The sequence below is a fragment of the Somniosus microcephalus genome, unplaced genomic scaffold (genome assembly GCF_052327205.1).
Source record: "Somniosus microcephalus isolate GS21.2 unplaced genomic scaffold, FLI_Smic_1.0 unresolved_chr1, whole genome shotgun sequence".
In the NCBI taxonomy this organism is placed as follows: Eukaryota; Metazoa; Chordata; class Chondrichthyes; order Squaliformes; family Somniosidae; genus Somniosus; species Somniosus microcephalus.
In genome coordinates, this window is record NW_028225179.1 from 133172395 (window position 1) to 133243959 (window position 71565).

Genomic DNA, 71565 nt, shown 5'->3' on the forward strand with positions numbered 1-71565 from the left:
GAGGTTTCTCACTCCAGGTTAAAGAGGGATCTAATAAAGGGTTTTCAAAGTTTTGAGAGGGTAAATAGTGAAAGATTGATTGGTGAATTGGTAACAATCATAATGATTAGTATCAAAGACAAAGTTAGAAGTGTTTTCACACAGGGTTGTTGTATATACTTGAAGGATAAAACATTTGCAGGAGTATGGGGGGAAGGGCAGGGGTGGGGTGGGATTAATTGATAGCTCTATCATAGAGCTGGCACAGGCACGATGGGTCAAATGGCCTCCCTCGGTGCTGTATGATTCCATGCTGACCACCATTTTGTGGCCAGAGGGTTGGCAGGTTGATTGTGTTAGTCCGGTTCTGACCTGGGCACAAGGAGGGGCAAGGTTTGGCTGGGGAGGGGGAATGTCTCCTATTCCATGCAGTTTCTATTCCCCTTTCTCTTCATCAACCCTGTCCCCTGGGGAGATTGTGAGCTCGCTTGAGGTGTGTCCCCAGGCATGTTGGTGGACCAACCAGCCAGTTCATCTCGCAGTGATATTTTTCCCTTTCTTTCTCTCGTACTGCCGCCTCTGTCCTGGTGCATTCTTCATTGTAAAAAACAGCCTTACGCGGCCGCGAAGGAGTGCGATCTCGTAACCGCATTGCCAGAAATTGCTAAAGATGTAATCGTGAACCTTCAGGTCCCAATCTGACTTCAGCATGCACTAAAGCCAAGATCTCCCTCCCTCCCCCACCACCATCTCTTTGCAGGAGCTTGTCTTAAATCACCTTGACGTCGGGTGTAGTATAACTCCAATCTGTCACTGTGTTGCTCAGGTTCCGGCTGCATTTCGATAAAGAGAGCCGAGAGGAGATCGAGCGAAGGAAGAAGGTCATGCAGGAGAAAATGGTGGAGTCCATTCCAGAAGCCGAACTGGAAGTAGACATTGTCGACATTTACAAGCCCGGCTCTGGTGAGTGACGGCTGTGCTCGGTGTATTTTGTATAAAGGCCGACAGTTACTGTCCAGGGAATGAACAAAATAGTTTCAAAAGATTAAGTGTTTTTTTAAGTTTAATTGAGAACATTCCCAACAGGGCCGATGTTGCTGGATTCCATTTAACAGCTTTAGGTTGAAGTTTAGCATTCCCCCCGCTTCCTTCACCCCACCATTGGTGGCCTTGCCTTAAGACATCTAAAAGAAAGAACTATAGCGCCTTTCACCACCCCAAGACGTTGCAAAGTGGTTTACAGCCAATGAAATACTTTTGAAGTGTAGTCACTGTTGTAATTTCGGAAATGCAGCAGTCAATTTAGTGCACAGCAAGATCCCACAAACGGTAATGTGATAATCACCAGACAATCAGCGATGTTGGTTGAGGGAGAACTCCCCAGCTCTTTCAAATAGCGCCATGAGATCTTTTACTTCTGCCTGAGAGAGCAGACGGGGCCTCAGTTTAACGTCTCATCTGAAAGACGGCACCTCCGACAGTGCAGCGCTCCCTCAGTACTCCACTGGAGTGTCAGCCTAGATATTGTGCTCAAGTCCCTGGAGTGGGAATCGAACCTACAACCTTCTGACTCAAATGTGAGAGTGCTACCCACTGAGTCACGGCTGACACCTAAATCTAGGCCCTAAGCTCTGGAAATCTCTCCCCAAACCTCTCCGCCTCTACCTCTCTCTCCTTTAAGATGCTGCTTAAAACCTCCCTCTTTGACCAAGTGTTTGATCACCAGTCTTAATATCTCCTCCTTTGGCTCGGTGTCAATTTTTGTCTTATTACGATCCTGTGAAGCACCTTGGGACTTTTTACTTCATTAAAGGCGCTATAAAAATGCAAGTTGGTGTTGGATTGTCAGCCTTTATGATGAGTTACTGATCTTGGTCCTGCTGCTGTGCAGAGAGGAGGGGGATGAGCTTTCCCCACAGGCAGTAGGGTAGGGTAGTACAACGGTGATGGCATCGGGCCAGCAACCCAGATGTTGAGGGTTCAGATTCCACCGTAGCAAGTTGTGCGATTGATTTCAGTAAATCTGGCTCCATGCTCTTCAGGTGAGGGAACCGACACTGTGGTCAACTCTTAATGAAAGAAGGAACTTCTTCCACCTCCTCAGGACCTCCCAAATCGCATCGCCGCCAGTGAAGTATTTTAAAGTGTAGTCACTGTTGTAATGTAGGAAACACGACAGACAATTCGCACAAAGCAAACTCCCACAAACAGCAAATAGTTAAATAACTGGGTAATCTGTTTCTGTTGGTATCAGTTTCGGGAGGAATGTTGACCAGGACCCTGGGAAAACTCCCCTGTTGTTCTTTGAATCGTGGCATGGGATCGTTTATACCCACCTGAGAAGGCAGACAGGGCCTTGGTTTAACGTCCCATAAGACTGCACCTTTGACAGTGCAGCACTCCCTCAGTACTGCACTGTGAGTGTTAGCTTGGATTATGTGTTAAAGTCTCTGGAGTGGGACTTATTAAATCTCCCCTGTACAGTCCCTTTCCACCTGGCTGGTGCCATTGGATGTCTGGGTGACCTCTGAGCCTGGACAACACACTGGGCTGGGAGGAAAGCAGACAGTTTGTCAAAGTTAACTAAAGCAGTCACAACTATTACTAGGGATAGAGGAATGTGGAGCCTATAATATCACTTCTTTTGTTTTGTAAAATGACGCCCCTAATGTCTCAAAGGTCTGGAACTGAGTGCCACAGACCAGGAAGGCCCCAGGTTCGTGCTCCGGCCTGTGCTGAGCTCGCTGATCACTGCTGGTGGTGGTAAGGTCATTATAATTAGCCTGAGTGACCCCTGGGCTAGAGGAGGAGGTGTGGAGTGGGAGGCGGGGGTGGAGTTCAGCCGGGATTCCCGCTCCTTATTCCGCTGGAAAATGCCTGCGCGGATATCGGGTGACGACATGTTCAGGGTTGGCCGCGATGCCTTCCACAGGCGAATATCCTGCCGGTTAGCCTCGCGCGTTGAGATTGGGTGAGGTACTGAGTGGCAGCTGGCCACCGTGGAACTGCACCCCAGCGCCTTCAGGAGAAGAGTGGAGGAAAATCATCAAGAATGGACGGTGCCGTCCCAGGGTTAATGGGCAGTGGCCAGTTGAAAGGGGCGTCAGCAGACCCGTGCTGGGTAGAGCAGGTTTCTGGCCATTCCCTCCAGCTCTGGCCTGGGGCTGTAGCTCGCTTCACAGAAAACCTGGATTGTTCACATTCCGCAGTGATCAGCGTTTCTGTGACTGACATTGCTGACGTCACACACTGTTAAAACTGCCCTGTCACCAACAGCAGCCGCTACGGCAGGAGCCCCATAACCCTCGCCCACAGCAGGGACAATGTCACCACAGATGTTTTTGGCAACATGCATTCATAATTTAAACAAACAAAATTGTTTAACTTTACCCTCAACACTGTGAAAGACGTTGGCACCGAGATCTGGAGCACTTCCTATTTCAGGTACCCAGCGTCAGCATCAAGCACTGCCAAAGCTTAGTTGGATACAGAGTAAAACTCCCTCTACACTGTCCCATCAAACACTCCCAGGGCAGGTACAGCACGGGTTAGACACAGAGTAAAGCTCCCTCTACACTGTCCCATCAAACACTCCCAGGGCAGGTACTGCATGAGTTAGATACAGAGTAAAGCTCCCTCTACACTGTCCCATCAAACACTCCCAGGGCACGTACAGCATGGGTTAGACACAGAGTAAAGCTCCCTCTACACTGTCCCATCAAACACTCCCAGGGCAGGTACAGTACGGGTTAGTTATAGAGTAAAGCTCCCTCTGTACAGTACCATCAAACACTCCCAGGGCAGGTACGGTACGGATTAGAGACAGAGTAAAGTTCCCTCTGCACTGTCCCATCAAACACTCCTAGGGCAGGTACAGCACGGGTTAGATACAGATTAAAGCACCCTCTGCACTGCCCCATCAAACACTCCCAGGGCAGGCACGGTACGGGTTAGATACAGAGTAAAGCTCCCTCTACATTTCTCGATCTATGTGCCTTGACTGATCGTCGAAAGAGCGCCCCCTATTGTACCAGTCTGACATTAAGCCGTCCTGTAGTCTCTGAGTGACAATGCAGTAATAAAGCCAGCTGTGTGCTGTGGGCCCTGCCCAAAAGGATGTGGGTTGAGGGAACCAAGAGTCATTTCCCTTGAACTCAGAAGACATTGGAGACTTTCACCCTTATCATTCTGGACTGGATTTAAATCCAGGGATAACTGCAGCACACAGTGTACTTCTTTCACCCTCCCCCCAACGTCAATTATCACTGTGTTTGTCCCAGTCCAAATGAATTACATTTACATCACTGGAACTGACTGGGCAACTAGCTGACTATTAGGTGTGACCAGTCAGGATGTCCTTCGGCCTTCCCCCTACCTAGGAGTTAGCTGTAGTTCATTGGGAACCACTCTTGTCTCTGAGTCAGAAGATTGTGTGTTCAAGCACATAATCTCAGCTGACACTTCAAGGCAGTACTGAGGGAGTGCTGCGCTGTCGAAGGAGCCGTCTCTCGGATGTGATGTTAAACTGAGGCTCCATCTGCAATAGCTGGTGGATATAAAAGATCCCACAACACTATTTCGAAGTAGAGCAGGGGAGCTCTCCCCGGTCTCCTGGCCATTATTGATCCCTCGACAAACATCACTAAAAACAGATTATCTGGTCATTATCACATTGGGAGCTTGCTGTGTGCAAATGGCTGCTGCATCTCCTAATTTAGAATAGTGACGACAACTTCAAAAGTACTGCATTGTCTGTGAATCGCTTTGGGACATCCTGAGGTCGTGAAAGGTGCCATGTAAAATGCAATTACTTTCTTTACTTAGAATTACATAGAATGTACAGCACAGAAACAGGCCATTCGGCCCAACTGGTCTGTGCTGCATTTATGGTCCACACGAGCCTCCTCCCACCCCTCTTCATCTAACCCTATCAACATATTTGTTTCTCCCTCATGTGCATATGTGGCTTCCCCTTAAATGTATCTGTGGTATTTGCCCCGACTACACCTTGTGGTAGAGAGTTCCACATTCTTACCACTGTTTGGGTAAAGAAGTTGCTCCTGAATTCCCTATTGGATTTATTAGTGATTATCTGAATATTTATGACCTCTAGTCTTCTACTCTATCATAACCTTTCATAATCTTCATGACCTCTATCAGGTCACCCCTCAGCCGTCTCTAGGAAAGTCCCAGCCTGTTCAGGCTTTCCTGATATGTACATCCTCTCAGTTCTGGTATCATCCTTGTGAATCTTTTTTGCACCTTCTCCACTGCCTCTACATCCTTTTTATAATTATGGAGACCAGAACTGTTCACAGTACTCCAAGTGTGATCTAACCAAGGTTCGATAGAAGTTTAACAAGAGGCTTTTCAATTCTATCCCTCTCGAAATGTACCCCAGTGCTTGGTTTACCTTGCAGGGAGATTCCTGCTGGATGTAACTCACTGGGGAACCAAACCTGTGTCCTTTCTGTGGTGCTGGGTGTTAGACCTTCACCACCGGGTGAAGTACAGCTTCTGTAAGACAGCTTTTGCTTTTTGTAAGTTGTGCTTTTAGATGATTGTTTTTCTCTCTCTGGTGCCCAGTGTTGGATTTTCCAAAACATTCTCCTTGGAACTACGCAATGATGAAGGAGCAGCTTCTGGTGCAGGAGGAGAAGGCGTTCCGCGAATACCTGGATAAGATTTACAGCACATTTGATCCTGTGAAACTCAGTTACTTCGAGCACAACTTGGAGGTGAGGAGAGCGGCCGTTGCAGATAACAGTCACCGAGATGATGCCAGGTGTAGGAAGCTATAGATAGGTGGAACACTTGAGATAAGAAAGAACTTGCATTTATACAGCACCTTTCATGATCTCAGGTTATCACAAAGCACTTTACAGCCAATGGAGTACTTTTTGAAGCATAATCACTATTGTAATACAGGAAACACGGCAGCCAATCTGCGCACAGCAAGCTCCCAGAAAGAGCATTGGGATAATGACCAGGTAATCTGTTTTTTATTGATGTTGGTTGAGGGATTAACATGGGTCAGGACACCGGGGAGAACTTCCCCCTGCTCTTCTTTGGAATCACTCCATGGGATTATGTCCTCCTGAGGGGGCAGATGGGGCTTCGGTTGAACGTCTCCACTGCAAGACAAAAGATACTGGGGCTATTTCTAGTGGAGCAGGGGTGATTTGGGTGGTTTATGAAATTATGCAGGGTCTTGATAGAGTGAAGAGAGAAAGACTGTTTCCTCTGGTTAGGGAGTCAGTGACGAGGGATGAATAATTTGAAATTGTCACGAAGAGAGCGAGGAGAGGGATTGGGAGGAATCAGAGTGTAGATCGAAAGAGGTTACCCTGCCATACCTAGGGTATATTGTGGAATTCTGGAACCCTTGCTACAGGAAGGACGTAGCTGAGCTGGAAAAGATGTACAGGAGAGCTAGTATCTGGTGGGAGGGTTGGTTGGCTGCTGCCTGGTGGAATGGGTCGGGTGCTGCCTGGTGGAATGGGTCGGGTGCTGCCTGGTGGAATGGGTCGGGTGCTGCCTGGTGGAATGGGTCGGGTGCTGCCTGGTGGAATGGGTCGGGTGCTGCCTGGTGGAATGGGTCGGGTGGTGCCTGGTGGAATGGGTCAGGTGCTGCCTGGTGGAATGGGTCGGGTGGTGCCTGGTGGAATGGGTTGGGTGGTTGCTGTTTACTCGTGTGCTTGTTTTTCTCTATGTAACATTGTAGTTGGAACATGTCTTGAAATGTTTCGACATGTCTCCATGCAGAAGATGCACTCTGTCCCTGACAGTCATCTATTACTTGCATCATTATGGCAGTTTTTATATTCATTCTTCCCCTGTCTCTGTCCTGTAGACCTGGCGACAACTATGGAGACTCCTGGAGATGTCCGACATTGTATTGCTGATCATGGACATCAGGCACCCGGTATGTACTGCGAACGTACCTCGGGGTAGGGGCTTCAGTCTGAAAGAAGGTTCAGACTGAACAAGTGGTGTGAATCTTTGCACCAAGGATGGGGTAATTACTACTGCAATGTGTAAACTCACCGTTTGCTGAATGGCTTCTGGTCTTGATGACATCGCATTAGTTGATCTGATGTATCCTGGTTGATGTTACTGTCACATGAAGTGTCTGTCTCTTCATTCCTGACACCACTATTGTGTGCATGTTGCTGCCCTGTTCAGCACAATGAGCCTCATTGCCATTATGCCATCGTGTCCTCCTTGCCTCTGGTTAATCTCCCTTCAACTCGAAAAACAGGACATTTTCGGGTTGGCAGGCTGTAAATAGTGGGTTTCTGCAAGGATCAGTGCTTGGTCCTCAGCTATTTACAATCTATATTAATTACTTAGATAAAGGGACTGAGTGTAACGTATCCAGGCTTGCTGATGATGCAAAGTTAGGTGGGAAAGTGAGCTGCAAAGAGGCTGCAGAGAGATATAAACAGGTGGACTGAGTGGGCAAGAACATGGCAAATGGAATACAATATGGGGAAGTGTGAAGTTATCCACTTTGGTAAGTAAAACAAAAAAGCAGAATATTTTTTGACTGGTGAGACTGGGAAATGTTTGCATTCAGATGGACCTTGGGTGTCCTTGGACATGAATCACAGAAAGTTAACATGCAGCTACAGCAAGCAATTAGGAAAGCAAATAATATGTTAGCTTTTGTTACAAAGGGATTTAGAGTATAAGAGTAAAGAAGTCTTACTACAATTATACAGGGCATTGGTGAGGCCACACCTGGAGTACTGTGTGCAGTTCGGGTCTCCTTACCGAAGGAAAGACATACCTGCCTTAGAGGGAGTGCAACGAAGGTTCACTAGACTGGTTCCCGGGATGAGGGGATTGCCCTATGAGGAGAGATTGAATAGACTAGGCCTATAGTCCCTAGAGTTTAGAAGAATGAGAGGTGATCTCATTGAAACATATAAAATTCTTAAGGGGCTTGACAGGATAGATGCTGAGAAAATGTTTCCCCTTGCTGGGGAATCTAGAACACGGGGTCACAGTCTGAGAATAAGGGGTTGGCCATTTAGGACTGAGATGAGGAGAAATTTCTTCACTGAAGGGGTTGTGAATCTTTGGAACTCTCTCCCCAAGAGAGCTGTGGATGCTCAGTCGTTGAGTATATTCAAGACAGAGGTTGATAAATGTTTGGGACCTAAGGGATTTGGGGATAGTGTGGGAAGGTGGAGTTGAGGTAGCAGATCAGCCATGATCTTGTTGAATGGCGGAGCAGGCTCGAAGGGCCACATGGTTTACTCCAGCTCCTATTTCTTATGTTCAGTGAGACTGCGCAATAACATCTGCTTCTTGATCATTGTACTCACTAATGAGAAATCGTGCCTTTCAGTTATGGCCTTCCTCTCTTATCTCTTCCTGGTACATCCATAACTAGCTCTTATTCATACAGTTGCCTACTTCCACCTCAGTGACATCGCCCGTCTCCGCCGCTGCCTCAGCTCAGCTGCTGCTGCCACCCTTATCCAGGCCTTTGTTACCTCGAGACTCGACTATTCCAAGGCTCTCCTGGCTGACCTCTCACCTTGCACCCTCCGTAAACCTGAGCTCCTCCAAAACTCTGCTCCCCGTATTCTAACTCGCACCAAGTCCCGTTCACCCATCACCCCCTGTGCTCGCTGACCTACAGTAGCTCCTGGGCCGGCAACGCCTCGATTTTAAAATTCTCATCCTTGTGTTCAAATCCCTCCATGGCCTCGCCCCTCCCCATCTCTGTAACCTCCTCCAGCCCTACAGCCTTCCGGGATCACTGCACGCCTCCAATTCTGGCCTCTAAGGCATCCGCGATTTCCATCGTCCCACCATTGGTGGCCGTGCCTTCAGCTGCCTGGGCCCTAAGCTCTGGAATTCCCTCCCTAAACCTCGCCGCCTCCCTACCTCTATCCTCCTTTATGACCCACCTTAAAACCTGCCTCTTTGACAAAGCTTTAGGTCACCTGTCCTAATGTCTCCTGATGTGATTTGGTGTCAAATTTTGTTTGATAACACTTCTGTGAAGCGCTTTGGGATGTTTTACTACGTTCAAGGCGCTATATAAATGCAAGTTGCTGTTGTTTCCTCCCTTCCGTGTTCTTGACTGATTCACTATATACCGACTATTTTTCTTCTCTCTTGTCATGGACGGTCAATGAGGCAATGTCTCCTACACTCCAGGCCCAACCTTGTCCTTTGCAGCTACCGCAGAATCAGTTTTTAATGTGTGTATATATATATATAGATATATAGATGAGTATATGTAGCTATATACACACACACACACATATACATACACACAATTATATTTTATAATACACACACACATTAAAATGTTACTCTGGCTGTTCTACCTGGTACACCTACACTGACTGATTTCTTTCTTGAGCCAGTTCCTTCCTCTCTCCGCAGGTGATTCACTTTTCCCCGGCACTTTCCGACTAGGTAAGGCGGGAGATGAAGAGGAGCATTATCCTGGTGCTGAATAAGATCGACCTCGCTCCGCCCTCCCTAGTGGCGGCCTGGAAGCATTATTCCCAGCAGAAGTTCCCTGAGCTCCACGTGCTCTGCTTCACGTCGTACCCGCGGGAGAAACCGGGCGAGACGGAGCCGAGCGCCGGTAAGTAGCGGGAGGGCCTGCGCCGTGTCTGAGTGAGAGGGTTAATTCCCCCCCACCCCACCTTCGTGACAGACGCAGTGACTGACATCCAGTTTTAATAACTTCAAAAACATTGAGCTGGTGTAAACGTGGGGCTCTTCAGTTATTCCAGCTCGACCAGTGAGACTGTGCGTTTCCTTCACCTGTCTGTTGTGGGCTTTTAGTTTTTCAGAAGCGGAGGCGATGGAGGCGAATCAGGACAACGGCCGTGGGGCCCAAACAACTCCTGAAAACCTGCGAGACCATCAGGCGAGGAAAAGGTAAGGCTGGGAATCGGGACAGGCCCAGGAAACGAGCTCCGGCACAAGGGACGGGAACACTCTGGACCGATACAAGTCATTTCATAATCCTCATCCAATCTTACAGCACAGAAGGAGGCCATTCGGCCCGTCGTGCCTGTGCCGGCTCTTTGAAAGAGCTGTCCAGTTTAGTCCCACAACACAGCTTTTGCCCCACAACCCTGGAAATGAGTCCTCTTCAGGTACATGTCCAATTGCCTTTGAAAGTTACTGTGGAATCTGATTCCACCACACTTTCAGGTAGTGCGATCCAGACCTGAACAACCCTCTGTGTGAAGAAATGTCTCCTCATTTCCCCGCTAGTTCTTTTGCCAGTTATTTTAAATCTGTGACCTCCAGTTACCGACCCACTTGCCGGAGGAAATAGTTTCTCCCGACTTGTCCTATCAAAATCCCGTTTAATTTCGAATGCCTCCAGAACCATCTCTGCTCTAAGGAGAGCGATCCCAGCTTCTCCAGTCTCTCCACATAACTGAAGTCCCTCATCCCTGGTATCATCCTGGTAAGCCTCCTCTGTATCCTCTCCAGGGCCTTGACATCCTTCCTAAAGTGTGGTGCCCAGAATTGTACACCATGATGTGCTGTCATCTTATAAACTCTGTCTGTTCCCCACTACCTCTGCAGTTCAAATCACGCTGAAGCCGCTGACTCCTTGCTGGGGTACTGAGCACAGGCGCCTGGCGCCCTCCCGTACCTTATCCAATACACTGTGAGCCGAGACTCGGAGAATGCTACTCCACAGTGGGAGCATGTTTTTTATTATTTATTCCCGGGATGTGGGTGTCGCTGGCAAGGCCAGCATTTATTGCCCATCCCTGTTTGCCCTTCAGAAGGTGAGGGTGAGCTGTCTCCTTGAACCGCTGCAGTCCGTGTGGTGAAGGTACTCCCACAGTGCTGTTAGGGAGTGAATTCCAGGATTTTGACACAGTGACGATGAAGGAACGAGTCTGTGTGACTCAACCATCTGAAGCAGTCACTGCGCCCCTGGTCTTTGGAACTCTCTTCCATAACCACTTGCTCCCTCTGTGTGGCCGGGTCAACGAGGGAAGAACAGTAATGAGGCCTTTCCAATTCCGGCACAGCCTGAGAATGATTCAAAAAAATAAAAATAATTCCCTTCAAAACACCATTTTAAAGTCTATGTCTTTGACCGCGTCTTCTTCTTTCTCCCTCCCGGTCCATTGCGACTCCTGCTCCCGGCTCTCCCTCCCTCTTTAGCCCGAATCCAACGTGAGAGTTGCTCCATAAAAATCTGCCGGTCGTTTCCCAGCTGCTGCTGCTGCGTTTTGCCTCTCCCGGATTCAGCTGTTCTCTGTGTGACTCTCGCCTGACACCTGCTGGCAGGAACCGGCACCACATCAGCACCACCAGCAGAAACCCTCGCTCTTCTCATAGAATCACAGAGCACAGGAGGAGGCCATTCGGTCCATTGTGTCTGGGCCCGCTCTTTGAAAGAATTATCCAATTAGTCCCACACCCCTGCTGCTCTTTTCCCCCATAGCTCTGCAAATCTCTTTCCTTTTCAGTATTTATCCAATTCCCTTTTGAAAGTTGAATCTGCTTCATCCACCCTTTCAGGCAGTGCATCCCAGATTTAAACAAATCGCTACGTATGAAAAAAATTCTCATCATCTTGCCTTTGGATTTTTTGCCCATTACTTTAAAACTGTGTCCTCTGGTTACTGACCCTCCTGTCACTGGAAACAGTTTCTCCCTGTTTACTCTATCTAAACCTGTATCAAAATAGAGGATAGGAACTTAGGAACAGGAGGGGGCCATTCAACGGGTCAAGCCTGTTCCTCCATTCAGTTAAATTATGGCTCATCTGTATCTTAACTCCATTTACCCGCCTTGGTTCGTATCCCTTAATACCCTTGCTGAACAAAAATCTATCAATCTCAGTTTAGAAATTTGCAATTGACCCCGAGCCTCACTAGCCTTTTGGGAGAGTTCCCGATTTTCACTACCCTTTGTGTGAAGAAGTGCTTCCTGACATCATCCCTAAATGGCCGAGCTCTAATTTGAAGGTTCTGCCCCCTTGGTCTGGAATCTCCCACCAGAGGAAATAGTTTCTTTCTATCTACACTATCGAATCCTTTAATCATCTTAATCACCTCAATTAGATCATCCTTTAATCTTCTATACTCAGGGGAATACAAGCCTAGTCTAAGCAACCTGTCCTCCTAATTTAACCCTTTGAGTCCCGGTATCATTCTATGTTGCCCCCCCCTCCAAGGTCAACTGATCCTTCCTGAGGCGCGGGGCCCAGAACTGAACGCAGTTACTCCAGGCGGGGTCTGACCAGAACTTTCTATCACTGCAGCAGAACTTCCACCCTTTGTATTCCAGCCCTCGTCCATTCCTTTCTTCTCATTGGAACATAAGAAAATAAGAAATAAGAGCAGAAGTTGGCCATACTGCCCCTCGAGCCTGCTCCACCAGTCAATAAGATCAAGGCTGATCATCGACCTCAACTCCACTTTCCGGCCTGATCTCCATGTCCCTTGATTCCCCTAGAGTCCAAAAATCTATCGATCTCAGTGTTGAATATACTCAAAGACTCAGCATGCACAGCCCTCTGGGGCAGAGAATTCAAAAGATTCACAATCCTCTGAGTGAAGAAATTCCTCCTCATCTCGGTCTTAAATGGTCTACCCCATTATCCTGAGACTATGCCCCCTAGTTCTAAACACTCCAGCCAGGGGAAACATCCTCTCTGCACCTACCCTGTCAATCCCCTTCAGAATCTTATATGTTTCAATGAGATCACCTCTCATGCTTCTAAACTCCAGAGTGTACAGTCCCATTCTACACAATCTCTCCTCATAGGACAGCCCTCTCATCCCAGGAATCAATCTAGTGAACCTTTGTTGCACCGCCTCCAAGGCAAGTATATCCTTCCTTAGATAAGGAGACCAGAACTGTGCACAGTACTCCAGGTGTGGTCTCACCAAGGCCCTGTACAATGGTAGCAAGACCTCCTTACTCTTATACTCCAACCCCCTTGCAATAAAGGCCAACATGCCATTTGCCTTTCTTATTGCTTGCTCCACCTGCATGCTAGCTTTCTGTGTTTCTTGCACGAGGACACCCAAATCTCGCTGAGCACCAACATTTGAAAGTTTCTCACCATTTAAAAAATATTCTGTTTTTCTATTCTTCCTACCAAAATGAATAACCTAATTTTCCTACATTATAATCCATCTGCCAACTTACTGCCCACTCACTCGGCCTATCGATATCCCTTTGCAGACTCTTTGTGTCCTTCTCAATGCTTACTGTCCCACCTAGCTTTGGATCATCAGCAATCTTGGATACATTACACTTAGTCCCTTCATCTAGGTCATTAATATAGATTGTAAATAACTGAGGCCCCAACACTGATCCTTGCGGCACCCTACTAGTTACAGCCTCCCAACCTGAAAAAGATCCATTTATCCCTACTCTCTGTTTTCTGTCCATGCTACTATATTACCCTCAACCCCATGAGCCCTAATCTTGTGTAATAACCTTTTATGTGGCACCTTATCGATTGCCTTTTGGAAATCCAGATATACTACATTCACTGGTTCCCCTTTATCTACCCTGCTAGTTACATAGAACCATAGAAGATAGGAGCAGGAGTAGGCCATTCGGCACCTCGAGCCTGTTCCGCCATTTAATGAGATCATGGCTGATCACTCAAATTCAGTACCCTGTCCCTGATTTCTCCCCATATCCCTTGATCCCTTTAGCCATAAGAAATATATCTAACTCCTTCTTGAATATATTTAATGAATTGGCCTCAACTGCCTTCTGTGGTAGAGAATTCCACAGGTTCACCACTCTCTGGGTAAAGAAATTCCTCCTCATCTAAGTCCTAACTGGCTTACCCCTTATCCTTAGACTGTGACCTCCCTGGTTCTGGACTCCCCCACCATCGGGACATCCTTCCTGCATCGAGTCTGTCTAGTCCTGTTAGAATGTTATAAGTTTCAATGAGATCCCCTCTCATTCTTCTAAACTCTTGCGAATATAAGCCTAATCAACCCAATCTCTCTTCATATGTCATTCCTGCCATCCAGGTATCAGTCTGGTGAATCTATGCTGCACTCTCTCCATGGCAAGAACATCCTTCCTCAGATAAGGTGATCAAAACTGCACACAATACTCAAGGTGTGGTCTCACCAAGGTCCTGTACAACTGCAGCAAGACATCCTTGCTCCTGTACTCGAATCCTCTCGCTATGAAAGCCAACATACCGTTTGCCTTCTTAACCGCCTGCTGCACCTGCATGCTTACCTTCAGTGACTGGTGCACAAGGACACCCAGGTCTCGCTGCATTTCCCCTTTTCCCAACCTATTGCTGTTCAGATAATAATCTATCTTCCTGTTTTTGCCACCGAAGTGGATAACCTCGCATTTATCCACATTATACTGCATTTGCCATGCATCTGCCTAATCACCCAACCAGTCCAAATCACACTGCAGTTACTCTGCATCCTCCTCAGAGCACACATGCCCACCCACCTTTGTGTCATCTGCAAACTTGGAGATATTACATCTAGTTCCCTCATCTAGATCATGTATATATATTGTGAATAGCTGGGATCCAAGGACCGATCCCTGCGGTACCCCACTATTCACTGCCTGCCACTTGGAAAAAGACCCGTTTAATCCAACTCTTTGCTTCCTGTCTGCCAACCAGTTCTCTATCCAAGTCAGTACCTTACCCCCAATCCCATGTGCTTTATCTTTGCATGCTATTCTCTTATGCAGGATCTTTTTGAAAGCCTTCTGAAAGTCCAAATACACCACATCCACTGGTTCTCCCTTATCTATTCTATCAGTTACATCTGCAAAAAAATCCAGTAGATTAGTCAAGCATGATTTATCTTTTGTAAATCCATGTTGACTTTGTCTGATACTGTCACTGTTTCCAAGTGCTCTGCTATTACATCTTTTACTAGCTGGAGTGCCCGGCGGTGCCGAGGGTTTTTTGAGGGCATGTTGTTATGAAAAGTAGAAAAAAAATTATATATACATACAAATGAGTTTGTCTGTCTGTCTGTGTGGGAAGGAGAGAGAGAGAGAGAGAGAGAGGGAAGGAGAGAGAGAGAGAGAGAGAGAGAGGGAAGGAGAGAGAGAGGGAAGGAGAGAGAGAGGGAAGGAGGGAGAGAGAGGGAAGGAGGGAGAGAGAGAGAGGGAAGGAGGGAGAGAGAGAGAGAGGGAAGGAGACAGAGAGGGAAGGAGAGAGAGAGAGAGGGAAGGAGAGAGAGAGAGAGGGAAGGAGAGAGAGAGAGAGAGGGAAGGAGAGAGAGAGAGAGAGAGAGAGGGAAGGAGAGAGAGAGAGAGAGAGAGAGAGGGAAGGAGAGAGAGAGAGGGAGAGAGAGGGAAGGAGGGAGAGAGAGGGAGAGAGGGAGGGAGAGAGAGAGGGAGAGAGAGAGAGGGAAGCGAGCGAGAGAGAGGGAAGCGAGCGAGCGAGGGGAAGGAGAGAGAGAGAGGGAAGGAGAGAGAGAGAGAGGGAAGGGGAGAGAGAGAGAGGGAAGGAGAGAGAGAGAGAGAAGGAAGGAGACAGAGAGAGAGAAGGAAGGAGACAGAGAGAGAGAGGGAAGGAGAGAGAGAGGGAAGGAGAGAGAGGGGGAAGGAGACAGGGAGAGAGAGGGAAGGAGAGGAGAGAGAGAGGGGGGAAGGAGAGAGAGACAGAGAGAGAAGGGGAAGGAGAGAAAGAGAGGGAAGGAGAGAGAGAGAGAGAGAGAGAGGGAAGGAGAGAGAGAGAGGGATGGATGCGAGAGAGGGAAGGAGAGAGAGAGGGGGAAGGAGAGAGAGACAGAGAGAGGGGGGAAGGAGAGAAAGAGAGAGGGAAGGAGAGAGAGAGAGAGAGAGAGGGAAGGAGAGAGAGAGAGAGAGGGAAAGAGAGAGAGAGAGAGGGAAGGAGGGAGAGAGAGAGGGGGAAGGAGAGAGAGAGAGGGAAGGAGAGAAGAGAGGGAAGGATGAGAGAGAGGGGAGGAGAGAGAGTGAGGGAAGGAGATAGAGAAGAGAGGAAGACACCCCGGGGAAGGGGCTGGACTCAGAGCCCGGTGGATGAAGAAGGGCGGCCGAAGGAAGGAAGAAGGCGTGCTCTCTCCATTCCCTCTCCTACCCCTTCACTCTTTCCCTCTCCTCACCCTCTCTCCCTGCCCCCTCTCTCTCCCTCCCCCTCTCTCCCCTCCCGCTCCCCTCCCCCCTCTCTCTCTCCCTCCCTCACCCTCTCTCTCTCACCTGCCGCTCTCTCTCTCCCCTCATCTCTCCCTCCCTCTCCGCGCTCTCTCTCTCTCTCTCCCTCCCTCTCTCTCCCTCCCTCCCCTCTCCCTCTCTCTCCCTCTCCCCCCTCTCCTCTCCCCTCCGACTCACCTCGGTACCAGAATGGAGTATATCCGACACCGGGAGGCCGGGTGCCCATCGCTCAGAAGCGAGCCCGGGGTTCCTCATATTAACCAGGCGGGCCTTTGGACCTGGTTGGCCGGGTGGCAGTGGAAGGCCTTTCGCTCCGGAATCCCGTGTCTGATTTAGGTCGGGGACGGCTCGTTGGAAAGCCCCGGTTTTCCCGGTCCCGCACTAACGGCAAGAGAGAGAGGGGGAAGGAGAGAGAGAGAGAGAGAGAGAGGGAAGAGGAGAGAGAGAGAGAGAGAGGGGGGGGGGAAGGAGAGAGAGAAATTCCTGAATCAATGCTAATGAATCAACAATTTAATGGCCGCCACTCGGCAGTTTGAAGGATTAGGCCCCGCCCACAAACGCCATGAAACGCCCCCCCATGACGCAGCGCGCTCCCCCCATAGGATTGGTTAACCTTCATGTCACTCAATGCTAATGAGCGGATTTTCCCCCGTATGATTGGCCAACTTCTAATGAGCGGACTTTCCCCCGTATGATTGGCCAACTTCTAATGAGTGGATTTTTTCCCGTTTTTTGTCTACTGTCCGAACAATTTTTGTCTGACCAAAAAGTAAATATGCCTAGGACACTCTCCTAATCATAACCTTTCTTTTGATATAACATATGTGTAGGTACGCTCTATAACTTTTGAGTGAAGCCGGACAGACAGACAGACACCACTATCCTTTTATAAGACAGAACCAAAGTATATATTTAATTGGTCAGCCATTTCTTTGTTCCCCATTATAAATTCCCCTGATTCTGACTGCAAGGGACCTACGCTTCACTTCACCAATTTTTTCTCTTCACATATCTATAGATGCTTTTACAGTCAGTTTTTATGTTTCCGTAAGCTTACTCTCATAATTTATTTTCCCCCTCTTAATTAATCACTTTGTTCTCCTTTGCTGAATGCTAAACTGCTCCCAATCCTCAGGTTTGCTGCTTTTTCTGGCCAATTGATATGTCCTCTCCTTGGATCTTATGCTATCCCTAATTTCCCTTGTTAGCCACGGTTGAGTCACAACTCTAATAAATTTGTCAAACACGATTTGCCTTTCATAAATCCATGCCGACTCTGCCTAATCATGTTATGATTTTCCAAGTGCCCTGATACCACTTCCTTAACAATGGATTCCAGCATTTTCCCGACGACTGATGTCAGGCTAACTGGCCTGTAGTTTACTTTCTTTTCTCCCTCCTTTCTTGAATAACGGTGTTACATTTGTGACTTTCCAATCCACTGGGACCATTCTAGAATCTAGGGAATTTTGGAAGATCAAAACCAATGCATCCACTATCTCTTCAGCCACCTCTTTTAGAACCCTAGGATGAAGGCCGTCAGGTCCAGGGGATTTGTCGGCTTTTAATCCCATTAGTTTCTCTAGTACTTTTTCTCTACTTGTATTAATTGGCCCAGAAATTCGTGTCGGGGGCTTCCCGCGGGTGCAAGCCCCCGACCTACACTTACATTGCGCGCCGGCAGTTGAGGCCTGAGCCTGCGTGGATTTCCTGTCTGTGGCCCAGTTCAGCTCCCGGCGCACTGTGCTTGCGTGATCCAGCGGCGTAGTTAGTGCGATGCGTCCGCTGGGATCACGTGAGCACAGGGCAACCAACCGGAGGAGGGAAAAGCCCATTCATGAGATTGACAGAAAGAACTGTCAAACTTATGAAAACTCCGGCCCCCAAAACAGTACTTACCCTTCAAATAAATTTTTTAAAAAATCACACTTCTTAAATAAACTATAAATAACATGAAATAACTATTTTAAACAATAATTTACATTTTTGAAAAAAATAATTTTATAAAAAAACGGGGCTAAAAATACACTTACCTTACTTTAAAGTATTTAAAAATAATAAACCTGTGGAAAAAATGTTCTAATTTTAATTAATTTTAAAATGAAGTCCTTACGCCTGGTTTTTAAATGTGTAAAATGTAGAGGCCTTCACGCACGGAGAAACCTGTAAAAAGAAAGTAAGATCAACGCGCACGCGCAGACTCCCACGCGCATGCGTTCGACCTCTGAACCCCTTGGTTCAGAGGATCGGAAATGCCGGTTTCCCGCGCATGCATAGTGCATGCAAGAAACTGGCACTTCCATCGGGTCCACGCGTGAGTACTCCGTGCATACTCACGCATTGGGACCCGAATTTCTGGGCCATTATGTTAAGTTCCTCACCCTCATTACACCCTTGGTTCCCACCATTTTTGGTATGCTTTTTGTGTCTGTGAAATATTTGTTTAAAGTTTCAGACATTTCCTTATTCCCCATAATAATTTCTCCTGTCTCAGCCTCTAAGGGACCAACGTTTACTTTTGCTACTCTCTTCCTTTTTACATACTTGTGGAAGCTCTTACAATCTGCTTCTATATTTCTTGCTAGTTTTCTCTCATATTCTATTTTTTCCCTTTTTATCAATTTTTTGGTCAACCTTTGCTGGTTTCTGAAACTCTCCCAATCCTCAGGCTTAGTATTATTCTTTGCAACATTATAAACTTCTTCTTTCAATCTAATGCTATCCTTAACTTCTTTAGTTAGCCACGATTGGATGACTTTTCCCGTGGAGCTTTTGTTTCTCAATGGAATGTATTTTTGTTGAGAATTATGAAATATTTCTTTAAATGCTAGCCACTGCTTATCTACCGCCATACCTTTGAATCTATTTTTCCAATCTACCTTAGCCAACTCGCCCCTCATACCTGTGTAATTGCCTTTATTTAAGTTTAGGACTCTAGTTTCGGACTTAGGCAAGTCACTCTCAAAATTAACATGACATTCTATCATATTGTGATCACTCTGCCCCAGAGGATCCTTTACTATGAGATTGCTAATTAACCCTGTCTCATTACACAGTACAATATCTAAAATAGCCTGTTCCCTGGTTGGTTCCATTACATATTGTTGTAGGAAACTGTCCCGAATGCATTCCATGAACTCGTCCTCCAGACTACCTTTGCCAATTTGATTTGTCCCAGTCTGTATGAAGTTTAAAGTTCCCCAAGATTATTGCATTAACTTTGTTGCATGCTCCTACTATTTCTTGATTCATATTTTGTCCAACCGTACAGCTACTGTAAGGGGGCCTATATACTACTACCAGTGTTTTCTGCCCCTTGTTATTCCTCATCTCCACCAATACTGATTCTACTTCCTGATCTTCCGAGCCAAGATCCTTTCTCGCTACCGTCCTAATGTCATCCTTTATTATCAGAGCTACTCCCCCTCCTTTTCCATTCTGCCTGTCTTTTCGAAACATCAAGTACGCTGGAACATTTAGTTCCCAACCTTGGTCACCTTGCAACCATTTCTCTGTAATGGCTATTAGATCAAATCCATTTGTCTCTATTAGTGCCACTAGTTCATTTATCTTGTTATGAATGCTTCATGCACTCAGATAAAGTGCCTTTAATTTAAAATGTTCCCATTATTCCCTGCATTGACCTTATCCCCTGCTGCATTGTTACCGTTAAACTCTCTGTCCCTTCCTGTCACACTCTGCTTATTTTTACCCAAATCGCTACACTGCTCTATTGCCCTGACCTTTCTCTTTAGATTTTTAAGTTTCCCCTCATGTGATCCCTACTCCTCCTTTTTTTAGTTGAAAGCCCAATCTACAGCCCTAGTTATTCGATTCACCACGACGCTGGTCCCATCCCGGCTAAGTGGAGCCCGTCCCGATGGAACAGCTCCATCTTTCCCCAGTACTGGTGCTAGTGCCCCATGAATTGAAACCCCATTTTCCCACACCACTCTTTCAGCCACGCATTTAATGCTCTGATCTGCTTGACCCTATGCCAATTTGCGCGTGGCTCAAGTAGTAATCCAGAGATTATTACCCTTGTTGTTCTGCTTAAACTCCCTCAGCAGAACCTCATTGTTAGTTCTACCTATGTCCTTGCTTCCTACATGGACCACAACAACTGGATCCTTCCCCTCCCACTCCAAGTTCTTCTCCAGCCACGAGGAGATATCCTTTACCCTGGCACCGGGCAGGCAACACAGCATTCAGGACTCTCTTTCGCGGCTGCAGAGAACAGTATCTATCCCCCTGACTATACTGTCCCCTACTACTATCACATTCCTTCCTTCTCCCCCCACTTGGATGGCCCCCTGTACCACAGTGCCGTGGTCAGTTTGCCCATCCTCCCTGCAGTCCTTTTCCTCATCAATACAGGTAGAAAGTACCTTGTACCTGTTGGACAAGGTCCAGGGCTGAGACTCCTCCATCACTACATCCTGGGTCCCCATACTTTTCTGACTCGCAGTCCTCTCCTGTCCCTGACCACTGACGAACTCTAAAGTACGACTTAACCTAAAGGGTGCGACTGCCTCCTGGGACAAAGTGTCCAGGTAACTCTCCCCCTCCCTGATGGATCGCAATGTCTGCAGCTCGTACTCCAGCTCAACAATTCTGAGCCGAAGTTCCTCGATTTGCAGACACTTGCTGCAGATGTGGTTGCTCGGGATCGTGATGCTCTCCACAGACCCCCACATGCTGCAGTTACGACACACCACCTGCCCTGTCATCTGTAACCTGGTTTAATTAATTAATTAAAGATTTTATTCAATCGATAGTTTAGGTTTATTCTTTGATTATTTTATTTCGTTTAAGTTATTAATTTAATAAGTACTAGCAAGATGCAGTTTCTCAGCTCTTAATTTAACCCCCTTCCCTAACTTAGAGAGCAAAAAAGAGCTGTAATACTCACCAGCCAATCACCTGCCTTCTTGAATCGTGTAACTGCTTTTCTGTCTCTTGCTAGTGGACTTGACCAGTTGGAAGGAGAAGATGGAGCGGGACGCGGCAAACACTCACCACGAGGACCTGACCGACGAGGAGGACGAAGATGATGCTGTCCCGGTGGAGCATCAGACGGATTCGGCCATGGAAATGTGCGCACCGGTGGATGAACTTTACAAGGATGGCCTCCTCACCGTGGGTTGTGTGGGTGAGTTGGCACGACCGGCGCATTTGGCTTTTAACATGGTCGATGCAGTGGGTGGTAACCGCTGGAAACGAGCAGCTTCCTCCCTTCCCTTTAAAGACCCACATTTTCCTTGCCAAGAAAACAGGGCCATTCATGCAGTACACTTGACTACCACCAGATGGCAATACTGCAGAAACCCTATCGCTCAACTTGTCTAAAGCTGGAAAATGTCAAACTGTTCCTGCTTTGTGGCATTTCTTCATCCTCTCTACCTCTTTCCTCTATCCCCTTTCCTCTTCTGTCCTCTCTTCCCCTCTCCTCCTCTTTCCTCTCTTCCCCTCTCCTCCTCTTTCCTCTCTTCCCCTCTCCTCCTCTTTCCTCTCTTTCCCCACTCCTCCTCTTTCCTCTCCTGCTCCTCTTTCCCCTGACCCTCCATTTTCTCTTTCCCCTCTCCTCCCCCCACTCCCCTAATCTCTCTCCAGTTTTTCCAGAGGCCAGTGGGAGTTCAGTGAGCGGATGCACGAGCATTTCAGGATCTGAAGTCAAGATGTGGAAAATGTCCCAAACTGGAATTTGAAGAACAGTTTTGTGATGAAATATTCATCATCATCACTGCCTGTGACTGAGATCGGTTTCAGTGTCATTTCCCTTCCCCCAGACCTCATTGTATTGTGTACTGGAATGTGCTGTATTGTATACTGGAATGTGCTGGAATGTGCTGTGTGTAGGGCTCCGCCCATACCTGGCCCCGTTTGTAGGCTGGCTCAGTCTGGCCTCAGCCTCCAGAAAGAAGACATCACTCTCTTTTACGTGTTACGTTCTAAGTTAATAAAAGCCTTGTTTTTGTTCTGCTAACTTCGAGTCTCGGAATTATTGAGGCACATCAATTTTATTAACTTATTTTTCAACACTATGGATCAACTCCTGAAACCCGAACGTTTGGATTTGGATCAACATGCTCCGGATGCATCAGCACGCTTTGGACACTGGTTTGAGTGTATGGAATTCTTCCTGGACAATTCCGCAGCCGTCAAAGACGCTACGGACGCTGCGAGGATGAGACTCGGAATTCTGCGGAATTGGGTAAGCCACCGGGTTTACCCCCTCATCCAAGACGCCGAGACGTACCTGGCCGCCTGCGACATCTTAAAGGCGCATTACCAGCAGCCTACGAATGAGGTGTATGCTAGGCACCTGCTCGCTACCCGCGCACAGCGACCTGAGGAATCGGTGGAGGAGTTCCTAAGCACCCTGAAAATGCTTGGCAAAGACTGCAAGTGCCGAGATGTAAAAGCCGCAGTGTACACTGACGAGCTTGTTCGCGATGCCTTCATCACAGGCCTCAGCTCCACTTACATCCGGCAAAGACTGCTGGAAAAAACGGGGTTGGACCTGAAACAGGCTGCGGACACTGCGCGATCCCTGGATGTGGCCCAGAGAAACTCGGACGCCTACTCTTCAGCCCGCGCTGTCCACGCTGCCACGTGTGCACTGAGGGCGCCGCCATCTTGGAAGGCATCTTCCCCGCCCGACAGCCCGACACCGGCTGGGCCCCGCTCTCCCCCCAGAAGCCCTACGACAGCCGCGACGCGTCAGGGACCCAACTGCTACTTCTGCGGGCAGCCAAAGCACACCAGAAACCTGTGCCCAGCGAAAGGCACCACCTGCTTTAAGTGCGGTAAGAAGGGGCACTTCGGGAAGGTGTGCAGAGGGAACCCCGCCGGAAAACCAACCGCCGGAAAACCCGCCACCGCCGCGTGTGCGCCGTGGGAGCGGCCATCTTGGACGCCATCTTGCCCGACCTCGTGGGGTCCGCCATCTTGTGAGCAGACAGCGTGGACGCCATCTTGTATCGATCAGGGCCCTACAGTGGCATCGGTCACAGTGGACCAGACCAGGCCGCACCCGCTATCCAGATCAATGGTGGACATCGAGGCAAACGGGTGCCGGGTTAAATGCTTAATTGACAGTGGAAGCACGGAGAGCTTTATCCACCCAGAACTGGCACAACAACTCTCCCTAAAGGTAGTCCCTACTCAGGGTACCATCTCTATGGCTGACAAAACCCAGACATCGACCATTCTGGGTTACTGCACGGTACAATTGTGCGTTAACGGAACTGTATATGATAATTTTAAAGTATTAATCATGAAGAACCTATGTGCGAGCGTGATCTTGGGCCTGGATTTCCAGTGCAACCACCAAAGCATCACGCTCAAGTACGGTGGGTCCCAGCCGCCCCTCACAGTGTGCGGTCTGGCTACCCTGAAGGTAAAGCCGCCTTCGCTATTCGCGAACCTTACCCCTAACTGCCGGCCAATAGCGACCAAAAGCAGGAGGTACAGCTGGGAGGACAGGCAGTTTATCACGACCGAGGTAGACAGGCTCCTGAAAGAGCGATTATTGAACGCAGCAACAGCCCGTGGCGCGCCCAAGTGGTAGTGGTAAGGGGTAGCGAGAAGAAACGGATGGTGATCGACTATAGTCAAACGATCAACAGGTACACCCTACTAGACGCCTACCCGCTACCCCGCATATCAGAAATGGTGAACCAAATCGCCCAATACCGGGTGTTCTCCACCATCGACCTCAAGTCAGCGTACCACCAGCTCCCTATCAGACCAGAGGACCGCCCGTACACCGCCTTCGAGGCGAACGGACGCCTCTACCAATTCCTCAGAGTCCCCTTTGGGGTGACGAATGGGGTCTCGGTCTTCCAGAGGGAGATGGACCGCATGGTCGATGACCACCACTTGCAGGCAACCTTCCCCTACCTCGACAACGTCACCATCTGCGGCCACAATCAGCAGGATCACGACTCGAACCTCGAGAGGTTCCTGGAAACCGCACAAAAACTCAACCTCACCTACAACGAGGACAAGTGCGTTTACAACACCACGCGCCTCTGCATACTAGGCAGCGTGGTGGAGAATGGGGAAATCGGACCAGACCCCGACCGATTGCACCCGCTACGGGAGCTGCCCCTGCCCAACACTCCCAAAGCCCTGAAAAGGTGCCTGGGGTTATTTTCTTATTATTCCCAATGGGTCCCCAACTACTCCGACAAAGCCCGCCCCCCTCTTGAAAGCATCCTCTTTCCCGCTCTCTGCTGAGGCCCACGCCGCCTTCAAAAGCATTAAGCAGGATATTGAGCGGGCCACGCTACAGGCAGTGGACGAGAACACTCCATTTCAAGTGGAAAGTGATGCGTCTGACTTCGCCTTGGCGGCCACCCTCAACCAGGTGGGGCGGCCCGTAGCTTTCTTCTCGAGGGCCCTCCAAGGGCCCGAGATCAGACACTCCTCCGTGGAAAAGGAGGCCCAAGCCATCGTGGAGGCAGTGCGCCACTGGCGCCACTACCTAGCCGGCAAACGCTTCACCCTACTTACCGACCAGCAGTCGGTAGCGTTTATGTTCAATAATAAACAGAGGGGGAAGATTAAAAATGATAAGATTCTTAGGTGGCGGATCGAGCTCTCCACCTTCGAGTACGACATCATTTACCGGCCAGGGGCCCTTAACGAATCCCCTGATGCCCTCTCACGAGGGATGTGTGCCAGCACCACCGGGGATCGGCTACAGACCCTCCACAACGACCTCTGCCACCCAGGGGTCACGCGGCTGTTCCACTTCATAAAGTCCCGTAACTTACCCTACTCGATTGAGGAAGTTCGGTCCCTGACCAGGAACTGCCGCACTTGCGCTGAGTGCAAGCCTCGGTTCTACCGCCCAGATAGAGCCCACTTAATCAAAGCTACACGGCCCTTTGAGCGGCTCAGCTTAGATTTCAAGGGCCCCCTCCCGTCCGTCGACCGCAATGTTTACTTCCTGAACATTGTGGACGAATACTCCTGGTTCCCATTCACCTTCCCCTGCCCAGACATGACCAGCGCCACGGTCATTAAATGCCTCAACAGCCTGTTCTGCCTGTTCGGTATGCCGAGCTACATCCATACGGATAGGGGGGCGTCCTTCATGAGTGAAGAGCTACGCCAGTACATGCTGTCCAAGGGGATCGCCACGAGCCGTACCACCAGCTACAACCCCCGGGGTAACGGCCAAGTGGAGCGACAGAACGGGACAGTATGGAAAGCAGTCACTCTAGCTCTAAGGACCAAGGGCCTCCCTATCTCCCGCTGGCAGGAAGTCCTCTCGGATGTGCTCCATTCGATACGGTCGCTATTGTGTACGGCCACTAATACCACGCCTCATGAACGAATGTTTGTCTTTCCCCGGAAATCCACCTCGGGCGTATCCATGCCATCATGGCTCTCCACCCCAGGTCCGGTACTCGTGCGAAGGCATGTGAGGGGCCACAAGACGGACCCTCTCGTGGAGCCAGTACACCTACTCCACGCCAACCCCCGATACGCATATGTCCGGCACGCCGACGGAAGGGAGGACACCGTGTCCATAAAAGACGTCGCCCCAGCCGGCATCGACAACAACCACGGCAATAGTGGCAACGACGATCACAGCAACTCTTACCCACCCACTACTCTTTCATCACCCCCGGAAGAACACCGACCAACGGCACCCCCACCAACTACCCCTTCAACAACCCTGGCGGCACCCCCGGCAGAGACCCAGGAGGCTACCGGGGACACCCAGCCGACACCCGCGGCACCGCAACAGCCACGTCGGTCGCAGAGGACTATCAAACCCCCGAACAGACTAAATCTATAGAAGGGGTGAATGTGATGAAATATTCATCATCATCACTGCCTGTGACTGAGATCGGTTTCAGTGTCATTTCCCTTCCCCCAGACCTCATTGTATTGTGTACTGGAATGTGCTGTATTGTATACTGGAATGTGCTGTGTGTAGGGCTCCGCCCATACCTGGCCCCGTTTGTAGGCTGGCTCAGTCTGGCCTCAGCCTCCAGAAGAAAGACATCACTCTCTTTTACGTGTTGCGTTCTAAGTTAATAAAAGCCTTGTTTTTGTTCTGCTAACTTCGAGTCTCGGAATTATTGAGGCACATCAATTTTTTTCTCTCAATCCTTTTGAGTTCCAGCTGCCCCATAAGAAGGAAAGAGCTTGGCTTCTTTCACCTCCTCAGGTCGTCCCAAAGCACTTGGCTGACAAGAAATGACTTTCCTAGTGTGGTGAATTTGTACAGGGCTCAAAGTCAGGGGGTAAAATGTCTCTTTCCTTGTCTCGCTCAGGGTTCCCGAATGTGGGCAAGTCGTCTCTCATCAACGGCCTGGTGGGGAAGAAGGTGGTGAGCGTGTCCCGGACCCCGGGTCACACCAAGTACTTCCAGACCTACTTCCTAACTCCCACCGTCAAGCTCTGCGACTGCCCGGGTCTGATCTTCCCGTCACTCGTGGACCGTCAGCAACAGGTCAGTTAATGCCGCTGTCTGTTTTGTGAAGGTCAAACACTGCAACAACAACCCGCATAGAGCAAACTCAGGAGAGCTAGCAGAGAATCTGACACCGAGTCACATCAGGAGACATTAGGACAGGTGACTGGCCACAGAGGAATGTTTAAAGGATCGTCTTAAAGGAGGAGAGAGTGAGGGAGAGGTTTAGGGAGGGAATTCCAGAGCTTAGGGCCCAGGCAGCTGAAAGCACAGCCACCAATGGTGGGGCAAAGGGAGTGGGGAATGCGCAAGAGGCCAGAATTGGAGGAGCACAGAGATCTCGGAGGGTTGTAGGGCTGGAGGAGGTTAGAGAGAGGGAGGGACAAGGCCACCGAGGGATTTGAACACAAACTCTGGGAAGTAGTTTCAGGAATAAACACTGTTTCGTGAAACACAGCTGAGCCCGTTGCCGTCCTCCCTTGACCTCCACACGCGTGTGTTTTTCCAATGGGGGTCACTAGATGGCGGTCGGGAGCAGCCAAGCCAGGCTCATTCTTTTTGGTCCCACCCCGGGGCACTGAGGCTAAATGTAGCTCCCCTAGCGGCACTCTGCCTGAGGTTAACTAACTCAGCACACTCTGGGGATTGAAGCTGGGATCATCTTGGTGTGTGTGGTGTGTGTACCACTTCAGGCTGTGCACCAACTTACTGAACCACTGGGGTAAAAGTGAAGAAAGACTTGCATTTCTATAGCGCCTGTCACAACCTCAAGATGTCCCAAAGCGCTTCACAGCCAATGAAGTACATTTGATGAGCAGTCATTGTTGTAATGTAGGAAACGCGGCAGCCAATTAACACACAGCAAGCTTCCACAAACAGCAATGAGGTAATGACCAGATAATCTGTTTTAGTGACGTGATTGAGGGAATAAATATTGGCCAGGCCACCGGGGATAACTCCCCGGCTCTTCTACAAAATAGTGCCGTGGGATCTTTTACATCCACCTGAGGTGGGAGACGGGACCTCATTTTTAACGTCTCATCCAAAAGACGGCACCTCCGACAGTGCAGCTCTCCCTCAGTACTGCATTGAAGTGTCAGCCTCGATTTCTGCTTAAGTCTCTGGAGTGGAACTTGAACCCACGACCTTTGGTCTCCGAGGCAAGAGTGCTACCCACTGAGCCCCGGCTGACCACTGAATGGGCCGACCATTCACCCTCCCCCTCATTGAGTCACTTGGCTGGTTTCTGAAGATTGCAGTTTTGCCTCCCTCTCCCTCTAGATTCTGGCTGGGATTTACCCCATAGCACAGATCCAGGAGCCTTATACCTCCGTCTGTTACCTGGCCACGAGGATTCCCGTGCAGAAGCTGCTGAAGCTCAAGCACCCTAACGTGGAGGAGGACAGGCCCGGGGAGCAGGCCGAGGACAAGTTCAGGGCCTGGGGCATCTGCGAAGGTAACTGGACGACGAGATTAGCAGTGGGGGATTGTGGGTTGGGGAAAGAGGAGAAGAGGCTGTTTACTAGTTATATTTAAAATAATCAATGAGGTGAAAAGCTTTTTTTGCCCTTGCGTCTTGTATTGATAACGAGCTCCAGGCTGGACCTGGGGTGAGAATTGATGTCTTTCTGACATAGCGTCCGTCATTTGTCTCCTTGCAGCCTGGGCAGAGAAGAGGGGCTACAAGACGGCTAAAGTTGCCCGGAATGAGGTGTACCTGGCGGCCAACAGCATCCTTGGACTGACTGTGGACGGGCGCCTGTGTCTGTGCATGCGACCCCCAGGCTACACCGTGACCAGGTAAGGCCTCACAGCGTCGGCGGGAATCTCGAGCGGCAGAGCGTGGCTATACAAGTCCCAGAGACCAGGTAAGGCCTCAGTGCGTCGGCGGGTGTTTCAGCGGCAGCAGTGGGGCTATACAAGTCCCAGAGACCAGGTAAGGCCTCAGTGCGTCGGCGGGTGTTTCAGCGGCAGCAGCGGGGCTATACAAGTCCCAGAGACCAGGTAAGGCCTCAGTGCGTCGGCGGGTATTTCAGCGGCAGCAGCGGGGCTATACAAGTCCCAGAGACCAGGTAAGGCCTCGGTGCGTCAGCGGGTGTTTCAGCGGCAGCAGCGGGGCTATACAAGTCCCAGAGACCAGGTAAGGCCTCAGTGCGTCGGCGGGTATTTCAGCGGCAGCAGCGGGGCTATACAAGTCCCAGAGACCAGGTAAGGCCTCGGTGCGTCGGCGGGTGTTTCAGCGGCAGCAGCAGGGCTATACAAGTCCCAGAGACCAGGTAAGGTCTCAGTGCGTCGGCGGGTGTTTCAGCAGCAGCAGCGGGGCTATACAAGTCCCAGAGACCAGGTAAGGTCTCAGTGCGTCGGCGGGTGTTTCAGCGGCAGCAGCGGGGCTATACAAGTCCCAGAGACCAGGTAAGGCCTCAGTGCGTCGGCGGGTGTTTCAGCGGCAGCAGCGGGGCTATACAAGTCCCAGAGACCAGGTAAGGTCTCAGTGCGTCGGCGGGTGTTTCAGCGGCAGCAGTGGGGCTATACAAGTCCCAGAGACCAGGTAAGGCCTCAGTGCATCGGCGGGTGTTTCAGCGGCAGCAGCAGGGCTATACAAGTCCCAGAGACCAGGTAAGGTCTAAGTGCATCGGCGAGTGTTTCAGCGGCAGCAGCGGGGCTATACAAGTCCCAGAGACCAGGTAAGGCCTCAGTGCGTCGGCGGGTGTTTCAGCGGCAGCAGCGGGGCTATACAAGTCCCAGAGACCAGGTAAGGTCTCAGTGCGTCGGCGGGTGTTTCAGCGGCAGCAGTGGGGCTATACAAGTCCCAGAGACCAGGTAAGGCCTCAGTGCGTCGGCGGGTGTTTCAGCGGCAGCAGCGGGGCTATACAAGTCCCAGAGACCAGGTAAGGTCTCAGTGCGTCGGCGAGTGTTTCAGCGGCAGCAGCGGGGCTATACAAGTCCCAGAGACCAGGTAAGGCCTCAGTGCGTCGGCGGGTGTTTCAGCGGCAGCAGCGGGGCTATACAAGTCTCAGAGACCAGGTAAGGCCTCAGTGCGTCGGCGGGTGTTTCAGCAGCAGCAGCGGGGCTATACAAGTCCCAGAGACCAGGTAAGGCCTCAGTGCGTCGGCGGGTGTTTCAGCGGCAGCAGCGGGGCTATACAAGTCCCAGAGACCAGGTAAGGCCTCAGTGCGTCGGCGGGTGTTTCAGCGGCAGCAGCGGGGCTATACAAGTCCCAGAGACCAGGTAAGGCCTCAGTGCGTCGGCGGGTGTTTCAGCAGCAGCAGCGGGGCTATACAAGTCCCAGAGACCAGGTAAGGTCTCAGTGCGTCGGCGGGTGTTTCAGCGGCAGCAGTGGGGCTATACAAGTCCCAGAGACCAGGTAAGGTCTCAGTGCGTCGGCGAGTGTTTCAGCAGCAGCAGTGGGGCTATACAAGTCCCAGAGACCAGGTAAGGTCTCAGTGCGTCGGCGAGTGTTTCAGCAGCAGCAGTGGGGCTATACAAGTCCCAGAGACCAGGTAAGGTCTCAGTGCGTCGGCGGGTGTTTCAGCAGCAGCAGCGGGGCTATACAAGTCCCAGAGACCAGGTAAGGTTTACCAGTCTCCAGTCTGGGAACTCGGAGGGAAGGAGAGAGGTAAAAAGTAATCCAAGTGTGAAGTCACCAGAAAGCGGGTAAGTGATTGGTTGGTGAGTATTTCTCCCTTTTTAAGCTTAAATCTCTTTGGTTTATAGTTTCTAAGGTGTGATATTCACCATCTAGAATCGGGGCAGAGGGTATTTAAGAATAATAATAAATTTAATCAATTACATAGAATGGGAGATCAGGTGATGTGTTACTGCTGCAATATGTGGGAGCTGGTGAACACCATTGATGCTCACAGTGATCACATTTGCAGTAAGTGTTGGCTGCTCGAGGAACTCCGGCTCCATGTTGAAGAGCTGGAGTCCGAGCTTCAAACACTGAGACAAATCAGGGAGGGGGAGAGTTACCTGGACTCTGTGTATCACGAGGTATTCACACCAATTAGATTAATTAATTCAGATGTAGTCCGTGGCCAGGGTCAGGATGGTGTGACTAGAAGTGAGGCAGGTACAGGGATGCAGGAGGTAGTGTTGGAGGAGCCGCAGCCCTTGCACTTGTCCAACAATTTCGAGGCTCTTACTCCCTGTGAGGATGGGAACAGGGACTGTGGGGAGGATGAGCAACCTGGCCACAGCACTGTGGAGTGGGGGGCCATTCAAGTGGGGGGAGTTAAAAGAAATGTTGTAGTGGTAGGGGATAGTATCGTTAGGGGGATAGATAGAGTTCTTTGCAGCCAAGAGCGAGAGTACCGAAGGCTGTGTTGCCTGCCCGGTACCAGGGTTAAGGACATCTCCTCTGGACTGGAGAGAAACTTGGAGTGGGAGGGGGAGGATCCAGTTGTCGTGGTCCATGTTGGTACCAACGACATAGATAGGACAAGGAAGGAGGTTCTGCTGAGGGAGTTTGAGCAGCTAGGGGTCCAATTAAAAAGCAGAACCACAAGGGTAATAGCCACGAGTGAATTTGGCTAGGACAAATAAAATTAGAGAGTTAAATGCGTGGCTCAAAGACTGGTGTGGGAGAAATGGGTTTTGCTTCCTGGGACACTGGCACCAGTACTGGGGCAGGAGGGAGCTGTTCCGTTGGGACCGGCTTCACTTGGCCAGTGCTGGGACTAGAGTCCTGGCGGATCATATAACTAGGGCTGTAGAGAGGGCTTTAAACTAACTAGTGGGGGGGGGAAGTTCCTAGAGAGCAAATAATAAAAATGACAACAGAGAAGGTCATAGACTTAGGTAGCAGTGGGGACATTAAAAACCAGAGCGTGTCAGGAAGGGGCAGAAGGTATGGAGTAAAAGGTAAAGTAATAAAAAGGGCAAAAGCAGGAACTAAGTGTCACAAAACATCTTTGAAAGTTCTCTATCTGAATGCACGTAGCATTCGTAACAAAATAGACGAGTTAATGGCACAAATAACTACATATGGGTATGATCTTGTGGCCATTACAGAAACATGGCTGCAGGGGGACAATGCCTGGGAATTAAACATACCAGGTTATTTAACGATCAGGAAGGACAGGCAGGAAGGAAGGGGAGGTGGGGTGGCTATGTTAATAAAGGAAGGAATCACTGTAATACAGAGAAATGATATTGGGTCAAAAGATCAAGATAATGAAACAGTTTGGGTGGAGATAAGGAATAATAAGGGGAAAAAAACACTAGTGGGCATAGTCTATAGGCCTCCGAACAGTTGCAACTCTGTTGGACGGAGTATCAATCAGGAAATAGTTGAGGCTTGTAATAAGGGAACATCTATAATTATGGGGGATTTTAACTATCATATTAATTGGACAAATCAAATTGGGCAGGGCTGCCTTGAGGATGAGTTCATTGAGTGTATTAGGGATGGGTTTCTTGAGCAGTATGTAACTGAACCGACCAGGGGGCAAGCAACCTTAGATCTGGTCCTGTGTAACGAGACAGGATTAATTAAAAATGTCCTAGTAAAGGATCCCCTTTGAATGAGTGACCATAACATGGTTGAATTCCATATTCAATTAGAGGGTGAGAAGGTTGGATCTCAAACAAGCGTGCTAAGCTTGAATAAAGGAGACTATGAAGGTATGAGAGCGGAATTGAGTAGAGTGGATTGGGAAAATAGATTAAAGGGTAAGACGATACATGATCAGTGGTGTACATTTAAGGAGTTATTTTACAACTTCCAAAAAATATATATTCCACTGAGAAGAAAAGGGTGTAAAAGAAAAGACAGCCATCCGTGGCTAAGTAAAGAAATTAAGGATAATATTCAACTAAAAACAAGGGCATATAAGGCAGCCAAATCTAGTGGGAGGATAGAGGATTGGGAAAACTTTAAAAGACAGCAAAAAAATAACACAGATTGATTAAGAAAGGGAAGATAGATTATGAAAGTAAATAAGCAAAAAATATAAAAACAGATAGTAAGAGTTTTTATAGTTATATAAAAAGAAAAAGGGTGGCTAAAGTAAATGTTGGTCCCTTAGAGGATGAGACCGGGAAATTTATGGTGGGAAATATGGAGATGGCAAAAACACTGAATGAATATTTTGTATCAGTCTTTACAGTAGAGGACACTAAGAATATCCCAACACTGGACAAACAGGGGGCTATAGTGGGGGAGGAGCTAAACACGATCAAAATCATTAAGGAAGTGGTACTCGGTAAAATAATGGGACTCAAGGCGGATAAATCACCTGGACCTGATGGCTTACATCCTAGGGTCTTGAGGGAAGTGTCGGTAGGGATTGTGGATGCATTGGTAATAATTTTCCAAAACTCCCTGGACTCGGCAAAGGTCCCGGCAGACTGGAAAACTGCTACTGTAACACCCTTATTTAAAAAGGGCAGTAGACAGAAGGCTGGAAACTATAGACCGGTTAGCCTACCATCTGTGGTAGGTAAAATTTTGGAGTCCATTATTAAGGAGACAGTAACAGGACATTTGGATAATCATAATTTAATAGGACAAAGTCAGCATGGTTTTATGAAGGGGAAGTCATGTTTGACAAATTTGCTGGAGTTCTTTGAGGAAGTAACATATAGGGTGGATAAAGGGGAACCAGTGGACGTAGTGTATTCAGACTTCCAAACGGCATTTGACAAGGTGCCACACAAAAGATTATTGCTTAAGATAAAAAATCACGGGATTGGGGGTAATATTCTGGCATGGATAGAGGATTGGCTATCTAACAGAAGGCAGAGAGTTGGGATAAATGGTTCATTCTCAGACTGGCAATCAGTAACTAGTGGTGTTCCGCAGGGGTCAGTGCTGGGTCCCCAACTCTTTACAATCTATATTAACGATTTGGAGGAGGGGACCGAGTGTAACATATCAAAGTTTGCAGATGATACTAAGATGGGAGGGAAAGTAGTGAGTGAGGAGGACATAAGAAACCTGCAAGGGGACATAGACAGGCTAAGTAAGTGGGCAGAGATTTGGCAGATGGAATACAATACTGGAAAGTGGGAGGTTATGCACTTTGGCAGGAAAAATCGTAGAGCAAGTTATTATCTTAATGGCAAGAAACTGGAAAGTACTGAAGTACAAAGGGATCTGGGGGTCCTGGTGCACGAAACTCAAAAGGTTAGTATGCAGGTGCAGCAAGTGATTAAGAAGGCCAATGGAATGTTGGCTTTCATGGCTAGGGGGATAGAATATAAAAATAGGGAGGTATTGCTTCAGTTGTACAAGGTATTGGTGAGACCGCACCTGGAATACTGCGTACAGTTTTGGTGTCCATACTTAAGAAAGGACATACTTGCTCTCGAGTCAGTACAAAGAAGGTTCACTCGGTTAATCCCGGGGATGAGGGGATGGACATATGAGGAGAGGTTGAGTAGATTGGGACTCTACTCATTGGAGTTCAGAAGAATGAGAGGCGATCTTATTGAAACATATAAGATTGTGAAGGGGTTGGATCGGGTGGATGCGGGGAAGATGTTCCCAATGATGGGTGAAACTAGAACTAGGGGGCATAGTCTTAGAATAAGGGGCTGCTCTTTCAAAACTGAGATGAGGAGGAACTACTTCACTCAGAGGGTGGTAGGTCCATGGAATATGCTGCCCCAAAAAGCTGTAGAAGCTACATCATTACATAAATTTAAAACAGAAATAGACAGTTTCCTAGAAGTAAAGGGAATTAAGGGTTACGGGGAGCGGGCAGGAATTTGGACATGAGTCTAGGTTTGGATCGGTCATGGCCCTGTGGGTAGCGGAGCGGGCCCAGGGGCCGTGTAGCCTGATCCTGCTCCTATTTTGTGTGTCTAATTCTGTTTAGATTCAGGAGATGGTTCTGTGATAGTGGATTGGCGGTTAGGATCAGATCAGTCATGATCTTATTGAATGGCGGAGCAGGCTCGAGGGGCCGATTGGCCTACTCCTGCTCCTATTTCTTATGTTCTTATGTGAGGGCTCGCTCGACTTGTGCACCAAGTGTCAGTGGGAGCGGCTGTGGGGAGTCGAGCCAGAGTTGAGCCTGGGACATGAATCCCCACTATAGAGCGCTGCAATCACTGGCAGGTAGAAAAAGGCAAACTTCTCGCCACCCAGATCGCGAGATCTCTGCGGGCAGCTTTGTTCGGGGCCAACGGCGAACTTCACAGTCCTCAAGAGGCGGTGTAACCGGGGCACTGCACAGTGCGAGGATTCACCCTCTGACCGCTTTACCGTTTTGGCTGCATTGTTTAACATTCGGCTTGCTTTGCTGATGAGCTGCTCTGCAGTGGTTGGACCTGATTTGAGCGGTTAAAATATAGATGCAAGTGTTGGCCATTGGACCTGCTGTGCCTTTTTCTCATTCGTAGTATCTTCCAGCGCAGGAGGGTGTTCGGCCCATCGTGCCAGTGCTGTCTCTTTGAAAGAACAATCCAATTAGCCCCACTCCCCAGTCTTTCGCCACTGTCCTGCAAAATCTTTCCCTTTCAAGTATTTATCCAATTCACATTTGAAATTTGCTAATTATAAAGGGTTTTGATGGAGTAGTTGGGAGAAACAGTTGCCACTGGCAGGAGGATCAGTGACCCTCCCAGAGGAGAGAGCGCACAATTCACGATTAATGATTGTTGTTGGGAGAGAAAGCGAAGAGGATGAATTAACTTCAGTTCTCTCTCTCTCTCTCTCTGTTCTTAGCGGACTGGCAGCAACACGTCGAGACGCTGGAGATCGCGGCTCTTCAGGACGTGCACAGGCAGCAGAGCTCCGACGACGAGGACGAGATCTCCAGCTCCGATCAGGAGGACGATGAGAAAGACCAGGACGCTGATGAAGAGGAGGAGGAGGAAGACAGGGATGGGGATGCGAGAGAGGAGCAGTCAGCGCTGGCGAGCAAAGGGCACAAGGGAGCCTTCCTCAGCAAGAACAAGTTCGCCCTGCTCCAAGAGGACGAGTGCTAACTTCCTGCTGGTCCGGACCGCGCGGTGCCGGGACTGTGGGACCGGGGACCTTTATAAAAACGATGCATGTGCATCTTCCCACAGCAGCGTCACCCCTGCTGTGTATCACTTCATTCCGGAGTGCATTGAGGAGACCCATTCCAAACCTTACCGGGAATGTATTGCTCGATTTCAATACAGCTTTATTTACCTTAGCCATTGCAGCGAGAGGCTCGCCATTCGCCATCTCTGGTTACCGGGCTCTGCAGACACAGGTAGAGGAAGGGCCGGGTGTGAGTGAGTGACTTTATCATCAGCCTTTGCTCTCTGAGTTTACTGAGGAAAACGATTGCTATTTTTTGTTTAAATGCTTGTGATCTTATTGGGCCAGGCAGCTGGGATGAGTTACTGAGCCCGATCGTGTGATGGAGCTGGATTAACATCAGTACAGATGCAGTCAATAACGCAGGGTGCTGGGGAGGAGGTGTTACTGAGTGACAGTGAGGGAGCTGGTTTAACATCAGTGCAGATACAGTTTAGATCAAAGTTTAATTTGAAGATAATGGGGAGAATTTTCCTTGACTCTGAGCCACTGACATTTGCTTTCCTAATTGCTCACTGTACCTGCATGTTAACTTTCAGTGATTCGTGTACAAGGACACCCAGGTCTCTCTGAACACCAACATTTCACAATATCTCACCATTTAAAAAAAAAATGCTTTTTTATTTCACCTACCAAAGTGGATAACTTCACATTTCTCCACATTATATTCCATTTGCCATGTCCTTGCTCACTCAGCCTGTCTATATCCCCTTGAGCCTCTGCATCCTCCTCACAACTTACATTCCCACCTGGCTTTGTATCATCAGCAAACTTGGATATATTACATTTGGTCCCCTCATTAAAATCATTGATCTAGATTTGTGAATAGCTGAGGCCCAAGCACTGATCCCTGTGGTATCCCACTAGTTACAGCCTGCCAATCCGAAAATGACCCGTTTATTCCTACTGACTTTTCTTTCTGTTAACCAATCCTCAATCCATGCTAGTATATTACCTCCAATCCCAAGAGCCCTAATTTTGTTTAATAACCTCTTGTGTGGCACCTTATCGAATGCCTTCTGAAAACCAAAATTCACCACATCCACTGGTTCTCGCTTATCTATTTTGCTAGGAAACATCACAACCAAGCCAAATCCTATTCTTACCCAGTGTCACCGCCAGATGTTTCCTTGGGTTCAGTGTCACTGACCACTTCTTTTAAGCAGATTTCACGTAACCTAGGTGTCAGCCGTGGCTCAATGGAGAGCACACTTGCCTTTGAGTTCGAAGGTTCAAGACATAGTGGTTATGTTACTGGGCGAGTAATCCGGAGGCCTAAACTTATGATCCAGAGACATGAGTGCAAATCCCACCACGGCAGCTGGAGAGTTGAAATTCACTAATGGTGACCTTGAAACTATCCGATTGTTGGAAGAGTCCCATAACATGATAGAATTCTTCATTAAAATGGAAAGTGAAGAAGTCCAATCCGAAACTAGGGTCCTAAATCTAAATAAAGGAAACTACGATGGTATGAGGAGTGAGTTGGCTATGATAGATTGGGGAGTTTCATTGAAAGGCATGACGGTGGATAGGCAATGGCTAACATTTAAGGAACGAATGCATGAATTGCAACAGTTGATGGGTGTTTTTGTGACTGGAAGGCCGTTTCCAGTGGGGTTCTGCAGGGCTCACTATTAGGTCCCTTGCTTCTTGTGGTATATATCAATGATCTTGACTTGAATATAGGGGGAATGATTAAGAAGTTTGCAGATGATACTAAAATCGGCTGTGGTTGATACTGAAGAAGGAAGCTGTAGACTGCAGGAATATATCAATAAATTGGTCAGGTGGGCAGGACAGTGGCAAATGGAATTCAATCCGGAGAAGTGTGAGGTAATGCATTTGGGAAGGGCTAACAAGGAAAGGGTATACACATTAAATGGTATGACACTGAGTAGAGGAACAAAGGGAACTTGGAGTGCATGTCCACAGATCCCTGAAGATAGCAGGCCAAGTAGATAACGTGGTTAAGAAGGCATACGGAATGCTTGCCTTTATTACCCATGGCATAGAATACAAGAGCAGGGCGGGTTATGCTTCAAATGTATAAAACACTAGTTAGGCCTCAGCTAGAGTACTGCGTGCAGTCCTGGTCACCACATTACAGGAAAGATGTGATTGCACTAGAGAGGGTACAGAGGAGATTTACAAGGATGCTGCTGGGAGTAGAGAATTTTTGCCATGAGGAAAGACTGGATAGGCTGGGTCTGTTTTCCTTGGAACAGAGGAGACTAAGGGGAGACCTTATTGAGGTGTATAAAATTATGAGGGGTATAGATAAGCACCTACTTCCCTTAGCAGATGGGTCAAAAGCCATGGGGCACAGGTTTAAAGTAATTGGTGGAAGGTTTAGAGGGGATTTGAGGGGAAATTTCTTCACCCAGAGGGTTGTGGGGGTCTGGAACTCACTGCCTGTAAGGCTGGTAGAGGCAGGAACTCTAACCACATTTAAAAAGTACTTGGATGTGCATTTGGGATGCTCTAATCTGTATTGCTACGGACCAAGAGCTGGGAAGTGGGATTTGGCCGGCGCGGACACGATGCACCAAAATGGCTTCCTTCTGTGCTGTAACTTTCTGTGATTCTGTGAGTTATACGTTCCTTTCTGGCGCAAAAAACACAAAAGGAAAAGCGGCCCAACCATGGCTAACAAAAGAAAGTAAGGATCATTTTAGATCCAGAGGAGTCATATAAAGTTACCAGAAAAAGTAGCAAGCCTGAGGATTGGGAGCAGTTTAGAGTTCAGCTAAAAAGGACCAAGAGATTGATTAAGGGGGGAAAAATAGAGTATGAGAGTAAATTTGCAAGGAACATAAAAGCGGATTGTAAAAGCTTCTACAAGTATGTATAAAGAAAAAGATTAGTGAAGACAACAGTTAGAAATGGGAGAATTTATAATGTTAGAAACGGGAGAATTTATAATGTGGAACAAGGAAATGGCAGAGCAATTAAACAAATACTTTGGTTCTGTCTTCAAGGAAGAGGACACAAATAACTTCCCAGAAATGCTAGGGGTCCAAGGGTTTAGTGAGAAGGAGGAATTAAAGGAAATTAGTATTAGTAAAAAAATAGTGCCGGGGAAATTAATTGGACTGAAAGCTGATAAATCCCCAGGGCCTGATGATCTGTGTCCCAGAGTACTAAAAGAGGTCGCCATGGAAATAGTGGATGCATTGGTTGTCACCTTCCAAAATTCTATAGGTTATGGAACAGTTCCTGCAGATTGGCAAATGTAACCCCACTATTTAAAAAAGGAGGGAGAGAGAAAACAGGGAACTACAGACCGGATAGCTTAACATCAATAGTAGGGAAAATGCTAGAGTCTATTATAAAGGATGTGATGACAGGACACTTAGAAAATATTAAACGGCAATAGACAAAGTAAACATGGATTTATGAAAGGGAAATCGTGTTTGACATACCTACTGGAGCTTTTTGAGGGTGTAACTGGTGGAATAGATAAGGGAGAACCAGTGGATGTGGTGCATTTGGATTTTCAGAAGGCCTTTGATAAAGTCCCACATAAGAGGTTAGCGTGCAAAATTAAAGCACATGGGATTGATGGTAATATATTGGCATGAATTGAAAATTGGTTAACAGACAGGAAACAGAGAGTAGGAATAAATGGGTCTTTTTCGGGGTGGCAGGCGGTGACTAGTGGGGTACCGCAAGGATCAGTGCTTGGGCCCGAGCTATTCACAATTTTTATAAATGATTTGGATGAGGGAACAAAATGTAATATTTCCAAGTTTGCTGATGACACGAAACTACGTGGGATTGTGAGTTGTGAGGAGGATGCAAAGAGGCTTCAAGGCGATTTAGACAAGTTGAGTGAGTGGCCAAATACATGGCAGATGCAGTATAACGTGGATAAGTATGAAGTTATCCAGTTCGGTAGGAAAAACAGAAAGGTAGAGTATTATTTAAATGGTGCTAGATTGGGAAATGCTGATTTACAAAGGACCTGGGTATCCTTGTACACCAGTCACTGAAAGCAAACATGCAGGTGCAGCAAGCAGTTAGGAAGGCAAATGGTATGTTGGCCTTCATTGCAAGAGGATTTGAGTACAGGAGCAAGGATGTCTTACTACAGTTGTACCAGGCCTTGGTGAGACCACACCTGGAGTACTGTGTGCAGTTCTGGTCTCCTTACCTAAGAAAGGATACACTTGCCATAGAGGGAGTGCAGCGAAGGTTTACCAGACCGATTCCTGGGATGGGGGGATTTTCCTAGGAGGAGAGATTGGGTCGACTAGGCCTGTATTCACTAGAGTTTAGAAGAATGAGAGGGGATCTCAATGAAACATAAAATTTTGACAGGGCTAGACAGATTGGATGCAGGGAGGATGTTTCCCCTGGTTGGGTGGTCTAGAGCGAGGGGACACAGTCTCAGGATATGGGGTAGGACATTAAGACTGAGATGAGGAGAAATTTCTTCACTCAGAGGGTGGTGCACCTGTGGAATTCTCTACCAGAGAAGGCTGTGGAGGCCAAGTCACTGAATATATTTAAGAAGGAGATAGATGGATTTCTAGACACAAAAGGCATCTAGGGGTATGGGGAGAGAGCGGGAATATGGTATTGAGATAGAGGATCAGCCATGATCATATTGAATGGCGGCGCAGCCTCGAAGGGCGAAATGGCCGACTCCTGCTCTTATTGTTCTATCTTTTTCGATGTGTCTATGTAAATGCCCATCTGATTCACTAATGTCCTTTAGGGAAGAAAATCTGCCGTCCTTACCCAGCCTGGCCTATATGTGACTCCAGACCCACAGCAATGTGGTTGATTCTTAACTGCCCTCTGAAATGGCCCAGTCGACACCCCCCTCCCCCCAAAGTCCTCCTTTCTAACAGCTGGGAAGCTGTCCCGTAGACGAGACTAACCGAGCAACAGTCTGACATAGTCATACTCACAGAATCATAGCTTACAGCAATGTTCCCGTTAATCTGGAGGTCCCATGCAGGCCACTTGCCAGCTTTACTGTGGGAAAAACCGCACATGCGTGGAAAGTTGAATGGGCCACGCAGCCCATTAAAGGGGCCAAGCAACCAAAAAAGAAATAGAGGGAACATTGCCTTTCAGTCAATGCCCCAGACTACTCCATCACCATTTCTGAGTATATCCTGTCCCACCAGCAGGACAGATCCACCAGAGGTGGTGGCACAGTGGTATACAGTCGGGAGGGAATGGTCCTGGGAGTCCTCAACATTGACTCCGGTTCCCACAAAGTCTCATGGCTTCAGGTCAAGAAAAGCTCCTGCTGATTACCGCCCTCCCTCAGCTGATGAATCAGATCTCCTCCATGTTGAACACCACTTGAAAGAAGCACTGAGGGTATCAAGGGCACAGAATGTACTCTCGGGTGGGGACTTCAATGTTCATCACCAAGAGTGGCTCAGTAGCACCACTACTAACTGAGCTGGCTGAGTCCTGAAGGACATAGCTGCCAGACTGGCCTATGGCAGGTGGTCTGAGAACTAACATGAGGGAAAACCTACTTGACCTCGTCCTTGCCAATCTACCTGTCGCAGATGCATCTGTCCATGACAACAGTGGTAGGAGTGACCACCGCACAGTCCTTGTGGAAGCAAAGTCCTGAGTACACACTGAAGACACCCTCCATCGTGATGTGACACTACCACCGTGCTAAATGGGATTGATTCGGAACAGATCTAGCAGCTGAAAACTGGGCATCCATGAGGGGCTGTGGGCCATCACCAGCAGCAGAATTGTATACAACCACAATCTGTAACCTCATGGCCTGGCATATCCCTCGCTCTACCATTACCATCAAGCCAGGGGACCAATCCTGCTTCAGTGAGAAGTGTAGATGACATGCCAGGACCAGCACCAGGCATACCTAACAATGAGGTGCCAACCTGGGGAAGGTACAACACAGGACTACATACGCGCTAAATAGCAGAAGCAGCATGCTGTAGACAGAGCGAAGCGATCCCACAACTAACAGATTCGAGCAAAGCTGCAGTCCTGCCACATCCAGTCATGAATCGTGGTGGACATTTAAACAACTAACGGGAAGAGGAGGCTTTGTGAACATCCCCATCCTCAATGATGGCGGAGCATAGCATGTGAGTGCTAAAGACAAGGCTGAAGTGTTTACAACCATCTTCAGCCAGATGTGTCGAGTGGATGATCCATCTCGGCCTCCTCCTAAGGCCCCCACCATCACAGAAGCCAGTCTTTAGCCAATTCAATTCACTCCACATGATATCAAGAAATGGCTGAACGCACTCGATACAGTAAAGGCTACAGGCCCTGACAACATCCTGACTGTATTGCTGAAGACTTGCACTCCCAAACTAACCGCGCTTTTGGCCAACCTGTTCCAGTACAGCTACAACACGGGCATCTACCTGACAAAGTGGAAAACTGCCCAGGCATGTCCAATCGGACCAATTACCGCCCCATCAGCATACTCTCAAACATCAGGAAATTGATGGACGGTGTTGTCAATAGTGCTATTAAGCAACACTTACTCACGAATAACCTGCTCACCAGTGCTCAGTTTCGGTTTTGGCAGGACCACTCAGCTCCAGACCTCATTACAGCCTTGGTCCAAACATGCAGAAAAGAGCGAAATTCCAGAGGTGAGGTGAGAGCAACTACCCTTGACATCAAGGCAGTATATGACCGAGTGTGGCATCAAGGAGCCCTAGTAAAATTGGTCAATGGGAATCGGGGGACAACTCTCCACTGGTTGGAGTCACACCGAGCAGGAAGGAAGATGGTCGTGGTTGTTGGAGGCCAATTATCTCAGCCCCAGGGCCTCTGTAGGAGTTCCTCAGGGCAGTGTCCTAGGCCCAACCATCTTCAATGACCTTCCCCCATCATAAGGTCAGAAGTGGGGATGTTTACTGATGATTTCAACTTGTTCAGAACCATTCGCAACTCCTCAGATAATGAAGCAGTCGATGCCCGCATGCAGCATTCAGTATTCAGGCTTGGACTGATAAGTGGCAAGTAACATTCACGCCACACAAGTTCCAGACAATGACCACCTCCAACAAGAGAGTCTAACCACCTCCCCTTGACATTCAACTGCATTATCATCGTCAAATTCCCCACCATCAACATCCTGTGGGTCACCATTCACCAGAAACTTAACTGGACCAGGTCAGAGGCTGGGTATTCTGCTGCAAGTGACTCACCTCCTGACTCCCCAAAGCCTTTACACCATTTATAAGGCAAAAGTCAGAAGTGTGATGGAATCCTCCCCACTTGCCTGGATGGATGCAGCTCATAAAAGACACAAGGAACGCAACACCATCCAGGACAAAGCAGCCCGCTTGATTGGCACTCCATCCACCACCTTAACCATTCACTCCCTCCACCACTGGCGCACCGTGCCTCCAGTGTGTACCATCTACAAGATGCACTGCAGCAACTCACCAAGGCTTCTTTGACAGCACCTGCCAAACCCTCTACCGCCTAGAAGGACAAGGTGTAAGACATTCAGGTTGTTTTGAACTTCTATCTGCCAGTTTTCGAGTTCAGACCTGAGGAACAGACAACTCGAGAAAAAGGTTTCAGGGTCAACTATTCTTTATTTAAAATCAACAAGAGGTTACAAGAAAGCACACAAAATATTACATGACAACCCGTACTCTATCATTTACTTATTACAAGTAAGCGCGCACGGATCATACAGTAAAACATCTCGTACTCAAGTCATTTACTTATTACAAGTAAGCAGGCACGGATCATACAGTAAAACAACTCGTACTCAAGTCATTGACTTATTACAAGTAAGCACACATGAATATAACCATTTACTTTAAGCTCAAGTGATCATAAGCAATCACAGACGTACTAACACCAGTGAGAGGTCGACTCGGCGGTGACCAGACGGATGAATTAGACTGGCAACTGACCAAGCTGCCCTCGACTGCAGCAGCGAGTGGTCAATTTGCAGCCTCTTTTATACCCCAAAATTTGGCAACTCACCCACAGCATTCATGTCCCTCACTGTGTGAATAGCCTTGTTGTCTCTCTCTCTCACTTTCCTATCTGTTTTGACGCTTGGTGAACCAAGGCCTGAAGAAGTCCTTGTTTTTACACCTGAGGGTTGACTCCTTGTTCTCACAGAATTTTCAAGTCTTATCATTTGGAGAAAAACAACAGCTTGCAAGCACATCATTTATTTTACAAATGTGAAGCCAGGCCCTCAAAACCTGTCGTACATTAAATTTGGTCACTTCAGTCAAGTTTACCGTGAATGGTGTATTCTTACAAAGGGCAGCGGGTGCAGGAAAATAAAACTGAAACTTGTATTCCTAATTAATTCGTGAATTCCAAGAATAGAAACCGATACACACGTTGACAAGATAAATCTCAGTAACAGCGCAAAAAACAAAGTGGACCATTTGTCCCAGTGGGCGGACGCACCTTGCGGGGTGGCCCTGAGCTCACAGTAAAGGTTAAATCTTTCACTTGGGCGGGTTGGGATTCAGAACCTGGGCCACCGGCAAAATAGTCGGCCTTCAGAACATTTCCCAATACAGTAATCCTGCGGGGTGGCACTGAGGCAACTAAAGGGTTAAATCCTTCAGCTGGATGTGTCTGGACTCAACAGCCTGGGGCACGAGCAAAATAATCGGCATGTGCCCAGTACTCGTTTCACAACTGAGTCATCCAGCGAGAAGAAGGAAATGTCCCTGAATTCCTTGGATTAATCTGTGGCTTGTCTTAAACTCGCTGATATTGAGAGAGGTTCACTGAGATAGTACAGCCGCTGGGAGGGGGATATTTGTCCTGATATCAGTGCATAAATAGGATTTGAGATTCAGTTAACACTTTGAAAATTTCTGTATCGAGAATGTGCAGAGGGCGGTGGGGGTGGCTTCAGAGGGCGGTGACAGGGGAATTGCAGAGCGCAGTGAGGGGAGAGTTGCAGAGGGCGGTGAGGGGGGAAACTGACACACTGCACCACCCAGGCCCAGAGGGAGAAAGGACAGTGTCTGGCCCACTGCACCACCCAGTCTCAGAGGGAGAAAGGAAAGTGTGTGACCCACTGCACCATCCAGGTCCAGAGGGGGAAAGGACAGTGTCTGGCCCACTGCACCACCCAGTCTCAAAGGGAGAAAGGAAAGTGTGTGACCCACTGCACCATCCAGGTCCAGAGGGGGAAAGGACAGTGTCTGACCCACTGCACCACCCAGTCCCAGAGGGGGAAAGGACAGAGTCTGACCCACTGCACCACCCAGTCCCAGAGGGGGAAAGGACAGTGTCTGACCCACTGCACCACCCAGTCCCAGAGGGGGAAAGGACAGAGTCTGACCCACTGCACCACCCAGTCCCAGAGGGGGAAAGGACAGTGTCTGACCCACTGCACCACCCAGTCCCAGAGGGGGAAAGGACAGTGTCTGACCCACTGCACCACCCAGTCCCAGAGGGGGAAAGGACAGAGTCTGACCCACTGCACCACCCAGTCCCAGAGGGGGAAAGGACAGTGTCTGACCCACTGCACCGCCCAGTCCCAGAGGGGGAAAGGACAGTGTCTGACCCACTGCACCACCCAGTCTCAGAGGGGGAAAGGACAGTGTCTGACCCACTGCACCACCCAGTCCCAGAGGGGGAAAGGACAGTGTCTGACCCACTGCACCACTCAGTCCCAGAGGGGGAAAGGACAGTGTCTGACCCACTGCACCACCCAGTCCCAGAGGGTGAAAGGACAGTGTCTGACCCACTGCACCACCCAGTCCCAGAGGGGGAAAGGACAGTGTGTGACCCACCGCACCACCCAGTCCCAGAGGGTGAAAGGACAGTGTCTGACCCACTGCACCATCCAGACCCAGAGGGGGAAAGGACAGAGTCTGACCCACTGCACCACCCAGTCCCAGAGGGGGAAAGGACAGTGTCTGACCCACTGCATTACCCAGTCCCAGAGGGGGAAAGGACAGTGTCTGACCCACTGCACCATCCAATCCCAGAGGGGGAAAGGACAGAGTCTGACCCACTGCACCACCCAGTCCCAGAGGGGGAAAGGACAGTGTCTGACCCACTGCACCACCCAGTCCCAGAGGGGGAAAGGACAGTGTCTGACCCACTGCACCACCCACTCCCAGAGGGGGAAAGGACAGTGTCTGACCCACTGCACCGCCCAGTCCCAGAGGGGGAAAGGACAGTGCCTGCCCTGTACGATTAATTTGAATATTTTTTTCTGATGGACATTATCTCCTCCTCTGCCTGTAGAAATCGAACTCAATTTTACCGGATTTCCACTCGGTGTTATCCAGAAGGATTATGTCTGCACGTTGGTCCTCAATGTGTGTCCATTTTTATTGGAAAACAATTTTATGTTTTCTTTCGTTAGAAGGAACATCGACATATGTCCAAGTCGGGATGGTGCGTGAGTTGGAGTGAACTTGGAGGTGGTGGCGCTCGCAGGCACCTGCTGCTCTTGTCCACCAAGGTGGTGGAGGCTGGGGGTCAGGGAGGTTCTGTAGAGTTACTGCGACTGGCCTGTGGGGAGCGAGTGGACATTTAAGGTGGAGGTGGGAGGGGATGTTGAAGGTGGGGGAGGGAGGGGATGTTGAAGGTGGGGGAGGGAGGGGATGTTGAAGGTGGGGGAGGGAGGGGATGTTGAAGGTGGGGGAGGGAGGGGATGTTGAAGGTGGGGGAGGGAGGGGACGTTGAAGGTGGGGGAGGGAGAGGATGTTGACGGTGGGGCAGGGAGGGGATTTTGAAGGTGGGGGAGGGAGAGGATGTTCAAGGTGGGGGTGGGAGGGGATGTTGACGGTGTGGAGGGAGGGGATGTTGAAGGTGGGGGAGGGAAGGGATGCTGAAGGTGGGGAGGGAGGGGATGTTGATGGTGGGGGAGGGAGGGGATGTTGAAGGTGGGGGAGGGAAGGGATGTTGACGGTGGGGGAGGGAGGGGATGTTGAAGGTGGGGGAGGGAGGGGATGTTGAAGGTTGGGGAGGGAGGGGATTTTGAAGGTGGGGGAGGGAGGGGATGTTGAAGGTGGGGGAGGGAGGGGATGTTGAAGGTGGGGGAGGGAGGGGATGTTGAAGGTGGGGGAGGGAGGGGATGTTGAAGGTGGGGGAGGGAGGGGATGTTGAAGGTGGGGGAGGGAGGGGATGTTGAAGGTGGGGGAGGGAGAGGATGTTGAAGGTGGGGGAGGGAGGGGGGTGTTGAAGGTGGGGGAGGGAGGGGATGTTGAAGGTGGGGGAGGGAGGGGATGTTGAAGGTGGGGGAGGGAGGGGATGTTGAAGGTGGGGGAGGGAGAGGATGTTGAAGGTGGGGGAGGGAGAGGATGTTGAAGGTGGGGGAGGGAAGGGATTTTGAAGGTGGGGGAGGGAGGGGATTTTGAACGTGGGGAATTGGCTGCTGATCAAGCGGACTGCTTTGTCTCCGATGGTGTTCGGATAGCTATCTATATTTGTGTAAATGCTATCATGTATATATGCATATAATATATAATTTTCCTATATCCACAGGAGACCAGATTAACTCTTTTCCAGTGATAGGAGTGCAAGATTTAAAATTCCTGTTCAAATAAATTCACTTTTGAAATGCACCCATTGAGGCACTTGAGAACGCATTGTTGTTACCAGAAATGCTGTTTGCTCCAGTTACAGGGGATATGACTGTGAATAACCCGATTTTAATTTACAGAAAATAACTTTAAAAATATGCAGCGAATGTGTGATTTATATTGGGGTACAGTAGTCAGTTTATTCATAAATTGAGAAAAAATATACGGTGGACATTTTTTCAGATGTGCCTATTGGTGTCCTTGCACCCAAAACAAGCAGATTAATTTTTGGAGCCTCCTCGAAGGCCTGCAAATGAGCACAATTAGTGGAAACTCCCACTGGTGATTAATTCATCCTGGGGGCCTGGCCATTCTTGTGGGTGGGGCCTGCTTCTAGCGCAATGTTTTTTAAACCAGTGCAAAAGATCGCGGAAGACTGATTTGTGCTGAATGTAATTTGTGCTTAAAATTCCGTGATGTTTTGCACGGGTTACACCGATTCGGACGAATTGTGCTGAAAAGACCAGCGCAACCAATGAGTAACTGCAGGCCACAAAATGAACAAAGGTCATAGGAAATCTAAAGCAGCGCGAGCCCTAAGGCAAAAGGGAGAAAATGGCAGAGATGGGAAACATAAAACATCCGGAGAGAAAGTTTGAATTAAACTAAAACACAAGTTTCTGGTAAAGTACAGCGGACCAGTAAAGAGACAGAACAGGTGAAGAGGGAGGGCACAGCCTACCTCCGCCAGTACTGTGGTCTAACCAAGGATTCCCCCAACCCAAACCCCAACCTGTCTCCCCCTTCCCTGGACACCGACAGAACCCGCTCCCCATCCCTCCCTGAATATATCTGGAGATATCTGGTCCCTGATTGATTTATTCAGCTCTCTAACGTGCATTTTACATACTTAACCCGTGGATGCCAAATACCAGTTTTGCTCTATTTATTTCCCCACCCAAGAATAAGGACAAATTATTGGGAGATAGTAAATGGAAGTGCAGTTAAATGAAAAGTGTTGCGTACAGTGATGAGTTGCATTGGTTCACACCTTAAGTACAACATAATCCCAAGTGTACAGAGTCTGAGTGAGTATACAGAGAAAAACATAAAAGTTACAACATGGACACAGACCAGTTGACAGAACCAGTCCATATCAGCATTTACCCTCCACCAAAACCAGTAATTCTATTCACATTTAACCGTCCTGTTCCCATATCCCTTCAACCCCTTTTTCTTCTTCTCTCCAGTCTAAGCTTGAATGTTGAGATAGTTTCTGCCTCAGCCACTAACCCTGCCAGTGAATTTCACAGCCTCATGACTCTGTGTAAAGAGGTTTCTCCTGCTCCCTGGTCTAAATCTATTACATTAATCTTTGATCTATCGCCCCTTGTTCTTGAGCCCTCAACCACTGCAAACAGTCTGCTTCTACCGACATTGTCCCAGCCTTTCATCATTTTAAGCATTTCTATCATGGGACTATGAAATAGTGGCAATAACAGAGACCTGGGTGAAAGAAGGGAAGGAGTGGGAACTTAATATTACTGGCTATTGAGTGTCCATGATAGGCCACAAAGTAGTGGAAAGGAAATAGAGGAGCATATTTGCAGGCAAATTACAGATGGATGCAAGAAATATAGAGTAATGATAATAGGGGAATTCAATTTCCCTAATATAGATTGGGATAGTGACAGTGTAAAGGGCAAAGAGGGGGAGGATTTCCTGAAATGTGTACAAGAGAACTTTCTTGGTCAATGTATTTCTGGCCGAACGAGGAAGGAAGCAGTGCTGGATCTAGTTCTGGGGAATGAAGTGGGGCAAGTGAAGCATGCTTCAGTGGGGTGGGGAGGGGGGGTGGTGGGTGGGGGCGGCATTTGGGGAATATTGATCATAATATGAACCAGTTGAGAATAGTTATGGAAAAGAACAAGAAACAACCAAGCCTAAATGTACTTAACTGGAGGAGGGCCAAATTTAGTGAGTTTAAAAGGGATCTGGCCCAGGTGGATTGGAATCAAACATTGGTAGGCAAAACAGTAATTGACCAATGGGAGGCCTTCAAAGAGGAGATGGTTCAGGTACAGAGTAGACACATTCCCACAAGGGGGAAAGGAAGGGCATCCAAAGCTAGAGCTTAAAATGAAATAGAAAAAGAAGGCTTATGGCAATTGTAAGGTTCTTATATATTAATGACCTAGACGTGGGTATACAGGGTATAATTTCAATGTTTCCAGATGGCACAAAACTTGGAAATGTGGAAAACAATGAGAAGGATAGAAACAGACTTCAGGAGGACATAGACAGACTGGTGAACAAGGACAGGTGAAGATTAACTCAGAGAAGAGTGAAATGATAGATTTTGGTGGGAAGAATAAGGAGAGGCAATGCAAACTAAATGCTACAATTATAAAGGGGCTGCAGCAACACAACGACCTGGGGGTGTGTAAATAAATCATTGAAGGTGGCAGGACAAGTTGCGAAGGCTGTTGTAAAAGCATACGGGATCCTTGATTTTATTAATACAGGCATAGAGTACAGAAGCAAGGAGGTTGTGCTAAACCTTTACAAAACACTGGTTAGGCCTCAGCTGGAGCACTGTGTTCAATTCTGGGCACCACACTTTAGGAAGGATGTCAAGACCTTACAGAGGGTGCAGAAGAGATTTACTAGAATGGTACCAGGGATGAAGGACTTCAGTTATGTGGAGAGACTGGAGAAGCTGTTGTTGTTCTCCTTAGAGCAGAGAAGGCTAAGAGGAGATTTGATAGAGGTGTTCAAAATCATGAACGGTTTTCATAGAGTAAATAAGGAGAAACTGTTTCCAGTGGCAGAAGGGTCGGTAACCAGAGGACACAGATTTAAGGTGATTGGCTAAAGAACCAGAGGTGACATGAGGGGGAAAATATTATGCATCAAGTTATCGTATTCTGGAAAGCACTGTCTGAAAGGGTGGAGGAATCAGATTCAACAGTAACTTTTAAAAGGGAATTGTATAAATACTTTAATGGAAATACATTATGGGGTGATGGGGAAAGAGCGGGGTAGTGGGACTAATTGGATAACTCTACCAAAGAGCCGGCACAGGCACGATGGGTCGACTGACCGCCTCTGTCTATGATTCTGTGTGTCCCACTGTTTGAGGAACGGAAACACTGATTCCTTACACCAAAGCCCAAGTTGGTCTGCCTATTTACCCTCCGTCTCCTCACTAGCACGTGGCACGGGTAGTATTTCAGGAAATACCACACTTGAAATTCCTCCATTAACTTTCTTCTACCTGACCATGATTTCTGGCCCCCTTCATAACAGAGGCCCACCCTCCTCCTCTAGGTACTGGGGTATCCTCTACTACTCTGACACCCAGTATGGTCTTCTCTAATGCCTCACTTAAAACTCTCCTGTATCTCGGGCTGGGAGACAAAATCTCACATTTCCACAATGTACAAAGTAATCCTTTCCTGTGCAACTTCAAAGTTTTAATATTGAGTTAAAAATAACATTCTGTCCCTCAGTTAATGTACTTAGCAGATCCTACCACCTCTACACCGAATTCCCACTCCCACCAAATTCCCATTGTCCATGTCCTCACTCTGTCCCCAGCTCACTCCATTACCAGCTCACTCTGCTGTGCTCTCAGCTCCTCATTATTCTACATTGTAAGTTCATGTTCATTGCTCTCTAAGGCCATAAGTCTTACTGTAAGGTTACTGATTAACACACTGTTTTCACATCTCTTCCTCCCTCTATTGTATCTGGGGCTCCCTCATTTGTGACCATCCCACAACAAACTCATCTCATGGTGTGCATCTTCATCAACCTTCTCTCGGCAGTTTCCCTTTCTTATATTTCTCCCATTGCCCCCTTTCCTACATTACAACAGCGACTGCACTTCAAAACTACTTCAATGGCTGTAAAGCACTTTGGGACGTCCTGAGGGCGTGAAGGGCGCTATATAAATGCAAGTCTTTATTTTTATTTAGTTTAACTGATTTTAACACCCTTTGTTCCTTTTTGATTTTACTTCTTATCTCGTGTCCCCTTTTACTTTTTCCTTCCCTTGGGGATTATTTAATTTGCCGTGTCTCGGATGGTCCTCTTTGTCATGTACTTCCCACTGGTGTTCTATCTCACCCTAGTTCCTCTCTCCTGCCCCTCTTTACCTTTTCTTCCCATCTTGAGTCTGTGGTTCCCTTGGTGTATTTCTGCCCATGTTTAAATTCTCCCTGTCTCTGGGCCCCGATGATTCTCGATGTTTTTGAGTTGTTTTAATTAAATTTTACAGGAGTCTCTGGAGCAGTTGCCATGAGTTTGTTCCACTGCACCGATTAAACAAACAAATATCACCAACAAGTCATTGTCACTCGGTTGTAGCCGTCCTGACCTCAGGTGACACTGGGACCATCCGCACCACCTGTGACTGAGACCGACACCCATCAGTTTGCAGCTGGCAGGAGGCAGGTAGGCGGTGTGAAATTATGGGATGGAGCTGTTAGTGACCTTTCACCCTGCAGATTGTCAGCGGGGCGGAGTTTTTCCCGCCCTCACTCAGTCCCGGACCGAAGAAGGGAAAGAGTCTCTCAGTGAAAGTGTGGGTGAAGGTGTGGAGATGGGACATGTTGTCCGCATTGTAAAATGACACCTGTCCGCCCTCATAGTCCAGGAACACCCCGATCTTCCGGGGATCCCCACTCGGGGTGAGGGGGGTATCAGAGGGGGAGGTGCTGGCAACATAGCCACTTCCGGGCAGCAGCCACACAGTCCAGTATCCGATCTCAGGTGTCAGTGAGATTATTTGTTTCCTGTCGACAGACTCTCGAGCCACTCCCAGACCCCACCGTGTTTTGTTCCCCACCTCCACCTCCCAGTAGTGTCTCCCTGATGTGAATCCCTCCGATCCCAGGACATAGATACAGGGATCAAACCTCTCCGGGGTGTCAGGGAGCTCCTGCCAATTGTCTCCGTCTCTCACACTGGTCCGGTCCTCAGACACGATGAGCCCGGGGTGGGCTGTGTTCAGATCCAGAGTCAGAGAGGCTGGAGCTGGGGGAAAGTTACAATAACACAGTGAGCGGTTTAGTTTGTTTCTGTGATTTGTTCAAACACTTTCCCTTTTTAAAGTGACCATTCGGGGGATTCCCGGGAACTGCGGTGTTTTTAAAGGGCTCCAGGTTCTGTTATTGGAATCTGCTCTGACCCGGGGGTTTACGCTCCTGGGGTCGCTCTGACCTCTGCTGCCCACTGCGATCCGACCAGGAACTCTGCGGCCCCCCGGTCCCCTGCTGTTCTCAGCGGCTGCAGAGTGACCCAGGGACCTTCAGAAACACACAAGGAATCGGCGCCAGAGGCTACGGCGGGGCTTCCAAACGGAAGAGGGGGAAAGGTGCAGACACCGGAAGGAAAGAGAGAAGGGAAGGGAAAAGGGCAAAGGAAGCAAAAGAATGGGAACTGCTGCAGAGGAGAAGAGAGAACCCAGAGGAGGAGGGAAACTAACTTTATAAAAAACCGACATCATGATATCCATAAATCTCAATAGACTCCAACACACAATCAGACAAAACTAAACTGATCGACATAACAGGACAGGTGGAAGCGGCATTTCTGCAGGAGACCCTCCTCATCACCCTCAGAACACACCAGGTTTATGAGTGAGTGGGTGGGACAAATGCTGGCTGCCTTCTCCTCAGCCAAGAGCAGAGGACAGTCACACTAATCACCAGCAACCTCCCCATTACTCTGGAGACACACCTTCCTGGAGAAGGAGGACGCTCCATCCGAATGAAAATTAATTAAGAGGACAACACAAAGTGATGCTTCAGTTCAGTGTCCCGAATAAGGAGTCCCCGCATCAGCAATTTTCACACTCACCCCACCTATGGACAGCACAGGAACCAGGAGTGGAGACCCAGACTGTGCTCTTCACTCCAAACAGGACAAGCTCCCAGCGGACACTGGACACACTCCTTAATGCTGACTTTAAAATATTGGCCAAGGTCCTGACCTCCAGATTAGACACGGACATCAGTGATCATTTAATCTGGGGTCTGGGAGCTGGTTTAGGCTCCTCTCATCTGGATTGATAAATCAGGAAAAGGAATATAAGAGTTTTACCGGGGTTAATGGCGTCTATCATTTCTCTCCACGCTGTGTACTGTAAAGGGCCGTTGAATTTTCTGATCGACAGCTTGCCATCTGCTAATGATGGTTTATAATAGTCCTCACCAGTCCTGTAAATATTAAACAGTTGATATTATAAATTGACCTTAAACTCTTTGCTGAGTTATTTTACTAAATGGTGCAGAGTTTCAGTAAACAGTGTGTCCTACCTCCTCTCCTGACACGTTTCCTCCTGAAACTAATAAAACACAAATCTGAGTTGACGGAGACTGACCGTCTATATCCGGACAGCAGAAATTACACCCACATTGTGACAAGATGCTGAGAATTCTGAATTCTCTCTGCCGGGACCGCATAGATAGAGGGAGGATATATTTGAAACCCAGGCAGCAGAAATTTCACCATAAATTATTAAAAGCATCTGATAGAAAGAGGATGCAGTAGGAAAATATGATTTGTGTTGTCAGGTTCTGGAACTGAACACCAGACTCACTCAGAGACACAGTGACTCTCACACCCCCCGCACCAGACACACCCACACTCACACAATGTAACTGGAACTGAACACCAGTCTCACTCAGAGACACAGTGACTCTCACACCCACCGCACCAGACACACCCACACACTCACACAATGTAACTGGAACTGAACACCAGTCTCACTCAGAGACACAGTGACTCTCACACCCACCGCACCAGACACACCCACACACTCACACAATGTAACTGGAACTGAACACCAGTCTCACTCAGAGACACAGTGACTCTCACACCCACAGCAACAGACACACCCACACACTCACACAATGTAACTGGAACTGAACACCAGTCTCACTCAGAGACACAGTGACTCTCACACCCACCGCACCCGACACACCCACACACTCACACAATGGAACTGGAACTGGATTGTAATGTGAGCTCCAGGAGAATATTAACCTCTTGGGGACACAGAAATAATTACAACCTAAGTATTAAGATCACGGCAACACGATCGCGGAACCTGCAGTGTGGGAGCCGGTTAGTTCAGTCACAACAGCAGATCCGCCCCGGAATAGACAAAACACTCGGTTTAAATCAGTTTCGAATTTTTCAGCAAATGCTGCATTTATTTCAACATTGCCATCGCTTATTCTGCAACTAACCCGCAATATAATCCTCACCTTCAGAAATGTCAGCGCGTCTTGTTGCTCCATCTGTTTCTGCAACTTTGAAAGCTTCTCCTGAATAGAATTTAAATTCTCTTGAATTTCTCGAAGGTTTTTCTCCATTGTTTCCACGATCCTCTGCTGTTCTCCCCTGAGATCTCCGATTAACCGCTGCTCTTTCTCACTGAGAATCTGGTGCATTTTAGCGAACTCGGATGTGATGCGGGTTTGCAGACTGCTCGAGTGCTCCTACCGAAGGAAATGTGAAAAGTAATCATGTACCGCGATAGAGGGAACAAAACTAACCGAGAATCCAGAAAATCAGCACGGGGGAACATCAACCTAACTTCGGAAATCCGCCGTTTCTGGTTCAGTTCCGTTTCCAGAACCGCCGATTTGTTCTCTGTGAGAGATTTTAAAGAGGATTTCAGCTGATCCTGGGATTGGGAGAGAAAATCACAGAATGAATGGGTTGGACTATGGAAATGTGATAAAATAACCAGGTGATAAAATCTGTTCCATTTTACCTTGTAGATTTCAACAGCTTCTTTAATCGACATGAAGTTGTGGGATTTGTGTTCCCGCTCAACGATACAAGTGCAACAGATCAGTTTCTTGTCAGTTTCACAAAACAGCTTCAGTTCTTCCTGATGTTCCTCACAGTGAAGTTTATTATCCTTCTCTTTCGGATCCAGGTTTAATTTTCGAGCTATCTCCGCCAGACTGGCTAAGGCCCGACTGGTCCTGAGGTTTCTTTCCGGAAACTCCTCTCTACATTCCGGGCAGGAGTTTCTCTCCTTCTTTTCCCAACACCGTGTGATACAGGAGCGGCAGAAGTTGTGCCCACACTCCAGTGAAACCGGATCGGTGAAGAATTCAAGACAAATGGGACAATTTAGCTCCTCGGCCCAACTCTCGGGCTGCTGCCTGGAAGCCATGTTCATGCTCAGCACTTCCTGATTCAACCCGCTTTCAGTTTCGATGTTACCGAGCCCCCGAACACCTTCGGCTCAGCGATTTCCCGAGCAAGTTCGCTGCAATACTCGGAGAATTAAATTCCTCCTTTAAACTCCAGCCGGATCCCGTCAATAGGACTACACTTCCTCCCACCCCGCTTCCTGTAAGGACTCTATTCCATTCTCCCAGTTTCTCCGTCTCCACCGTATCTGCTCCGACGATGCCACCTTCCACACCAGTGCTTCAGACATGTCTTCCTTTTTCTGCAACCGAGGATTCCCCTCTACCGCGGTTGACACTGCCCTCGACCGTGTCAGTTCTATCTCCCGCACTTCTGCCCTCACCCCTGCCCCTCCCTCCCGGAACCACGATAGGGTTCCTCTTGTCCTCACCTTTCACCCTACCAGCCTCCACATTCAACGGATCATCCTCCGTCATTTCTGCTACCTCCAAAGTGATCCCACCATAAGAACATAAGAACATAAGAAATAGGAGCAGGAGTAGGCCAATCGGCCCCTCGAGCCTGCTCCGCCATTCAATAAGATCATGGCTGATCTGATCCTAACCGCCAATCCACTATCACAGAACCATCTCCTGAATCTAACAGAATTAGACACACGAAATAGGAGCAGGATCAGGCTACACGGCACCTGGGCCCGCTCCGCTACCCACAGGGCCATGACCGATCCGAACCTAGACTCATGTCCAAATTCCTGCCCGCTCCCCGTAACCTTTAATTCCCTTTACTTCTAGGAAACTGTCTATTTCTGTTTTAAATTTATGTAATGATGTAGCTTCTACAGCTTTTTGGGGCAGCATATTCCATGGACCTACCACCCTCTGATTGAAGTAGTTCCTCCTCATCTCAGTTTTGAAAGAGCAGCCCCTTATTCTAAGACTATGCCCCCTAGTTCTAGTTTCACCCATCATCGGGAACATCTTCCCCGCTTCCACCCGATCCAACCCCTTCACAATCTTATATGTTTCAATAAGATCGCCTCTCATTCTTCTGAACTCCAATGAGTAGAGTCCCAATCTACTCAACCTCCCCTCATATGTCCATCCCCTCATCCCCGGGATTAACCGAGTGAACCTTCTTTGTACTGACTCGAGAGCAAGTATGTCCTTTCTTAAGTATGGACACCAAAACTGTACGCAGTATTCCAGGTGTGGTCTCACCAATACCTTGTACAACTGAAGCAATACCTCCCTATTTTTATATTCTATCCCCCTAGCAATGAAAGCCAACATTCCATTGGCCTTCTTAATCACTTGCTGCACCTGCATACTAACCTTTTGAGTTTCGTGCACCAGGACCCCCAGATCCCTTTGTACTTTAGTACTTTCCCGTTTCTTGCCATTAAGATAATAACCACCAAACGTATCTTCCCCACCCCTCCCCTTTCAGCATTCTGCAGGGACCGCTCCCTCCGAGACACCCTAGTCCACTCCTCTATCACCCCAAACGGCCCTTCCCCTTCGCCTGGCACCTTCCCGTGCAAGTGGAGGAGATCTAACACCTGCCCCTATACCTCCCCCCTTCCCACTGTCCAGGGCCCCAAACACCCCTTCCAGGTGAAACAGCGATTTACTTGTACTTCTCGCAATCTAGTATACTGTATTCGCTGCTCACGATGTGGTCTCCTCTACATTGGGTAGACCAAACGCAGATTGGGTGACCGCTTTGCGGAACACCTCCGTTCAGTCCGTAATGGTGACCCTGAGCTTCCGGTCGCCTGTCATTTTAATTCACCGCTCCATTTCCACTCGGACCTCACCGTCCTTGGCCTCTTGTATTGTTCCATGGAAGCTCAACGTAAACTCAAGGAACAGCACCTCATCTTCCGATTAGGCACTCTGCAGCCTTCCGGACTCAATATCGAGTTCAACAATTTCAGATCATAACCTCGGCCCCTATTTCATTTTTCTTGTAATTTTTATACTCCTTTCCCCCCCCCCCCCCACTTTCCTTTTGTTTCTCTCTCACACCTGGCAGCTATCTCTTGCCCTGCCAGTACACTTTACACCTAATCTCAGCCTAGTACCATCTCATCTAGCTTCTAATACCTTTCATTGTCTCTTTTACTTCTTTTGTTTCTGTTATTTTTTTGTCCAATCGCAGCCCTGCCTTCGATCTATTTTCTTTTCTTTCCAGTTTTGAAGAAGGGTTCGACCCAAAACGTCAACTCAAATTTATCTCCACGAATGTTGCCTGACCTGCTGAGTTTTTCCAGCATTTTCTGTTGTTATCCCATCAATAGGTGTCGAATAGGTGTTCTAAAGGTGTAGAAATAATTGATCTGATCCCAAATGTTTTGCAGATGATGTGAAGATGTCAGAGACTGTGATAATTATCCTGGTATTGTTAAAATATTTAATTGCACCATCCTTCATACATTGATATGTCATAGAGTCATAGAGTTTTACAGCACAGAAAGAGGCCCTTCGGCCCATCGTGTCTGCACCGCCCACCCCTCCCTGTCCAGTCTAATCCCATTTTCCAGCATTTGGTCCATAGCCTTGTATGCAATGGCATTTCAAGTGCTCATCCAAATGCTTCTTGAATGTTGTGAGGGTTCCTGCCTCTACCACCCTTTCAGGCAGTGAGTTCCAGCTTCCAACCACCCTCTGGGTGAAAAAGTTCCTCCTCAAATCCCCCCTAAATCTCCTGCCCCTTACCCTGAATCTGTGCCCCCTTGTTATTGACCCCCCTACTAAGGGGAAAAGTTCCTCTTTATCTACCCTATCTATGCCCCTCATCATTTTGTACACCTCAATCAGGTCCCCCCTCAGCCTCCTTTGCTCCAAGGAAAACAACCCCAGCCTGTTGAGTCTTTCTTCATAGCTGAGGCGCTCCATCCCAGGTAACATCCTGGTGAATCTTCTCTGCACCCTCTCCAAAGCAATCACATCCTTCCTATAGTGAGGCGACCAGAACTGCACACAGTACTCCAGCTGTGGCCTCACCAGCGTTTTGTACAGCTCCATCATAACCTCCCTGCTCTTATATTCTATGCCTCTGCTAATGAAGGCAAGTATCCCATAAGCCTTTTTAACCACCTTATCTACCTGTTCCGCTGCCTTCAGGGATCTATGTACATGTACACCAAGGTCCCTCTGACCCTCTGTACTTCCTAGGGTCCTACCACTCATTGTGTATTCCCTTGCCTTATTTGTCCATCCAAAATGCATCACCTCGCACTTTTCTGGGTTAAATTCCATTTGCCACTTTTCCGCCCATCTGACCAACCCGTTAATATCGTCCTGTAGCCTGAGGCTTTCCTCCTCACAATTTACCACCCCACCAATTTTCGTGTCATCCGCGAACTTACTGATCATACCCTTTACATTCTCATCCAAATCATTAATGTAGATCACAAACAGCAAGGGACCCAGCACCGATCCCTGAGGTACCCCACTGGACACAGGCTTCCAGTCACAAAAGCAACCTTCGACCATCACCCTCTGCCTCCTGCCACTCAGCCAGTTTAGGATCCAACGCGCCAAGGCCCCCTGGATCCCATGGGCTCTTACCTTCTTGACCAGTCTCCTATGCGGGACTTTGTCAAAAGCTTTACTGAAGTCCATGTAAACCACATCCACAGCATTTCCCTCATCCACACACCTAGTCACCCCCTCGAAAAATTCAATCAGATTGGTCAGACATGATTTACCCTTGACAAAGCCATGCTGACTATCCCCGATTAATCCTTGCCTCTCCAAGTGGAGACTAATTTTGTCCCTCAGAATTTTTTCCAATAATTTCCCTACCACAGATGTTAGGCTCACTGGCCTGTAATTCCCTGGTTTATCCCTGCTACCCTTCTTGAATAATGGTACTACGTTAGCTGTTCTCCAGTCCTCTGGTACATCCCCTGTGGCCAGAGAGGTTCTGAAAATTTGTGTCAGAGCCCCTGCAATCTCCTCCTTTGCCTCACACAACAGCCTGGGATACATCTCGTCCGGGCCTGGGGATTTATCCACTTTTTGGCCTGCTAAAACCGCTAGTACCTCCTCCCTCTCGATGCTAATATGTTCAAGTATGTCACAGTCCCCTTGCCCGACTTCTATGTCTACATCGTCTTTCTCCATAGTGAACACTGAGGCAAAAAATTCATTTAAAACCCCACCTACTTCATCTGGCTCTACACACAGCTTGCCACTTTGGTCCCTAATGGGCCCTACCCTTTCCCTGCTTTTTATTACAGTTTATTCATTTAATATGAGGTTTTGGAGGGGATGTGCCGTTATGTTGCTCCACATGTTGGCCCGGATTTGGAATTTGGAGCCACCTCTGGTCATATTTCAGGCCCGGGCAATTTGAAAGTGAGAGGTGGGCGGAGTCTCGCTGAATTCCCGGGGAGGAGGGTGCACCGGGTGTGGGGAAGAAGGCAGCCTCCTAACTGTGGAACACATTCTTGTGCTCAATTCTCACTGCAGCTGGCGGTGCCCGGGCACGGCCGCGCTACAGGAGCGCTTGTACAGGCCTCCAACTATCCAATCCCTAAAGCCCCTCTCTTTATCCGCGCAGGTGTTGATCAGAGCAGCCACCGTTATCCGTGCAGATGTTGGTGTTTGCTTCCTGCAGCTGGCGACTGCCCCCATTAAACCCCGAATGACTGTATCCCCCTCTCTTCAATGGTGCAGATCCTGGTGTGTGCTCCTTACAACCGGATCCGCCACAATTATCTGCCAAGGACATCGCGGAACAATCCACTCTGCATCAACCGAGCGGGACCGAGTTTTGGCGATTTTCTCCCTAGTTCTGAGCCGCAGGTCGATGGGTCTGTTGAACTCTAGGAGTCTCTGAATCTGCTTTTGAAATGTGTCACGGAGCCCGTTTACAGATTTACCACAAATCAAACACAAATTCTGATTTTAAACCAGTCTGTACGAGAAACAAGACAAAAGCATCAGAGCTAAATTAATTCCACTGGTATGAAGTTGTGTCTCGGTGGGCACAATTCTATCCCAGAACATGCATATTTCTCGTGTTCTGTTAGTGAAGCGGGTTTTTGGATTCGTGCTACGGTACTTCAATTTCTAGATGCAACAAATAAAATACAAACAGATTGCATTTAATTAAGTCTCTAAAAACTTAACAAGGAAAAAGTAAGAGAGAGAAAAATGGGCCACACTTTGCAAAACACTGCTGCTGAGCTGCGCGCGCACCACGCCGCCCCCCGCTGACGGACCAATCACAGCCTCCCGCCCCGCCCCCCCCCCCGCGCTGACGGACCAATCACAGCCTCCCCTTTTGCGGCGGGGCTTTGCTGCTCGGCTCGAGTCCGTCCTCCAGCCGCCTTCAGTCTCTCTGCAGCGGGGCGCCGCGCTCTTCCGCTCGGCGGCTCCACAACCCCTTCACATCACAGCGAGCCCGGGGCACAAGGTGGGCCCGGGGAACGGGAGGGTTCACGGCGCGGGGAGCAGCTCCAGTCAAGGCCACAGGCGGGGAATGGGGGAAGATATGAGGCTGGGAGCAGGTGGCGGCTGGCGGCCCCTGGGGACAGGTTATTGTCACAAGCCGTTTGCAGGCAGCCTAATGATTGGGCGGAACCAGCGCAGCGCCGGGATCCGCCTGTTCTTGGAGCACAGTCCCAAAGTCTAAAGGCCCCGATGTGTTTCCCTGTGAGAAATGTGGAAGCAGTGAGGAACCCGGGCTCGGGCCAGAAGAAGGTTCCTTGAACCAACAATTCATGAGGCCGATTTAAGAAAAGAGGAATTAGGAGCAGGATTCGGCCATTCGGCCCCTCGAGCCTGCTCCGCCATTCAATAAGTTCATGGCTGATCTTCCACCTCAACCCCACTTTCCCGTTCAATCCCCACATCCCTTGATTCCCCCAGAGTCCAAAAATCTATCGCTCTCAGCCTTGAATATACTCAACGACTGAGCCTCCACCGCCCTCTGGGGTAGAGAATTCCAAAGATTCACAACCCTCTGAGGGAAGAAATTCCTCCTCATCTCAGTCCTAAATGGTCGACCCCTTATCCTGAGACTATGCCGCCCAGTTCTAGACTCTCCAGCCAAGGAAACAACCTCTCAGCATCTACCCTGTCAATCCCCTTCAGAATCTTAGATGTTTCAGTTAGATCACCTCTCATTCTTCTAAACTCCAGAGGGTATAGTCCCAATCTACTCAATCTCTCCTCACAGGACAACCCTCTCCTCCCATCCCATTGCGATTTGTGGCACGTGAGGTAAAACCTAACATGAAATGAGAAAGGATGTGTCTAATGAGAATGGCGTTGTCAATATTGGTTTCTAACCCTAACCACTATCTCTACCCTACCCATTATGTAACCACAAAGTAACCTTGAAAAAAGCCCGAAGAAGCTCACAGATTGTCATGGGAAGGAAGGGCTCCTTTCTCCCCGTCTTCTTGAAGTTTTCCTCCCCTCTGGATGGCCCAGAGTTAAGGCTTACATTATGTACAGCAGAGAGTGTTTATGTGCTTGGGGTTTATCGCTAGCAATCACCGAGACAGCCAGTTGTGGCTGTGTAACTGATTAGGAATACAGGAAGTCAAACAAGACAGGAGCATTCCTGACCAGAATGGAAAGTGGCTCAGTCTCGGGCCCATTCTGACTTCGTGAACTTTCTGTTGGGACTCACCCTTCTCATGTTCACCAGATATTCCAAGGCGATAGAAATGTTTTAACATGATGAACGATGGGATTGGGTAGTTAGCAGCAGGGTGTTTCCCAGTGTTTGAGGGGTCAAGATGTGGAGCCATAGATACACAATTAAATGTACGAGTTCTGGAACAGTGGTTATTAGAAACTTCGTTCCACAGAGAGATGTGAGGCTGTGGATTTCACTTCCGGGGTCAGTGGTTGGGACACATTGTTCTGCAGAGACAAATGGTCCTCATGTTTTTATCCAAGACAGGCCTCAGCCCAGTCATTTGCTCCAAATGTTGATGCAATGGTTCAAGCTAAGAGATGCCGAATATCGGGAGCAGCAGTAGCAGTAATTAACATCGAAATGTAAGCAAGTACAAATATAGTTTATCTTCATCTATTTCTATTTTAATAACTTTTGCTGCATGTGTCAAGTGTCCGACTTTGGACCAGGCCCAATATGAATTTGACTGCCCTGCTCTTGTCCATGATGTGCTGAGAAATATCTAATCACCTCCCCACAAAATCTTGGCTTGGGTATGATGGAGAGAAAGAAGGAAAGAAAGAGACGGTCAATTCTGTAGCGCCTTTCACGACCTCAGGATGTCCAAATGCTTTTCAGCCAATGAAGTAATTCTGAAGTGTCGTCACTGTTGCAGAAACGCGGCAGTCAGGACACCGGGGTGAACTCACCTGTTCTTCTTCAAAGTAGTGCCGTGAGATCCTTTAAGTACACCTGAGAGGGCAGACAGGCCCGCGGTATAATGGCCTCAATATTAACCCAGAGCCGAGAATGGAGGGTGGGGGTTGGGCACAGGTGGTGGGGGCAATGTCGTGGGCAACGGGCCCTCAACATTGCGCTATGAAGAACCATTTGAATTTTGCTTCTGGGTTTGGTGTCTCCACTGCCCCACAGAGAGGAAAGGTTGCCCTCGTTTCACAGATGCTGCCCTTGATGTTTTGCTCCGTGCTGGAAGGGCCAGGAGGGAGGTGCTGTTTCCCGCTAGCATAAAAAGAAAGTTGCTGACATCACGGAGCAGGCCTGGGTGGAGTTGGCAGAAGAAGTGAGCAGCAGAAGTGTGACCATGAGGTCCTGGATTTAGTGCCACAAAGGTTCAATGACCTGACTAGGTCAGGAAAGGTTAGCAAACATCTATATCCATCCAAATCCTGCAGTGCACTCCCTCTCACTCTGTCTTGTCAGTCCTACTCCATTCACATCACTCTATTCAGGATCATTCGGACCGGCCGCTGCTCCTCCTCTCATCCTCACTCCCTTCACATGTTCAAATAACAACAGGGAAACAACAGCTGCACATACAACAATCCCTATGGTGTTTCTAGTGGCCCATTGTGCCTGTGCCGGCTCTTTGAAAGAGCTATCCGATTAGCCCCACTCTCCTCATAGCTTTCATTTTTTTTCATTCCAAGTATTTGTCCAATTCCCTCTTGAAAGTTACTATTGAATCTGCTTAGAAACATAGGGAAATAGGAGCAGTAGTCCATTCTGCCCTTCAAGCCTGCTCCGCCACTCAATACGATCCTCTATCTCAATACCATATTCAAGCTCTGTCCCCATACCTCTTGATGCCTTTTGTGTCTAGATCGCCCTTCAGGCAGTTCATTCCACATCATTACAGGCCACGGTTTACTTACAGGATTTCATTCTGAATGGTTACGTAGGCAGTTTCAGTGTTAAATGTTGACATAAAAGTGACCAAAAATTTAAAGAGGTACAGTTTGGCTCACACACAAATGTTTTAATATAAAGGTAGAAATAGGGCAAGGTATTTGCGGAGTGATGTAACAAAATGTTTCATGGTCTTGCAACATTGATGAGTGGGTGAGGTAAATGAGCCGAGGCACAGTTAATGCTGTAGGTTCTCAGGAAGCTTTTAAAGGTGGGAAAGGTGTAGGGAGGTGAGTCGTTTATTAACAGTGTTGTAGAATGCAGGGACATGATGGATGAAGACAAGTGTGTCAGCTTGGCTCAGTTGATGGCAAAATTGTAAATTACAGGAAAATGCATTTTGATGCTATTTACCGCATTGTGTACAGTGAGACATGCAAAACACTTTATCAATTATTATGCGATGAGAGTTGCACCATTTTGAACTATTCTCAGGTCAGCAGTTCATTGCAATGCTCACCTTTAATGTGGGGTTATTATACTGTAACGGTCAGACGCGGATCATCCAGTCACTTTCTCATTATATGGCCTGTCTTGGTTGTGTTTATGTTTGTGTATCCAGGACTAGAACAGATCGCCAGGACCGCGGGAGCCTGTCCCAATCTCGGATAATGTCAGCAATACATCGATCGTTTCTTCGCTCATCTTCTGAACGACACAAAAATTACAGAACTGCAGCCAATTCTGGCAAAAATTCCTTTCAGACACATCACAGGAGTGGGGCAGAAATTTGTCTTCAATTAACCTGAATATTGGGCGCGGTGTATAACAGGCGGTCCAGGTGATACCGCGCATTTTGCACTGCCGCTCAAGTTAAATTGGTCCCCACTGGGTGTTATCCGGAATAATTTACTCTCACCTTCTGTATACAGCGATCGCCGTGTTCTCCAGGAATCCATCGAACATTCTAATCTAGTATTTAACTTTATACAAAATGGAGACATAGAATGGAGTGCAATTATTTATTTTATTGGTATACTGCTGGCATCTGGTCAAATACATGAAGTATTTATAAATGATAAGATGTACAGCTGCAAATTAAGCCCTCTGATCAAAGGCAGTCACTTATTTGTCTGCAGACACACTTTATATCAAGTGAAATGAAATCTGAACACCGTTCAGCAGCGTTGGCTGAGATATGATGCTGAGAAATTAAGCTATCAAATTATTGCAGTGAGATATTCCTGAATAAAGCCACACGGAGTATCGCTTGGCCGAGAAATTCATCTCGGGCGATGACACAAAAGAGGTGGAATGGGATCAGCGGCCCGTTATACGCCATGCCTGATATTCACTTCCACTGCAGTCAATAGAACTGAATCTCAGGTGCTGCGTGTAACGGATGGCCGATCCGATACCGCTCGTTCACCACCGCCCAAGATGAATTTCTACCCCCTTTATCTTTATGTAATTCAGACACCAGAGCCCTGAAATTCCATGCAGCTACCATGTCACAGCCAGAACTTCAGTGGGAAATCTGTTGAAACCTAAAAGAAATGGTGTTAACGGCCATTTACACCATTCCTCTGAGGGTTTCCGTGGATGTTACGGGGAGAGATCGGGAGAAATCCAAAGGATCTTCGGAGCCCTGGTCCACGCAGAACGGATGAACTTATCTTCCAGTTCACTGAACATCTACAACACCATTTGTAATCTCCTGTTGGACTAATTCTACTAAATATCTGCGAATAGCAAAATATGTGGACACATTGGTGCAGAATGAGTTCACTATAAATGGTAACCTCGCTTAACTGATTTAATGATAGCGTCACATCATATCATTAGGATCCAGAAATATTGATCATTAGTTTTTGAAGTTAGTAAGAGGTCAACTCTCCGTCCCATACATATAATTCCACAATGTAGCCTTTTTCTAACTCTGGATAGAACAGAACTAAAAGCAGGAATGTTGGAAATTATACAGATTAGGAATACAGGGAGTCAAACAAGATGGGTGCATTCCTGACCAGAATGGAGGTGGCTCATTCTCAGGCCCACTCTGACTTTGTGCCCTTTCTGTTGGGACTCACCCTCCTCATGTTCAACACACATTCCAGGGTGATATTATAGAAATGTTTAAAATGATGAAAGATTGAATGGCGTAGATAGAAGCAGGGTGTATCCAGTGTTTGCGATGTCATGAGGAGGAGCCATAGATACAAGATTAAATGTAAGAGATTTAGAACAGTGATTAAGGGAACCTTCTTTCCACAGAGAGCTGTGAGGCTGTGGAATTCACTTCCAGGGACAGTGGTTGGGACACAACGTTCTGTAGTGACAAATGGTCCTCATGTTTTTATTGAAGACAGGCCTCAGCCCAGTCATTTGCTCCAGATGTTGATGTTGTTATGGAGCATTTCAAAATACTCAACATAAGTCAGGAGCAAGAGTGTAAACAGTCTTTATTTCGCACGCATGGGAGAAATCTCTGTTCCACCAGGGTCGAGAGAATTTCTGATTTTACAGCAAGAAGCGGCTGCTTTTATCGTCGAAAACAGCAATAATGTTTGCACGTGCGCATTACTTAAAAAAAACACAGACAAGTTGTTGTCCTATATTTTCAGAAGTTATTGCCTGTCACATGTCCTGTGTAAGTTACCCACATCCTCTGGTCAGAGAGGTTGTCTCTATGGCTACACTTATCTGCACACTTTGTGGTTTCTGTTTTCTGGGTCATGATGTTAAGCATCAGCTGAACAGTTTCTCTGCGTTTTTAGCTTACCCTAACAATGTAATGGTTCAAGCTAAGATATGCCGACAGCGGCAGTAGCAGTGAATAAAATCTAAATGTAGGTAAGCACCAATATAGTTTATCATCATCATCTAGTTCTATTTTAATAACTTTTGTGGAATGTGACCCACGCCATGTGCTCGTTTATTGGATCAGGCCCACCATAGAAAATGAGTGTGACACCCCTGGCGTAGTAAACTTGTCACACTGCAATGATGCCATCCTGCCATTAGAAGCCAGTACCTCAATCCTGATCCTCCCAGCCCCAACTGCTGTATTACAAACAACCCCTATGTCCCAAACAACTCGACTTCTCTATTTCCCAAATTGGTCATTTATGCTATTTAACTACGAGTAATGATATAAAATCTAAGTAAAAGTGCAACAACCCCACTGAGACCTGGGAATCCCTGGCCCAAGACCGCACAAATTGGAGAAGAAGCATCCGAGAAGGCGCCGAACACCTCGAGTCTCTTTGCCGGGAGCAAGCAGAAGCCAAGCACAAGCAGCGCAAGGAGCGCATGTCAACCCAAGCACCCAATCCACCCGCCCCTTCAACCACCGTCTGCCCCACCTGTGACAGAGACTGTAGGTCCCGCATTGGACGCATCAGTCACCTGCGAACTCATTTTTAATGTGGAAGCAAGTCATCCTCGGTTCCGAGGGACTGCCTAAGAAGAAGGATATATAGAGATAAGGATCAAATGCATGATTTAAAATGGGAACTGAATTACATTTGCCCGCCCTAGTTGAATTATCATCCCTCCACCAATCCCGTTCATTTCAAGGCAACATGTAGTTTGGAACCGCACCACAGATTCAGAAGTATATAATTGTTTCTCAGTGCTGCAGATAGTATGGATTAATTGTGCATTCAAATTCACAGGATACAGTGGTGCTGTAAAGTTGAAAATAACCCACTACTGCCACATTTTAACGGATAAATAGATGTAGCCTTTCTATTTACACACATTTGTGTGTCCAATTTGACAAGATGGTATTGCTCTGCTCTGTTCAATTATCACATTTGGTGATGTCTAAAACTATTCCTCACGTTAGAAATTTGTCTTAGGCAGTGGCACAAAATGGGCGGTATCAAGACTGCTCCCCAGTGTACTCCCCGCCCGATATTCAGTTCCATTCACTTCAATAGAATTGAATAACAAGTGAGGCGTGTAACAGGCAGCCGAAGCGATACCGTCTGTTTAGCGTTACAGCTCAAGACAAATTTCTACCCTATATAGGGCACCGTTATAGATTTAAACTAACCTGCAGCTAGCCAGCTAATAAAATTCATCGATCTTGACGTTGTATTTGTTTTCGATGTCTTCTCTAATCTTATCCCAGGATAAATCCCAGCTAAGGATGTGATTTGCCGGTTTCACGGTATATTTCTGAGCGAACTGTTTATTGTATTTGTAAAAGACCCACTTCCAGAAGGCGGATGTCTCGATGGTAGTATCGGCTGTGATGTTCCAGCAACTGTACTGCTCGCCGAGGTCTCTGTAGTTCTTGTAGGGCCAGAATTCTCCATTCGTGTCTTTGTTTTGGAACTTGACATCACTCGCAACTCGCATGGTACAATTCTCTGTTACTAGTTTCCCACTCGTGATCTGGTGATACCCGGCGAGGCCCTCGGGGCGGTGATATTCAGCACTGTGTTGTGAGTGTGTGGCGTTTGTGCAGTCACACAGAACACCGCAGAAGGGGCAGCGTGCCCCACAGCCAGACAACATCGCGTACAGCTCAGTGGCCGGGTCTATGGGCAGCGTTTTGATCTTGGCGCCAATATCTCTTCCCCAACCATTAATACATTGCGCGAGGCTATCTTCTACTTCGCAGACTAAACTGGCGATTTCTCGGGTAAATTGCTCAAGGTTAATATTTGTAGATCCGAAAGTAACGGCCGCCAGCTGGACTCTTGGTATCTGAATCTCTGATCCAAGTTTTTTTTTAAACGCCCGAATAACTGCAGCCTCGTTAGTCTGGGGAGTTACACCGTTGATAGTTTCCTTGACCAGAATGATAAATCTTTTCAGAATGTCCAGGGCAAGAGAGCACAACAGGGGCTGTTCCCCTCTTGGGGCTGCACAGCACTGTGTGACTTGCTTTCTCAGCCACTCCTGCTCAAATGGTACCGTCCGTTGGATGTACCGGTAATATTCATCAAAATTGTCCTCTTCCTTCAAATGCAACATAAGAGCCACTTGAAAGTTCTTTCGAAATTTGAATTTCCCGCCTTTGCCTTGGTACCTGACGTGCTCCACAATCGCCGGTCCCAGCTTCTTGTTAACTGCATTCAGCAAAGCTGGTTCCAAACAGGATTTACAGAATAACTCCGCTCTTTGTTTGGTTTGGTCCTTTTCTTGGTAGATATTCTTAAAGCTTTTATAGTAATTTTCTTTCTCGTGTTGCAGCAGCTGGAGCGCATCATTTTTCTTAAAGAACCTGTGCTGCACCTCCTGAAATCTCTCTGCGGCCAAGTAGCAGACGTGGAGGCTGAAATCTGCTTTGAAATTCTCGTTGAAAGCGAATTCCTTGTCCTCGTGTTCTTGAATTTTCCCATCAACTATTCTCAGAAGTTCTGCGAAGTAGGTGGAATCGTAGTCCTGATTTCTCCGCGCAATCTGTTCTACAAACTCTCCGCATTCATTCATCCACCACTCCGCCTGCTCGTGTGCTCGTTGCAGGTGCTTGGAGTTTGATGTGAACAAATAGCGGACCATATTTGTGAAGATGAAAGACTGTTTCCTACCATTATCTGAGTTCATGTCAATGTGATTTATATTAACTCGGAATTCTGTCATTTCCACTTGGCGATTTCTCCAAGCAAGTTTCTCATTGACTAAGCGGCTGTGCGTGGGCATGTTCTGTATCAGACTGGTTTCCATGTCACTTACAATGTTAATTGTCTTACGTGGTCCATGTGTTAATGTTGAAAGTGTCGTGTCCCACATATGCTTGAACGCTGCCTGAAGATCGGCATCATCCATGCCCCTTTTCTTCTGTCTGCATTTTTGCAGAAGTTCATTAACCTGTTCTTCAATCCGACTCTGATAGCTGGCCTTAATATCATTCAGCTTCTGCATATCTCTCCACCTCTGCACTGCCTCGTCACTCTTGCTGTCCACATACCTCGCACGTTCAATGATCACAGAGTCAATGCTGGAAACAAAATCGGACCTGTATTTTTCAACAAGGTTCGCGTTATTGCCAGTGGTAAAATAGTCCTCCAGTTCTTGGAGAGCTTTTTGTTTCTTTTCTTCAAGGAACAAAACCCGGTCTCTTTTCAGACTTTGAGCTACACTTTCTGGATCATCTTTGGCATAAAAAATTCTGTTCTCCGCCATTTCCAGGAAGGAATGTACCTCTTTCCGCAGTTCCCATTCCAGGTCGGTGTACTTAACAGAAAGTTCTTTGTAAGCTTCAGCTACCAGACTGTTCCGGAAGCTGAAGATAAAGTTTTCATATTTCACTGCTTTCCAAAGAGCTTTAGTCCACTCGATAAACTCAGAGATGGTTGAAAATTTGCGTTTATTTTGGTGGTTTGTAAAACATTTGAAGAGCATTTTTTTCAGCTCCAACACCTTCTGGCTGTAGCCGGTATTAACTGCTGCCATGGGTGGATTCCCGTGCCACAGGCCTGGGATGTTCCAGTTATTCTCCTTAGGATCGTAGTCCAACACATCAGAGAACTTGGCGAAGCGCCGATCTTGTTTTTCCATTTTAGCTGCTGCGCATGTCATCATATCCAGCTGTTCCAGCAGATGTTTGCGACCTCGCATATTCTGGTCATGTGCAGACACGTCGCTCACATTCTGGTGGACAAAGTAACAAAGCGGCTTTTTCCCCACTTCTTTCATTCGTATAAATGCATGCACTGCTATCTGTAGCACGTCCTTCATCTCCGTGGAGTTTTCCATGGCCACATTTACCAATGTTACATCACTCAACCCAATCACCAGGGTGGCGAGCTCGTTGTCATGCTCATAGCTGCCGTCAATGTTCGATAGTTCCGGTGCTTTCAGCCCCTCGGTGTCGATCACCATGATGTACCCACAGCCCAACTCCGTCTGCAGCTCTCCTGTAATCTTAATGAGCTGCATGAAGGCCCCGCGGGTGCACCGGCCACTGCTCACAGCGAACTGCAAACCGAACATGGTGTTCAGAAGCGTGGATTTTCCTGTACTCTGCACACCCAGCACCGTCAGCACAAGCACGCGAGTCTCCCTGCCAACCTTGTGTTCAACTTCCTTCAGTACAGCAGTGACCCACCGTAAAGGTATGTTGGAAACATCTCCATCGATAAGCTCCAGCGGGAACCCGTCCAACATCAGGTCAGCAGCAGTGCGGGGTAACTGTTGCACAATGCATTCTTCTTCCTCCTTCTGATTGTTCTGGTTTATCAACATTTCGTAGATCAGGCCGATTTCTCGCATGAAATGCTCTAATCCAAGGGAGCTGGCGCTTATTTGCCTATCCAGTTCTTGCAGCTGTTTCCAAATTGCTGCGGCTCCTCTCTGGTCTGCGGACTCGTCCTGAGATTTCTCATATAGGGCTTTGTACTCTTCTCGTAAAACAGAGAGTGTTTCTCTTGAACTGAAGTCCAATCTGAATTTCATCCACTGCAGGAAATGTTTCCTCTGGTCCTCGGTTCTGTCTGTCAGGGCTGTAATGAATGCTTTCATGACATCCGATACACCTTTCTTACGCTGTAAGTTGCGAAGATCACTCTGGTTCTCCCCCAGCTTGTTAAGATACTCGTTTATAGACATTTGCCCTCGTTTCTTCAGACGACAGCTCTCCTTTTCGAGTTTGGAAAGTTTTTCCCAGGTATCCCCTTGAAACGTCATCTTCATCTTTTTGAATCCCTCGATCCCTTCGGTTCCAATGGAATGAAGGATTTCTTTTGATTTTCTTTGACTTTGTGAACTTTGCTCATCATCCTCGTCGACTTCAACCCCCAATTCCCTGGCGATTGCTGCCATTTCCTCCAGTCTCTTTCCGGTGGTTTGGGATGCAGGGGTTGGGTGTCCCTCAGCCTGCCGATTGCGGGGTACCGCTATTTCTTGCAATGTGGTCCGAAGCGTCTGTGCAAACTCTGCATGGTTCTTCCTACCTATTGTTAGAATTTGATTCCTCTTCACAACCGATGAGGAAATTAATGTCTTCACGTGGCTACTCGTTTCATCAGTCACATCCCTACCAGATAAAATTA

The 71565-nt window shown here is 48.1% G+C and overlaps 2 protein-coding genes and 1 pseudogene across 3 annotated transcripts in view; 1 reads left to right on the forward strand and 2 right to left on the reverse strand.

The window, feature by feature from the left end:
• Positions 1 to 6886: 6886 nt before the first annotated feature.
• Positions 6887 to 35665, forward strand: LOC147095869 (guanine nucleotide-binding protein-like 1; annotated as a pseudogene). Its single transcript, XR_015074577.1, has 9 exons — positions 6887 to 6904; positions 9388 to 9595; positions 9799 to 9894; positions 21095 to 21280; positions 26427 to 26605; positions 27848 to 28022; positions 28228 to 28358; positions 34632 to 34641; positions 35241 to 35665. The product of XR_015074577.1 is annotated as a guanine nucleotide-binding protein-like 1 (transcript).
• A 12352-nt stretch (positions 35666 to 48017) lies between these two features.
• LOC147095870 (zinc-binding protein A33-like) lies at positions 48018 to 55332 on the reverse strand. Its single transcript, XM_085974901.1, has 6 exons — positions 54876 to 55332; positions 54691 to 54785; positions 54364 to 54598; positions 53410 to 53432; positions 53195 to 53310; positions 48018 to 52126 (listed from the first exon to the last, which is right to left on the reverse strand). Exons 1-6 carry the CDS (start codon positions 55290 to 55292, stop codon positions 51576 to 51578), a joined length of 1437 nt encoding a protein of 478 aa, XP_085831027.1. The 5' UTR covers positions 55293 to 55332; the 3' UTR covers positions 48018 to 51575.
• A 9237-nt stretch (positions 55333 to 64569) lies between these two features.
• LOC147095871 (interferon-induced very large GTPase 1-like) overlaps positions 64570 to 71565 on the reverse strand; it is a 16374-nt gene continuing 9378 nt past the window's right edge. Inside the window, exon 5 of the mRNA XM_085974877.1 lies at positions 64570 to 71565. This exon is cut by the window's right edge and continues 1170 nt beyond it. Within this exon, the coding sequence (XP_085831003.1) occupies positions 67631 to 71565 (3935 nt within the window). The 3' untranslated portion in view covers positions 64570 to 67630.

Bases quoted from the DNA above. Each gene is read 5' to 3' on its own strand.
- LOC147095870 (XM_085974901.1), bottom strand. From the start codon at position 55,292: ATGAACATGGCTTCCAGGCAGCAGCCCGAGAGTTGGGCCGAGGAGCTA. The intron at 54,599-54,690 runs GTTGATGTTCCC...TTTCCTTCGGTA, and splicing joins CGGCGGATTTCCGAAGTTAG to GGAGCACTCGAGCAGTCTGC. The intron at 52,127-53,194 runs GTAAAACTCTTA...ACTTTCCCCCAG, and splicing joins GATAGACGCCATTAACCCCG to CTCCAGCCTCTCTGACTCTG.